General features: G+C 36.8%; 4 protein-coding genes and 3 long non-coding RNA genes across 8 annotated transcripts; 6 read left to right on the top strand and 1 right to left on the bottom strand.

Moving 5' to 3' along the window:
* Nucleotides 1–26,784: 26,784 nt before the first annotated feature.
* LOC111886541 (uncharacterized) lies at nucleotides 26,785–29,169 on the top strand. 2 transcript variants are annotated; one of them, XR_008232205.1, is made up of 6 exons: nucleotides 26,785–27,120; nucleotides 27,230–27,277; nucleotides 27,559–27,904; nucleotides 28,207–28,363; nucleotides 28,442–28,519; nucleotides 28,962–29,169. It is a non-coding gene; the product is annotated as an uncharacterized LOC111886541 (long non-coding RNA). The 2 variants fall into 2 exon arrangements; XR_008232204.1 differs by having other exon boundaries at nucleotides 28,207–28,519.
* Nucleotides 29,170–29,793: 624 nt separating this feature from the next.
* Nucleotides 29,794–32,544, top strand: LOC128133581 (uncharacterized). Its single transcript, XM_052771078.1, has 6 exons — nucleotides 29,794–29,856; nucleotides 30,599–31,197; nucleotides 31,285–31,426; nucleotides 31,518–31,661; nucleotides 31,742–32,113; nucleotides 32,533–32,544. The coding sequence occupies exons 1-6, from the start codon at nucleotides 29,824–29,826 to the stop codon at nucleotides 32,542–32,544; spliced, it is 1,302 nt and encodes a 433-aa protein (XP_052627038.1). The 5' UTR covers nucleotides 29,794–29,823.
* On the top strand, nucleotides 32,540–33,123 carry LOC111901604 (uncharacterized). Its single transcript, XM_052771417.1, has 2 exons — nucleotides 32,540–32,732; nucleotides 32,821–33,123. Exons 1-2 carry the CDS (start codon nucleotides 32,625–32,627, stop codon nucleotides 33,121–33,123), a joined length of 411 nt encoding a protein of 136 aa, XP_052627377.1. The 5' UTR covers nucleotides 32,540–32,624.
* Nucleotides 33,124–33,188: 65 nt separating this feature from the next.
* Nucleotides 33,189–33,855, top strand: LOC128133580 (uncharacterized). The gene is made up of 2 exons (XM_052771077.1): nucleotides 33,189–33,341; nucleotides 33,442–33,855. Exons 1-2 carry the CDS (start codon nucleotides 33,189–33,191, stop codon nucleotides 33,853–33,855), a joined length of 567 nt encoding a protein of 188 aa, XP_052627037.1.
* A 6,246-nt stretch (nucleotides 33,856–40,101) lies between these two features.
* On the bottom strand, nucleotides 40,102–40,819 carry LOC128133901 (uncharacterized). Its single transcript, XM_052771416.1, has 2 exons — nucleotides 40,460–40,819; nucleotides 40,102–40,376 (listed from the first exon to the last, which is right to left on the bottom strand). Exons 1-2 carry the CDS (start codon nucleotides 40,692–40,694, stop codon nucleotides 40,204–40,206), a joined length of 408 nt encoding a protein of 135 aa, XP_052627376.1. The 5' UTR covers nucleotides 40,695–40,819; the 3' UTR covers nucleotides 40,102–40,203.
* Nucleotides 40,820–43,131: 2,312 nt separating this feature from the next.
* LOC111896251 (uncharacterized) lies at nucleotides 43,132–45,518 on the top strand. The gene is made up of 2 exons (XR_002851839.2): nucleotides 43,132–43,951; nucleotides 44,066–45,518. It is a non-coding gene; the product is annotated as an uncharacterized LOC111896251 (long non-coding RNA).
* A 17,200-nt stretch (nucleotides 45,519–62,718) lies between these two features.
* On the top strand, nucleotides 62,719–64,160 carry LOC128133900 (uncharacterized). The gene is made up of 3 exons (XR_008232203.1): nucleotides 62,719–62,862; nucleotides 63,222–63,290; nucleotides 63,987–64,160. It is a non-coding gene; the product is annotated as an uncharacterized LOC128133900 (long non-coding RNA).
* Nucleotides 64,161–72,089: the final 7,929 nt, after the last annotated feature.

The raw sequence follows: 72,089 nt of genomic DNA, 5'->3' as shown, positions 1-72,089 counted from the left end.
TCATATGAGTTAAGAGTTTTCTGCTTGGTCACTATTTTTTATAGCAGAGGTACTTTGGTTTCTTTACACCACCTCAAACGTCTTTCTCCATCATATTTCGGTTCATACATGTAACACTTGAGACTCTCAGAAATTACCACTGAGGTTTATGGTTACACAATCTCTGTGTTTGTGATCTTAGCTTCGTGTCACTACGTGCTAAGTGAAACCCTTAATTCAATACCCACTATGCATTGACGGTGAACAATTAAATTTGCTCTAGCTTTCACTCATGAATTAACGAATCCACCCAAGTGGTTGTACCATGAAATCTCTATTTTTCTTTTTGTGTGATTCTTATGAAATTGTTACATACTATAACATTTCTTCCCATAGAATCCAGTTTCATATTTTCTTGAGATTTCACACCAAGCATTTTCAACAAGTCACTAAAATATTGTCTAAACCTACTTGTTCAACAGACCACATTGGTCTCACAAGTACTTCATTCAGTTTCTATCTTATGTTAAGATCTGGAATTCTGAAGTGAAGCGAAAACCACCCCTCTAAGCCTCATTAAAAGATGCCTTTCAACACTTCTTAACAAGTGCTTGATTGTAATTCAACGGGAAACCACACAGACACTTTAAAGTCTCTCTTGACTTTGAAGGAAGAGATTCGTGCCCGGGATCCACTGTTTCGTGTCTATATTGACATCACAATTTCCCACATATATGTTGCTTTATTTCTTCATCATTGACACTCTATGCACAAAAATCTTTTTGATTTTCCAAAAGTCTGATTTGGTTCACTACAAGCTAATTTTATAGCTCCGGTTTTTAATGTTATATTCTCAAAGGGATGGTGTGGTTTATCTACGTGTTTGTTTTTATTTAGTGAAGACAACTCATTTTAAAGATAAGATGATGACTCCGCCGGGAGACTAAAGGTTTCAGGAATTCAAAAAGGTATTTGATAGGAAGACGTGCAAAATGGACACGTTTTTCTCTCTCATGCGTAATCATAGGGGTTGCTAACTGTCACACGTCAATCAACTCAGAAACCGCTTCGCGTTTCAAGAAGATTTGGTGGCGATCTTTCTCTCTCCTCTAGAGACGGTATAAAGGGTTAAACCCTAGGTGTTTTACCTTTTTACTGCACCCAAATTTCTGAGAGCAAGCAAAGATGCTTTTCTTCCTCTGTTCATCTTCTTCTTCAAAGCACTCATCGATGGCGGATTTCTCCTCTGTTCATGAAACCTCCCACATTCTCCCAATCAGACCCCAGCAAAGCTTAGTCATTGATCTCACACCAATTTCCTATGATGCCTTCATGTACCCTATAGTGGAGTGTCTCAAATACTCTCCACTGGTTCTCGCATTGACCAAGGTCGAAACTGTACCTATGGAATGTCTATCCCAGATTTTCTCCACTGCTCACTACGACAAGTCTGTTGATCGCATCTACTTCGACATTCTTGATACCAAAACCTCCATCTCAAAACAACGATTCTGCTTGCTTCTAGGGTTTGAACCTGATGAGTCAAGGGTTAACCCTGATGTGATTTCTATGGGACAATTGTTCTCCATGTTTTACAACATGGGTTACACTGAAATCCTTACCACTGTCACGAAGTTCAAGAAGTCGTGTCTTCCTCCTCAGTGGAATGGCTTTTTCAAGATACTGTTCAAGGGTCTATCAGAGAGGAGTGCAGGTTCTGATGGGGCTAGTCGTCTGTTCATGACAATTCTCTGTGGGTTGTACAATGGTGTCAACCTCGACTATGGCTCAGTTCTATGGCAGTAGTTAATCCAAAGCCTTGCCTCTACTTCTCGCCATTCAGAAATTTCCTATGCCAGGTTCTAGATGCTCCTCACCAAATGGGCAATGGACAAGTATCATGTCCCGATTGTGGCTACTTCTCCACTCTCCTCTATTGGCGTCTTCCACACTACGAAGATCATTGTGACGGATCCTTCCAAGTTCCTATTTGTTGGCTCTATTCCAGAGTCAATATATGCTTGTGTATCAGGGGAGAGCCGCATCATCAAGACTTACAAGGAGTTTCTTCCTTTGGGTCCTAGAGAGTTGACCCCAGAGATGCTTCAGTCCATCAACGATGCTGATAAGCCTGCTCCTAGGGGCAAGAAACCAGAAAAGAGGAAAGACAAGAAAGTGGTCAAAGGGGCGAAAGGCCCTTCTCCTAAAAAGAGAAAATCAATGGAGGCTGCCCAATCACCTCCTCCAAAGAAGAAGAAAACCCAGCCCAGGCGGAAACTCATTCTTGCTTCTTCCTCCAGTGAATCTAAGGATGAGAGTTCATACTCAGAGGAATCGTTTCGAGGCGACTCTCCTCCCTGTTCGCCTTCACATGAGGTACCAGTTACAACCAAACGTGTCTCTCCTCCCCCAATCACTATCTCCATTTCCATTCCCCCCCATAACCTCCACCACTCACATTCCTTCTACTTCTATTCCTGTACCACCTCCCATTTTCTCAGACGCCACAACCACAACAACCACTGGAGTTCGAATCAACGTATCTGATACGGGGGCTCGTACTTCAGCACCCAAACACACACCTGCAACCGAACATACTTCCACACCCGAACCTACTCCCACAACCGAACCTCCACCTTCGCCTTCATCTCCCAATCACTCAGCCGATACCGAGACTTTTCTTAGAGGGGAAGACATGACCTTTGATTCTGTTTACTATAGTCCCTACCAGGTTCAAAGCGATGATGACGATGATGCTCCTGTCACTAAAAAGCACATCAAGGAACTTCATGAGAAAATTGATAGTCTCGTTGCTTCCTCCTCCTCCTCTCGGTCCAATATCTCAGAGGCTGCCATTCAGGGGATGGTTGATTCCTTCACCAAGGCACATGAAGCCACTATCAACTCTGCCTCTGCTGCTATAGATGCTTCCACAAAGGCCTGTGCTGCAGCGACCGAAAAAGTCGAAAAACTATTTCACGATACTAACATTCTATTACAGTCTTTACAGGGGGCAGTTGAATCTAATGCAGTGAAGATTGATTTCGTTGTTGAGAAGCTGGCTACATCATTTGCATCAAAAAGCAACTCTTTGCCGGTCTTCGTCAGACTCTTGAAGCTGACAATAAATCTTTCTAGGCTGTTGTTGAGGAGCGATTGACCAAGCTCCAAGAAGACCTTGCTTCGGAGAACTCTGTGATGGATGCGCTTGCACGCAAAACAACTGCTCTAAAGATCAAGAGTCTTCAGCTTTCCCAATCATAAAAGGAGGTTGCTTCTCTTCAATCTGAGCGTGCGGTCATTTCGAGTTGTGTTTCGGATGTCCACGGAGCCCTCTCCAACATTATTGAAGCACACGACCCGATTCTTAACTACTCAGTGAGGCGAACTCTTGCTGAGAAGCTTGCTCCTGCCCTTGCCCTGCTCAACAAAATTGAGGGGCTTCCTGAGTTCGTGGCCCATCCAAAACAAGGGGGGAAGGAGCTTCAAAGGGAAAAAATCAATCTCAACCGCCTCCTACTTCTACATCAGCTTCAACTAAAGCAACCGAACCTCCAACAACTGGTCATGCTTTAGGTTCGGGTGCTCAAGATAAAGGGAAAAAGGCTCTGGATGACAGTGATGGCGATGATGACAAAGAAACCATTGTTGATCTCTTGAAGAAACAGGCAAGGGATAAGGATCCATACATGAGTGCTCGGATCGCTAGAGAGGCAGAAGCAAACGAAAGGAAGATGAAGGAGGCTCATGATCTCCTTGAAAGTCAAAAAACCCTATTCCCTCCATGGACTCTCGAGAAGCTTATCAAGAAGCTATCAAGACCCCCAACATCCTCTGGCTTGAACCTGTTATCTCCTTGGACAGGGTTAATTATGTCGATTCTCAGTTCGACATGCCCTTGACCCGAAAGGCCTTTATATTTCATGCATTTTCTCACGTTGCTGAAGTCCCTCATCCTCACCCGAAGGTCGATAAGGAGCTTATTGACTTCTATATGAGGTCTGCTCAGCCTCAGTATCAGACGTGGAGTGCACAGAAGATCGTCAACGTTCGGGTCCTCAAACCCTTTCGGGAGGGTAACTTCACTAATGTTCGGTTCAAAGTCTTGAGGGGGTCAGCTAAGGCCGAACATGCCATTTCTCTTGCTGATCTTCCTAACCTGAATCCACACGATTGGATCATCCTGCATAACATCCTCCTCACCAATGAAGCTGAATATGGGCCAATCATAGATCATTTCAAAAGGATGTTGGTTTGTTACATCATGGAGGTTGCTAAGATGGATTAGGAAATTTCCAGTATATTCAAGAAGAAGCCCACCATCTCCCCAGTTGGTTCTGCAAGTGATTTGAATAAAATGCAGATGGGGAGGATCGATCCAAAGCGAAACTCAGTCATGTTCACCAGGGATGAAGGCCAAAAATGTATGTTCGCCTTGGCTGACAAGCATCTGTATACCACTTCATGTTTGAAGCATGTTCTGGGGATCATTAATCGGTGCAAGCAGAATTCTGAAGATGACAAAAAGTATTTCAATGATATGATCCAGTGGTACATTCGTTTCAGATAAACCATTCTTGCCATCATTCCTCGTCTGTTCGATACCACGAAGAAAGTTCCTGCAGCAGGATCCAACAAGCCAAAGTAGGGTCTCGCTCCAATTGACGCAAAGGGGGAGATTGTAGGGCCCATTATGTGTTGTGTCTTGGGCTCGGTCCATAGTCCAATTTTGTATCCGGATTGGGCCTGTCCATCCGTGATTTATTTATTAGGGTTTAGTATTTATAGATGCTTGCATGCATCTTTGTATGTAAGATTTAGGAGTCGATCATTGATAGATAATACCTTTATCGTTTGTAAGCCTAAAAAGCCTCTATAGTGGAAGTTCTTTATTGAGCTCTGCTGAGGCGTGAATCTATTGAATCATTCAACTTATTTTGATTCATTCTCGTGTTTGATATTTCTGTTTGCATTATTCTGATTAACCTGTATAAGATCTAAATGATCAAAGAGTTTTTCAACTCATCACCCTCAGATGCTCCGGAAATGAACACATGTAGAAGCATCCCTCGATATCATAAATCCATCTCATCGCAGCGATCGGATCCTACGTCCCATCAAACTCTGGTGGCTTCATGTTGCTGAACTCTTGAAACAACAACGAGTCACCTCCCTGAGGCCTGGCAGTCGCCACAGCTGCAGTAGCTGCAACATCCGCAACCTCAGCCACCGCTGCATACCGCTCATCAAAAGTCTCAATCAATGTGGTCTTGATAGACCCAAACATCTCCAGAATCTCGGCTCGGATGGCAGCAGCCACCTCCTCATGAATCAACCTGCAGATCTCCTCCTCACTAACACCAATGCTCTCAGGTGTGTGGTGTGTCCCAACCATGATGTCTCTCTGAAATACAACATAAAATATCTGAGATCCACTCGAGCATACTTGCACTCGATAACACAACCCTACTTGTTCCCTAGTACCCTAAGGATTCTTACTTGGACTGCGCACCGCTACGGTGTCTTCGGTAGTATGGGCCCTTATACTACCTTCCACACCGCATCAGTATTCATCCCAAGTCCTCCTCCTTGTATCCCAGATCACAAGCACTCTACATCTCGCTAGCATAGGCTACCCTTCGGTAGACCTCTCATAAATTCCTCACCGCTACCTACTCACTCTCAAGCATCAAATAGCAGCAGAAATCTTCATAGGCTAAGGCATCACAAATCAGGCCACTCTAGTCCTAATATGAATACCTAGCCTACTCTAGCATGCATATCATATCATAACATATCTTATTACACAAAATGTAAGGGTATTTTTGGAAATCACCGTGTAACGATGTGAAAATTTAAAACAATTTTTCACTTTTAAAATGCATACTCTTCATAACATATTTTATAAAAATCTCTTTTATTTAATTACAAAGCACAACTCCAATATTAATCCAGGATCCTCTTAACTCTTTCTCTGGTGTGTACAACCAAGTCGGTGCCGTCCCGCGATCTAGAAAAGAAAACGTGAAACACATAACACATAACACGGTAAGCACGAAGCTTAGTGAGTTCCCCAAAATACTACATACAACACATATTAGCCACTCGAGGCTATAACTCTGTATGACCCTCTGGTCAATGTGTCTCAGTGGGACCGTCCAGTCTTATATCTCTGTGGACCCTCTGGTCCTAACTCTATATACTCTGAATCATACATACCGCAAATCACATAGAAATCACATCATACAAAAGTATACAAGACACTCTATCACATTACTCTAATTACCACTCTTTGGTAGAGTATAGTGAGAAGACTCACCTCGGACGAAGAACAACTCCTATAAACACTACTGCCACGCATCGGCCTCTAACACTGTGCAAACCCACAACTATCTCGACTATGAGCTAAGTCCAGCCTCTCACTATTTGGGTCTAAAGATAGACCACCTGTCAGCCTATTAATGCCCTGAACCAATTGGGGCCACCAAGGCCCAACAATAAATGGGCCCTCACACGGCCCAAAACCCCAAACTAAAAGGCAAGCCCAACCCAAGGGCCCAAATTGCATACATATGATTCTCTGATCCAAGTCTCTATTGCGTGAAGCCCGAACCCCAGGCCCAACACTCAAGGCCCAACACATCACTTAGCCCAAAAGCCCACAGAAGGGTTACACGGGGCGTACCTCCTTTAGTACGCTTAGCGTACTCAAGCATGCACAAATCTGATCGAGGACCTCAGCCCAGTATGCGGGGCGTACTAGAATTCAAAAATTGGCTATTGATCGCTCATACCATTGTACAAAATAATCATGGTACTCGAACCATGAAACCACGTCTCGATCTGCTACAAATCATGGTACTCGAACCATGAAATCACGTCTCGATCTGCTACCAATCATGGTACTCGAACCATGAAATCACCTCTCGATCTGCTACCAATCATGGTACTCGGTCCATGACATCACCTCTCGATCTGCTACTTATGACCTCTGGATACTCCTTGAATCGAGTATGGGTCCTCTACTTTCAGTAGTACGGGCCCATACTACCTGCCACATCTACCCATACTCTCTACACGGACCATCCCAGATTCCCTAAGTAGCTGCTCAACCTTCTCATCACCAATCTCAACATGCGTGCTCGCTCCCCAGCAAAATGGTCTACTCTGTCAGCATACTTATTTGACTAAGGTCACTTCCTAGGCTCTTCCTAAGTTCTCACACTTCTCCACCATCAGCTGCTGAGAAACTCCTTATGATGCCAGTCATCTACCTCCTGAATATCATCACATTCACTTGGTAGCTGACTCCCATCATCGTGAGTTCCACAAAGCACGAAGCAAGCAGCATTCAGGCGTCGAATAAACACATATAACTCGCCCTAGGTGATAACTCCACTAGCTCTAATCATACTCAAAATATATCACCGAACTCTGCAACTCTACCCCCCCCCCCCCCCGGTGGGTATCTAGCTAATCTCTCGGTAGGCTTCACAATGCTCATCTAGGTATCTCACCTAGATTACTCCTCTACTCAAATCCCTCTATAGATAGGATTCCTGCTGGATACTCTTACTCAACACGTACTCGAAAGTGCATCACAGATAACAACAACTCCTAGGCTAAGGCATCACAAATCAGGCCACTCTAGTCCGAAAATATGAAATACTTAGCCTATCTCTAGCATGCATAATATCTCATAACATATTTCATAACACAAATGTAATGGTATTTTGGGAAATCACTGTTCGGGCTCTAGCTGATTGTACACACTGCTCCTTCAGCTTTCTCTTAGAAACTCTTACTCATTTTAGAAAAATCATTTATTTTTAAAATTTTCCTCATTTCCTCAGTTTAAGTCCAGATATGCCCGAAGGTACATCCGAATCCCTCAAACCAAGGCTCTGATACCAACTTGTAACGACGTGAAAATTTAAAATAATTTTTCATATTTAAAATGCATACTCCTCATAACATATCTTATAAAAATATCTTTTATTTAATTACAAAGCACAACTCCAATATTAATCCAGGATCCTCTTAACTCTTTCTCTGGTGTGTACAATCAAGCTGGTGCCGTCCCGCGATCCAGACAAAAAAACCTGAAACACATAACACAATAAGCATGAAGCTTAGTGAGTTCCCCAAAATACCACATACAACACATATTAGCCACTCAAGGCTATAACTTTGTATGACCTTCTGGTCAATATGTCACAGTGGGACCCTCCAGTCCCATATCTCTGTGGACCCTCTGGTCCTAACTCTGTGGACCTTTTGGTCCTAACTCTGTATATTCTGAATCATACATAGCACAAATCACACAGAAATCACATCATACAAAAGCATACAAGATACTCTGTCACATTACTCTAATTACAACTCTTTGGTAAAGTACAGTGAGAAGACTCACCTCGGACGAAGAACAGCTCCTATAAACACTGCTGCCACACACTGGCCTCTAACTCTGTGCCAAGCCCACTATTATCTTAATTAGGAGCTAAGTCCAACCTCTCACTATTTGGGTCTAAAGATAGACCACCTGTCAGCCCATTAATGCCCTGAACCCATTGGGGCCACCAAGGCCCAATAATAAATGGGCCCTCACACGGCCCAAAACCCCAAACTAAAAGGCAAGCCCAACCCAAGGGCCCAAAGTTCATACATATGATTCTCTTATCCAAGGCTCTATTGTGTGAAGCCCGAAACCTAGGCCCAACGCTCAAGGCCGAACACATCACTTAGCCCAAAATCCCATAGAGGGGTTACACGGGGCGTATCTCCTTTAGTACGCTCAACGTACTCAAGCATGCACAAATCTGATCGAGGACCTCAGCCCATAATGCGGGGCGTACTAGAATTACGCTGGGCGTACTCCCAGTTTTGCTTAAATTAATTTCTGGGTCTTAACCCGTTAAGACCTTAACTCATCCCTTGGATCTGGACTTCCTGACATCTCCTACTCCATAAAGCTAACGACTTTAAGCCTTTGCGTGGCTGAAGAAGTCACAAGCACACAAAACACTTATTCTCTTTACCCATTAAGCTCTTATCTCATGCATAACTTGGTTCCAACACCCAGCGTCTTTTAGAACACTGCTCATAATAATTACTTTTAATAGAATAACCGAAGTCTATACTCCATAATCTTTAGTTTAGACCTTCTAGTTTAGTTGCCATTAGGATTAAATCTACTTTAGTTTTTACCTTTTAGAGTTCCTTATTACATTACAATATTACATTGGGGATTAAATCTACTTCTATTATGGGTATAGTTTTTTTCGATGTAGATAAGCTCAAAAGGGGAGGGTCTTAGTCTCTGGAGTTCAGGATCTCATCAAGTCTCCACCTTTTTGGGACAAAACCCTAAAATACCCCATTAACATACTTAAAACAAAGGAGAGGTAAAGTTTGAAGCTTTATACCTTAAAAAGAAGCTCCCATCTAAGATATGCTCAGATCTAGAAGCTTGGACTCCAACTCCTTCTTCTTCAACGCTTCCACTTCTCCTTAAGAGCACACAAAACTCTCAAAAGCTCTTAAATACACATACAAGCTCCAAGAATGAAGGACTAGGGTTTTGGAGGGTTTTCTTTCTAAAAAAGGTGGCCAGGAATGAGGCCATCTTATTCTTTATATAGGGTCACTTAAAATACTAGGGTTTTCCTTCTGTGCCTAGTACGCCTAGCGTACCATCTGGTACGCCCAGCGTACTAGGTGGCTCTTGCTTAAGGAACACGCACATTTGTATGCTAAGCGTACGCATACGTACGCCCAGCGTACTTCGCTGCCACACTTCTCCACTTTAGGGACTCATCTTGCCAAATCTTCAAACTTCCATAGCTTCATGGATATAACTCTGATTCCAAATATCCTCATACCTACGGGAAGGTGATGAGATGACTTACAATTCCAGCAACTCGCCACAACCTGAGACTTCCTCATGCCCGACTCGTGGCCCACGAACCCTAATCATGGAAAATCTGAATCAGGATGTTACACACCGTTCGGGCGCTGGCTTATCGTGCACACTGCTCTTTTCTGCCTTTCTCAAAATCTTTTACTCTCTTAGAAAAATTGTTTATTTTATTAAAAACTTTCTCAAATCCTCAGTTTGAGTTCAGATACATCCGAAATTGCACCCGAATCCCTCAAACCAAGGCTCTGATACCACCTTGTAACAACGTAAATTTTCAAAACAATTTTTCATTTTTTAATCATATTTTCAATCATCAAAACAATATCAAACAACTGTATCCAATGTCATTATAACAAACAAATCCCAGAATCTCTAAAGATCTCAAATACATAAATCTTCTCAGTGTGTACGGATCATGTCGGCGCCTTCCCACGGTCCTCGCTAGTACCTAAAACACACAACACAACAACTGTAAGCATAAATGCTTAGTGAGTCTCCAAAATACCACATACAACACATACGCCTTTCCAATCCATAACTTTGTGGGACCTTCCGGTCCAAGTGTCTCAGGGGACTTCCGTCCCGAATCCCGGTAGACCTTCCGGTCCTACCCGTATCGACCTTCCGGTCTGTAACCTCCTGACCTTCTGGTCCACGTCCTCTTGACCTTCCGGTCCATATCATCTTGACCTTCCGGTCCTTATCATACATAACATACATAACGCTTACATATCACATATCAGCATATAGCACATACATCTCATAGCATATAAGACCTTCCGATCACACATAGGTACCCTTCCAGGTATAGTATAGTGAGAAGACTCACCTTGGGTATCTTGGATAATCTCTCACATGAGAACACTGATCTAGCCTCCGCATAATCACATAAATAATACTTAATAAATAATGGCTCTCAAAGGCCAGATTAAACCCATTCCTACAATCCCACAGAAGGGTAAAAGACCTTTTTACCCCTTCCTGACCCAAAAGTCCAAATGTTAACCAAAACCCTAAAAGTCAACAAAAGTCAAACCTTTGGGTTACGCTGTGCATACCAAATTTGTACGCTGGGCGTACCCGGCGACTTCACAGAATCGGAGAACACGACCCTTATGCTACGTGTACTGGGATTACGCCCCGCGTAACTCCCAGTTTCAGACTCCTTTTGATTTTGGGTCTTAAACGGTTAAGACACACGTCCAACTTTCATATCTGATTGTCCTTAAGCCTCTTAATCCATAAAGTCGGTGACTTTAAGCCTTTGCATGGCTGTAAAAGTCACCAACACCCATATCATTCCATTTCCAACACATAAAAGCCCATAACTCAAGCATGGCTCCATAATAACGACCAAGTTGGGATTTTTATGGATCTACAACACATATATCACTGAAATGGGACAAATCTAGGTCCATGGAGTCCCTTATGCTCATAAAGTCTCCACCTTTGGGACTTTAACCCTAGAAATGGACCATGCGACACCAAACCAAAATAAAGAGGAAAGTTCTGAGCTTTTTACCTCTAAATGAAGCTCCTCCCTCTGAAGAACTCAGATCCAAACTTGAACCTCAAACCCTAGCCTCCACAAGCTCCTCTCCTTCTTCTTCATTAACACACAAAGGCACTTTTAGCTCAAAACACTCACACACCAGCTTTAGGAAGAAGGAAATTCTCTCTTAGGGTTTCACTCTCTGAAATGGTGGATGAGGATAAGGCCTTAGCATTCCTTTTATAGTGCACAAGCCACAATTTAGGGTTTGCATCTGGGCCTTCTACGCCCAGCGTAGCCCTGGGTACGCCCAACGTACCAAGGCGAGTCCGTGTCCAACTTAAGCACATGAGTACGCGCAGCGTACTCTCCAGTACGCCCATCGTACTCATTTGCAACATTTTCCACTCAAGGGCTAATTTTGATAACTTGACAAAACATAAGGGTTAAATAGTTGTACCTAAATTTCGGGATGTTACAAGTGCATACCCACAATCACACAGACTCCCCCATGGGAATCAAATTTAAATCGATCAGAAAGGATACCCCGAAGATCTCTAGAATGAAACATTGATAAACCGAAGAAGCAAAAACCCTGTGTTCGTTGGCGATAGAAACTCGCAACGGACACTCCAACTCCCCCATGGGCAGAGGAAACTCCCTACTAAAAGACCGAGAAACAAAAGACCGACTCACCCCCGAGTCAAAAAATACTAAAGCAGGAAAGGAGTTCACTAGAAATGTACCTACAAAAGGTACAAAAAAGTGAAAATAAAATCGACATAATCAATAAGATAAAGGATAGAAACACACCAGCCATGACATCAGGAGTGGATCTGGCCTTTTCGGCAGTGATCTGAAAAGCGTGACTCTAAGCCTTTAGGGGCTCCGCCTTCACCTGGCTTGCATTTGCAATCCTCAATAGGGCTGCTGCGGGGGCCTGCACTGGCTTAGCGACGAGCAATGAATAGTTTACCTTCACATGGAAAACTTGATCACAATGATATAAAATCCTCGCACTCTGAACTGGGGCTGGATGGCAACAACCCTCGCATAGTGTCCCTTCTTGCCTCACTTGTGGCATACCCCTCCTGATCTAAAAGCCCCTTCATGAACCTCTCCGCACTTCCCACAAGTGAGACCTCGCTAACCTCCATACCTAGAATCAGCGGCCTTGAACCGATTTGGCGTCGGCTGCGACTGTATCGGGCCTGCCTCTTCTCTTTCAACTGAAGCTCTATCTCAAGCTCATGCCGCCTAACGACCTCCTATAACTCCAACAAATTATCACATGCTGGGTAGAAACAAACTACTGAATATCCGTCTTGATCATGCTTAAATAAAAGGCTATATTAGCCTGTTCCAAAGCAAACTCAGGGCAAAACATGGCCCTCTAGGTAAACAAACGGTTGATCTCCATCACCGACTTCGATCTCTGCCTCAAATCCAAAAACTCCTGAGCCAACCTCTCACACTCAACTTGAGGTATGTAGCGAGTACGAAACATCTCTCTAAACTGATTCCAAGATACCATAGCCCTCTGCTCACCAGAGTACAATCCTGTAGCAAGTCTCCACCAATCTTTCGCTCCGGATCTCAGAAGGTTCAGAGCGCACTTGACCTTCTGGTCACCAGGGAATGAACAAGTGAAGAAACAACCCTCCGCAACAGATAGCCACCTCATGGCTATGACCGGATCCTGGACTCCATCAAAAGTCGAGGTCATCGTATTATTGAAGTCCCGATACTGAAAAACCCGTCCTGTCGCAAAACTTGCATCTAACATGGCTATGGAGGTTGTAGCTGCAGCCGTCTCAGCAATGGCTACGTAGCGATCGTCAAATAACTCCATCATGGGGTTCTTGATACACCCAACACAACTCCAGTATGTAATCCAGAATGATGGCCACAACCTCCTCATGGAGGATCTCCCTGATACTAGCTTCCAACTCATTTGACCCAGCCTGCCTATCGACTTTCGATCCTGATCTGGATCCAATCTCAACTCACCTTGTCGTCACCATACTGAAAATATACCAGGAAGATATCAGATAACCCACATAAATAATGGGGAACCAACTCCCAACAAAGCCCTAGGGGTTGTGACTTCCTTGCTACACGTGCGGGTCTTGTGCTTCCAGTAGTACGAGCACATACTACCTTCCACACCTACCTGTATTTGTCTCAAGGATAACCACCTTGCTCTAAAAATTCTCAAAAGCATAGACGAACACTCAGTCGTCACTCCCTATAGGAAAGGCTATACATCGCACAACTGGCCGAATGACCTCTCATGTCTCATCCATGAAACTTCCACCAACCCTGCATCATTCGCGTATGCTAGAAATACATAACGCTGGACCCTATAGACATTCAAATATCTTATCCTACCCTAAGCCCTTCATAAAACAAGAACATGAAATAAGGCCAAACCAAACATTGTTAGGCTATAAGATCTTAGTTATATATAACAATGATGCATACACTAAGAAACTACAGCAATGATGTCAATTTCATAAAAGAAAGGCCCTAGGCTATCAGGCATCATATAATCAGGCACTTCTATCATGCAATTCCTGAAGATCCCAAGTCAATCACTAGCATGTTGTTCTTGCATATCACAATAACAATATGGTATTTTGGGGTCTACTTACTGGCTCCGGCTGATCGTACACGTCGCATCCTCCTTAAGTATTTTGAAAACCATTTGAAAATCGTTTTGAAAAACTTATCCTTAGTTTAAGATTGGATTCACATGAGTGTTCCTCCAATTCACTCAAACCAAGGATTTGATACCAACTTGTAACATCGATAAAATTTTAAAGCTTTTACATAAATACAAAAATCATCATTGTTTACAAAACGAGTTCAACATTAAAGAAATCCCAAAATCATGAAACAAAAACATGATGAGATGCATGATCATGCATTCATCTTCCCGCGTTCCTCAGAAGTACCTGAAACATAATCCAAAATTGTTAGCCCAAATCTTAGTGAGTTTGCCCCAAAATACCAATACAATACAAAAACCAGAATAATATCACAAACAACATGCACTCAGAGCCTTCAGTCTGAATGGAATGCCCTACCGGCCTACAAACTATCTGGTACGCTAAAAAAACCTACAACATGAATGGTACGCCACATCAAGCCTTCAGCCTATCTGGGACATTCTCCAGGCCTTTGGCCTGACTGGTACTCCCCATTGGCCTTCAGTCTATCTGGGACGCCCTATGTCTGTTGGCCTTCAGCACAAAGCAGGTCCGCCTCAACCCAACCACACAAAACATGTCAACATATACATAACAATTAAACACATAACCAGTTAATAGACAAACAGGCAAATCTTACAGATCACTAAGCATAACATCATCCTAATACTAGGACACAGATCTAACATATCACTATAAGACTCAATCATGCAACAATCAGGATAACAATCCAAAAGGGTCGACTTTGGTGCCTTCGACCCAACAAGTAGAGTAAGGAAAACTCACCTCGTAAGAAATGTTGAACTGGTAGAATCCAACTTCAAAACTCAGCTCCAAACTCAAATGCCTACAACCACCATGTGACCATTTCCATCAAAACTCCGAAATACCCAAAATGGCCTCAACAGACAAACTTGGTCAACCATGGTCAAACTCTAAGTCAACAATCAAGGTCAACAGTCCATGTTGACCAAACTCGTCGAGTTCCTTTAGTATCCAGAAAATCCTGAAAACCCCAGCCAACTCATCGAGTTGGCTGGAAAACTCGTCGAGTTTTACCCTCATACTCATTTAGTCCTTTTTCATCAAGTCATAAGTTTCAAGATGTAGACCAAGCACCCAAGGGCTAGAAAGTCACGTAAAGTTGCCAACTTTACATTCATGCATGCCCTAAAGAGGCTCTAACTCTTTCGGAAGGCTTAATAAGGGATCTTAAGCATGAAAGAGGCCCATAACTCAATAAATATTGCAACTTTAAGCCAAAATAGGCCACCAAACGTCCATATCTAAAGTGATAACTCCATGAGATGTTTAACCCCATGAACAATCTAAAAATGAGTCAAATATGACAATAAACTTCTAAGGAAGTGATCTAAACAAATAGATTAGCAAGTTTTCGACTTTTTACCTCAAAATAGTACTTAAACTTAAGGAGATTCTAGATCTATAGCTTTACCTTCAAACTAGGAACCACGAACTTCAATCTCTTTCAAAAATGAGACCAAAAGAAGCCACTTTTAAGATCCCACACTCAACTTGGGGTAAGATGCACAAATTCTAGGGTTTCTAGACAGAGGAGGTGATTATGGATGCCATCAATGGGACTTAAGACCTTTAAATAAGGTGCAACACCCTAAAAATTAGGCTTTCTTATTCAGCCACCAACTTGTCGAGCTTTCCAAAAATATGCACGACCCAAAAGTCTTCAACCGGTCGAGTTAATGTCATCGACTCGATGAGTTCCAAGGGGAATTTTCCTTTTGAGGAATAAATCTCATAACTGGAAGTCAGGATGTCACACCTAACATAAATTTCGCCCCAAAGTCTCAAATATTGTCTGCTTCTCAGAGCCCCAGCGGAAATCTACGTCTTTCCTCTTTTGACGTGTGAGTGTGAGGGTATAGTAATCTTGGAGAAGTCATGAATAAATCTCTAATAATACCCTACTAATCTAAATAAACTCCTGATCTCCGATGGAGAATTTGAAACCTCCCAATGCACCGTAGCCTCAATCTTGGCTGGATCGACAAAGATCCCATTTTGGTTAGTAAGGTGTACCAAGAACTGGACCTCTTGTAACCAAAAATCACACTTCAAGAACTTGGTGTATAGTCGTTCCCACCTTAAAAATCCTAGAAGCTCTCAAAGGTGATCCTCATGCTGCTCTCTAGTTTTGGAATAGAACAGGATATCATCAATGAAAACAATGACAGAGTGATCAAACATCAGCCTAACACTCGATTCATCAAATCCATGAATGTTTTTCGGCACTTTGATGAGCCTAAACGACATCAAAACGAACTCATAATGACCATAACAAGTATGAAACATGGTTTCTCGACGTCCTCCTCTCTAAGCCTTATCTGATTATACCTCAACCTTAAATCAATCTTGGAGAACCAAGATGCACCCTGAAACTGACCAAAGATGTCATCAATTCGTGGAAGTGGGTAACGGTTCTTCACTATTAACTTGTTCAACTCCCGGTAATCAGTGCACATCCGGTGTGAACCATCATTCTTCTTTACAAATAAGATCGGTGTTCCCCACGGCGAACTGCTCGGTCTAATAAACTTCATGCCCAACAGCTCCTGAAGCTGAGAGGACACTCCTACATCTCAGGTGGTGCCAATCGTTACATCGCCTTGGAAATCGAAGCCTCACCTAGAACCAAATCAATCCTGAAATCAACCTGCATCTCAAGTGGCTCACCGGGTATCTCCTCTAGGAACACATCTCCAAACTCTTTAACAACAGGAACATCCAAAACTAAAGCATTCTTCCCAGCTCAGGTATCCAACACATAAGCAAGATAACCCATACAACCATGATAAATATACTGTCGAACCCTGAAAACAGAACAAAAGGCTGACCCAATTCAGGCAAACTTTGAATAAATAACTAGTTCCCTCCTACTTGGGGTTCGAACTACCACTCGTTAACCCTCGCAGTCAATCATAGCCCCAAATCTACTCATCCATTCCATCCCCCCAATCACACACACATCTCCCATGGGAATACGGATCAGATCAATCTGATAAGGCACCCCAAATATCTCTAAAACACAACCTTGATAAACACTCGATCTAGAAATCTCGTGTTTGTCGGTGATAGAAAAAAACAACGGACACTCCAACTCTCCAAGAGTCATATGAAAACTCCTATTGAATGAATGAGATACAAAGAACCGACTCGCACACAGGTCAAAAAGCACAAGATCAGGGAAATATTTCACTAAGAAGGTACCTAACAAAATCATAAACATAAGCATACCATAAAATAACTGATATAATAATAAAAGGAAACATACCAGTAACGACATCTGGCGCCGCCTTGGCCTCTTCAGCTGTAAGCTGGAAAGCACATTCTCTAGACCATGGGGGCTCCGCCCTACCCTGGCATACATCTATAATCCTCAAAGTATCTTGACGTTGGAGCCTGAGCCAGCCTCGCGACAAGCAAGGGACAGTTGGTCTTCACATGACCAATTTGCTCGTAGTGGTAACAAATCTTGGGAGCCATGGGTGAGGCATGCTGATTACAATACTTGGCATAATGCCCGTCCTTTCTACATTTCTGGCATCCAGATGATGATTGGCAAGCACCCTCATGAACCTTGACGCAATTGCCACAAGTACGGCCCCTCTGTCCCCCAAATCTCGAATCAACGAGTTTAAACCGCTTCGTTGCAAGCTGTGACTCCACATGATCCTGCCTCAACTCCGTCGTCTAAATCTCTATATCAATCTCCTGTCTCTTCGTGGAATCCTGAAGCTCAGTGACGCTAGCATAATGATGGGTAGACACAAACTGTCGAATATCCATCTTGAGCGTGCTAAAGTACCAAGTTATCTTATCCTGCTCCGAGGCAGCAAACTCCGGGCAGAAAAGAGCCCTCTTAGTAAACATCTTGGTGATCTTCATCAACGACTTAGTCGTCTATCTCAACTCCAAGTACTCCTGAGCTAACCTCTCCCTCTCCACCAATGGAACATATATCACACGGAACATCTACGAGAACTGCTCCCAAGTAACAGCAGCCCTCTGTTTAGAAGTGTAAGTACCTGTCACCAGTCTCCACCAATCCTTCAACCCCAACCTGAGAAGTTTCAGGGTACACTTGACCTTCTGGTCAGCAGGGAATGACCATGTGAAGAAACAACCCTCCACATTAGACAACCACCTCATCGCTACAATCGGGTCCCTGACCCCATCAAACTCTAGGGGCTTCGTATTATTGAAGTTTCGATAATGGAAAGCTCTCTCCCTTCGAAACCCCATGGTAGCAATAGCCACGGTAGATGCAACAACATCCTCAGAGAGTGCAACATAGAAATAATCGAAGAGCTCAATCATGGCAGTCTTGATAGACTCAAACATCGGTAATCATCTCTCATATCTGATCGTTAACCCTGGCGTATCCTAACCACTCGCTCCAGATCCAGATCCAGTTCCTCTCATGAACATCATACTAAAAATAAACCAAAATATACATTAGAAGGGCTGCAATTCATACTGATATAACCATCATGACTATACTAACCCTCAGGATTTGTGACTTCCTTTCTACATGTGTGGGTACTGTGCTTTTAGTAGTATGGGCCTATACTACCTTCCACACATATTCGTGTTTGTCTCAAGGATCATCACAAACACCCAAAACTAATACAAAACTAGGATATGGATAGATCCTATCCTTACTATCTCAAGAGTGACTAATCATTCCTCAACTGGTTGCTATAACCATATAGTCACTCATGAAACCTCCACCAACCCTTCAGTCACTCATGCATGGTTATCATACATGACATTGAATCCTATAGACAGTCGAATACTTCACCCTATCCTAAACCCTTCACCAGACAAGAACATGAAATAAGGCTAAATCAAACATTCTTTATTCTCAGACTATAAAATCTTAATTATGTACAACTATGATGCACACACTAAACAATTATAGTAATGATGTGAATTTCACCTAACATATGAGAAGTCCTCCTAGGCTATCAGATATCATATATCAGACAATTCTATCGTGCAATCACTAAAGATCCATAGCCTATCACTAACACACGGTTATATCATACTCATAAATAACAAATAAAAGTATGAGTAACTTGGGGTATACTCTTGTTACAACGTTGATCATACACATTGCATCCTTCCTTGGTTACTTTTGAAAACAATTTTGAAAACCATTTGAAAACTATTGTAGTTCCTTAGTTTGAGTCTGGATTCACACAAATGTTTATCCAATTCTCTCAACCATGGCTCTGATACCAACATATAGCACCCCAAAAATCTAGGTAAAAATATTCATTTTTAAATCAAGTGAAATCATTGTTTTCAAATAAAGTAAAAAATCAGCCAATAATTTACAAAATATTGTTCTTAAACATAGAAATCATATATCAAAGTGTCCCAAATCAAAATCATCAAAACCAAGAGGATGTACACGATCATGCCTTCGCTTTCCCATAGTCATCCGAAGTACCCGAAACATAAAATTAAAATTCTAAGCGAAAACTTAGTGAGTTCCCCAAAAATACCACCACACAATATATAACAACATGAATATTGGGTCCACAACTAACAGACTGGATTACCTCGGAGTACATAACATGAGTCTAGCTTTCTATTAGGCTCAAAGATCTTGTATGGCTAACTCGTGACCCCACATCATAAGTCTGGCTTGCCCCTTGTCCCCACAACTTATGTTTGGCTTTCTCCTAGGTTTATTGGCTTTCGTACAAAGCAGTAACGCCTCAACCCAACCGTACTATGTCGACATACACAATACATATAACATATAACAATAACAGATAAACATATAACCATTCAATCAGACTAACATGCAGATCTACAGATCACTATCGCATAAAAACATCATATATACCAGGACTTTATACCAGCAAGTCAATATAGAATAACAACATCCTTTAAAACAGGACACACAACCCAATGGGCTGGTATTGGTGCCTTCGACTCGCAAGTACAGTGAGGAAAACTTACCTATCGGTCCAATTAAAAAACTGAGTAAGTCTCTACCCCGAATATCAACTCTACCCATCACCAATTCATCAAGTAAGGACCAATCTCAAATACAACTCAAAATACCCAAATTAACCTTAGGTTAAACTTGGTCAAAGTCAAAAAGTCAAACCTGGTCAACACAACTAAGTACGTCTAATGTACTCAACTTGTACGCTTAGTGTACTCGAGCTTGACCAAAAACGGGCTGGTTGACCTTGTACACGCCGCATACATGGGTTACGCCCAACATACACAATGGATTCCTTTCCTTTCTTATTAAGAGCTTATTCCTTAAAATCTTTTGCCCAAATTCCATATCTAGCCCTCAAATAATGTCTTTAACTATAAAGTTTCTAACTTTGTGGTCTTTCATGGCTATTAAGTGCCCGATAACAAAAACCATAACTTCCTAACTCATAAAGACATTATAAACCATACATGGAAGGAAACTAACAATCAAGATTGCATTTTTATGACCATAGATACTCTAAATCTTCTAGAAGGACAATTTATTTGGATCTAGAGAATTCCATACTCAAGAACACCATTGATTGGGGACAAAATTACATAATAACATCATATAAGCTAGATCTAACCAAATAACCATCAAGGTATGAAATTTATACCTTCTAGAGATGTAGAAGGGTGCAAAACTTCCAGATCCAAGGTTGTTCCAAGCTTCGAAGTTGTTCTCTTTTCATTCTTCATCCTTAATGAACACAATAACACACATAAATGGTTCAAGAATGCTAAAAAACGAACTAGGGTTTTCAAAAGTCGAAGTTGAGGCTGGAGACTGATTTTAGAAAGAAAACTTAGGATCTAAGGATGTTTAAATGGGTCTAAACCATAAATATTAGGGTTTGATATTTTGGCACGTACGCCCAACGTACCTGGGTACGCCCCGCGTACTCAAGGTGGCTCCAAAAAAAATACAAAAATGCAATTAAGGGTCAAAATGCAACAATTCGCATATCAAGGATTAAAAATGGAAAATATCTAAATATCAATATGTTATAATTATTTTTGAAAACGTATTTTCAGAAAAAATATTTAAAAATCTTTTTTTTTTGACAATGTATTTGAAAATGTATTAAAAAACGCATTGTGGAAAATCTATTTTTACAATGTATTTAAATACGTACTTATATTTATTTTCGTTTTAGAATAGTAATAATAATAATGTTAGGATTAAAAAATGTAGGGTTCAAAGTACTCCATTGATTATGGTAATAGACCCCCTTTATGAGGTATAGGTTAAAAGCCCAAGAATTGTCTTATTCCTTATATATTATCATTTATTATTTATAATTAGGGTTAAGATTGAGGCAAAATATAGCCTCCAAACATAATGAGGTTTCTTATTAGAGTTAGATTATTTAGTTTAGTCTGAAAGTGTAATCCTCATATTCATGAATAAACCGATTGATCATTCGACATATCTTCATTATTATGCTCGTTCTTATTTTCCGCATTTTGTTCATCAAATCGTAATTATGGTTTTAATCCTAACAAGTGGTATCAAAGTGGGTGTTTGAATATCTATTGATTTGTGAAGTATCGGTTCTTGATTTGATTATTTTCTGCACAAATTATTGAAGATTTTATTGAAGATTTTATTAAAGATTTTTGGTATTTTGGCGATATGGATCCATGATTTTTGTTCGATCTACCGTTCATGGAGACTTATGTATTCAGTTACTTTTCATCCGAGTAATTTTTCTTTAATCCGTTTCTTATTTTGTCTGTATTTTCTGATTGGATCTTATCAATTTTTTGATACAAAATTGATCAATAAAATCTATTTTGATCTGGCCCAATGATTTATTGCTCGTTACTATTCACTGATCCGATTGTTCAAGCCCAATTTTTTTTTATACTTCCTCATTCCAGTTACTCATTATTATCATCCAGACAATATAATCTTCCAACCAGGTTTTCTCATTCAAGTTTTGATCAATTGATTTGTGTTTGAGATTCGATTGTTCCTTGAGATTCGTATGTTTTATTCAATATCTGATTTGATTCAATATTTGATGACAGGATCTGAAAATTGATTGTGATGTTTTGGACATTCAAATGTTCTTGTTTGCAAATTTAGTCTCATCTATCTTACGCTTGTTTAAAATCGAACCAACTGGAGAAGATTTCTTGTTCTAATTTGTTACAATTAGTTGTTTCATAGATTTTTGAGATTTGTTGGTTTCGTGAATGACAACATGAGTCTAGGTGACGAAGAACAAATGAAGGTTGATTAAATGTGTTGTTTGATCCGGTACTCGACTCGTTTAGCTCAGAAATTGGGTTTAGGAAAATTAGCTCTGTTGTTTGGTGTTAATTGTTGTCGATGGTCAAAAGTCAAAATCGGAATTGTGGATTTTTTTGGTGCAAAAGGACTCCCTGCGAACTTAATCAGGATCGTAATTTGGATTCACAATCAGAACAGATTGATTCGGAGTTTTGATTCGGAGCTGCTGTCAAAAGTATGATTGTTTGACTCGGGACGAACCATCTTGGATTTGAAGTTCTAATCGGCTCAGAATTGGAATTGAGACCTGACTCGGATAGGTAACTCACATCTTCATTAGAAAAGAACTGGGTGCTCGGAACCAGTGCATTCGGAGTTCTCTCCTGTTCGCGATCATTTGATGTTCGGAGTTGGTACTTAGTCAATCAGAGTGAGTTGTGTTCGTTTATCAGGGGCATTTGGGGAAGAAGACTACGGATTTACACACTTGGTCCCCATAAATTTGACAAAGTGACAGTTTTCATCCCTGTTCCGAAATTAATACAAATCAAAGGGATAGGGATGCAAAATTACCTTTTCAATCCCTGACTTTCAGCAAGTGACAGTTTCTGCGTAATTTTAAAAAATGTTTAAAATTTTAAGGGTCGGTGAACAAATTCAGATTTCTCATGAACATTACATATGAGATTCCAACAAGTCTTGGCGGTTCGGAAAGTCGTTTTCCGTGATAATGTCACATTTTTTTCGACTATGTCGGATTTTAAACTCCAATGTTTATTTCATTTTGTCGCAGGGGAGTATAGTATTTGTTTATCCATTTAAGATCATTCTCATGACAATTTGCAAGTTTTATAATCATATTTTTTTATTATGAATAGGGGGAGAATTTGATATGGCCATTCGAAATTAGATTGTGACTTTTCAAATTTAAATTTGAAGATTTTTGATGAAATTGTGGTAGTAATATGAAGGTAGCTTTTACAGAAGAAGTTCTTCATCGCGCTCATCTAAATCATTTACAGAGAAGTAGTTTTTACAGAAGTAGTTCTTCATCAAGCTCGTCTAAAGCCTTGATATTTCTCCGACTTCTAGTATTTTCTCGATCAAGTGGTGTTGGAAATCTTAAAATTTTGGTTGTTACATGATATTTTTTGGTGGCTAATATCATTCGCTTATTCGAAGATCATTATGACTTGGAGGGGGAGTTCTTCAATGACAAGAAGTGATTTTGTTTCTTAATTTTGAAATGTTTTTTTTCTTAGGTTTGGATTTCTAGAAGATCTTTGGGATTACATTAGAAAATGAAGTTTAAAAACATTACTTCAGTGCTTGGTTTATATATCCTAGAACCCATTTTTGAAGAATATTGAAGAATTAAGATTCATGGATCGCTTTTGATATTCCTTGTCGCGAGATCTTTCTTATTTGCTAGATGCTTGTTTTGGAAGTTGAAGCCTTGTCATCCATTCCATACTTTGAAGGGGAGAATATAGGGTTCAAATTACTCCATTGATTATGGCAATGGGCCCCCCTTTATGAAGTGTATTATTCATAATTAGGGTTAAGAGTGAGGCAAAATGTAGCCGACAAACATAATGAGGTTTCTTATATAGAGTTAGATTCTTTAGTCTGTTCTGAAAGTGTAATTTATTCCTCATGTTCATGAATAAAACGATTGATCATTCAACATATCTTTATTATTGTGTTCGTTCTTATTTTCCGCATTCTTTTCATCAAATCGTAATTATGGTTTTAATCCTAACAAGTGGTATCGGAGCAGGTTTTTGAAGATCTATTGATTTTTGAAGTATCGGTACTTGATTTGATGATTTTATGCACAAGTTATTGAATATTTTTGGTGTTTTGGCCGTTTGGAATCAAGATTTTTGTTCGATCTACCGTTCATTGAGACTTATGTATTCAGTTACAGTTCATCTGGGTAATTTTCCTTTAATCCGGTTCGTATTTTTTTCCGTATTTTATGATTGGATCTAATCAATTGTTTGATACAAAATTGATCTATAAAATCTCTTTTGATCTGGCCCAATGATTTGTTGCTCATTACTCTTCACTGATCCGATTGTTTAAGTCCAATTTTTTTTTTATACTTCCTCGTTCTAGTTACCCATTATTATCATCCATCGTCGACAATATAATCTTCTAACCAGGGTTTCTCATTCATGGTTTGATCAATTGATTTGTGTTTGAGATTCGATTGTTCATAACTTGAATGAGAAACCCTGGTTGGAAGATTATATTGTCGACGACGGATGATAATAATGAGTAACTGGAATGAGGAAGTATAAACTTTTTTTGGGCGTGAACAATCAGATCAGTGAAAAGTAATGAGCAACAAATCATTGGGCCAGATCAAAAGAGATTTTATAGTTCAATTTTGAATCAAACAATTGATTAGATCCAATCAAAAAATACTAACAAAAATGCGAATCAGATTAAAGGAAAATTACCCAGATGAACAGTAACTGAATACATAAGTCTCCATGAATGGTAGATCGAACAAAAATCTTGATTCCAAACTGCCAAAACTCCAAAAATCTTCTAATGTATTCCCAAAGATCTTCTAGAAAACCAAACCCACGATAAAAAAACCCATTTCAGAATTAAGAAACAAAATCACTTCTTGTCATTGAAGAACTCCCTTCCAAGTCAGAATGATCTTCAAATACGCAAATGATATTAGCCACCAAAAAATATAATGTAACAACACAAATTTTAAGATTTCCAACGCAACTTGATCGAGAAAATACTAGAAGTAGGAAAAATATCAAGTCTTTAGACGAGCTTGATGAAGAACTACTTCTGTAAAAACTACTTCTCTGTAAATGATTTAGATGAGCGCGATGAAGAACTTCTATAAAAGCTACTTTTATATTACTACCACAAATTTCATCAAAAATCTTCAAATTTGAAAAGTCACAATCTAATTTCGAATGACCATATCAAATTCTCCCCTATTCATAATAAAAATGTGATTATAAAACTTGCAAATGGTCATGAGAATGATCTTGAATGAATAAACAAATACTATTCTCCCCCGCAACAAAATGAAATAAACATTTAAGTTTAAAATCCGACATAGTCGAAATAATGTGACATTATCACGGAAAACGACTTTCCGAACCGCCAAGACTTGTTGGAATCTCATATGTACCATTCATGAAAAAAAATATGTTCATGAGAAATCTGAATTTGTTCACCAGCCCTTAAATTTTTAAACATTTTTGAAAATTAGGTAGAAACTGTCACTTGCTGAAAGTCAGGGATTGAAAAGGTCACTGTCGCCTGGTGGACCGACTATTACAGGTTAAAAGGGACTAAAAGAGCATACTGTATCCTAGTTTATACCCCCACAAAGCCCGATGAAAACTTTAGGGACTGAATCGACAAACCATAGAAACTTCGTAGGTCATCTGTGACATTTCCCTATATTTTTAAGCTCGTGCTTTAGCCTTGCTTATAATTTGCACTTTGCAGTTTGTTATCACATAGAATTCATACTCGAGTTTGAAGTAATTCCAGGTCAATACGAAAACGATTTATATGAGAAGATAATTTATGATAGTAATAAACTTTTATGATATTTTATTTTGTGCACATGTATCATTAAACTTACTAAATTTTTTAAATGATTATGATTATTGTCATAAATAAAAGGTTTATCTTTGTACAATTTATTTTATGCACATTATATATACATACTAATTTACAAGTACCACATGAACAGTACTTTATTGTCATCGGCTGTATTTTTCTTTTTTTATTTTGCTTTTTGATAATTATATTTTTTATCTGTCTCTTCCTCTTTGCCCGATGTCATCTGCTCACCGCCTACTGCCGATAGAAATGTGCTTACTGTCACCGACTCAACTTCACTATCTCTTATACCTTCTTCTAATTATTCCACCACTTAATCTAATACTCATTTCTCTCTGAATCTATCATGGTCAAGGCCTCCAGATCCTTCTACACCGCCTCTATGAAATACCCCCAACTGATCGTCTCTGCCTCCTTTAAGCCTCCATCCACCGCTATGCATGTATACAGCTCTAGAATCGGTCGCCACCGTGGAACCGTCGAAGCTCCAGACGCCCTTCTGCCGGTCTTCACGACCTTCGTTTTGCTGGAAATCTACTTGATAGTCGACTGTCTAAAATCAAACGGCGGTCGCATACCTTCTCTAAAATCGAGCAGCAACAGGTAATTTATCGTTTTATAAAGATTTACTAATTTTTCTGATTCCTCCCCCGATTCAAACCCATTTTCACAAACATCTTCACTGGAATTGGAATTGGAATTCACAGCAGTTTGTTTCTTATATAACCCTCGACTCTTATCCAGAAACCTTCGCATCACCTCCTTTTATATATGTCGTCGTCCTCCGGTGGCTTCCCGTTTTCCATCCCTGATTCCGCCAATTAGGGTTAGGTTTGTTGTTGTTGTTCTGTCCTGGATGACGTTACAACAACGGCTCTTACGCCGGTCCTTCATCCTGTGAATCAAGTTGTTTCAAGGTCCTCTGGTGTCACGACGATCGATTCCCCCTTCGTATCCTTCTTGACTACCATCAAAATCAAATCTTTTGCTATTAGAATATATGGAAGGTTTCAGACCGACTTGCACCAGCAACACAGAAGACTAATGTTACTATGATTGAAAGGGTAGACTTCCATGATAGCGATGCTTTCCCCTGCTTTTCCTTTTTCAACTTAATGAAAAGGTAGATATTGGTTGAACTAATTTTTGGATTTTGTTTTTTACCAGTTATCTAATATTTCATATTTATGATGTTTATAGTTACGGAATAATGTATGTGCTTCTATATGCAGGTTTTATGTGATATATTGGCGGATAATAATGGTATTAAGAAACTCCAGGTAAATATTAATGGTGTAGGTGATAAGATTACATTTTTATTTATTTTATTTATAAAATTTTAAATTTTCAACATGTTGATTATTGTGTGAAAGACTGATGTATTTCCATGTTACAATGACCAATTATTTTCTCTTTTTTATACTTGAAGCATATTTGTTACAGATGTATGTCATTGTTCTTATTCTTTACATTCTATCAATCATCAAAAATAAGATTGATGTGATACAAATCTTGGTTAATTTGTTTATTTTCAGTTGTGCTTCTTGCTTATTGTGTGCAGGGGGTGTACTCTGATCACAATCGACGAGGGCTGTTGTTTCTATGGGTTTAGGACTTCAAAGATTTATGTACAACTTCCCCAAATTATGTTAATCTCTCCTCCGATTGAGCCCCACCATATACATAGGACTACTGATGCCAATTTTGCCCTTGCCCTAAGATCTGGAAAATCGTTTCAGCTGGAAATTCGTTGATGTGTATAAGCCTTTCTTTAGACCCCAAAAGACGATCTTCGTTTGCCTAACTTGCCACCAGATTCTGATACTGTACAAATTTTTCGACTTGGGAAAGGTCTTTGGAAATGTTGCTGCTGTAGAGATATATCCAAATTCACGAGGGATCAACCGGTAAATCACACCGACCTTACTGCATCATGTTTTGGTTATGGTTTTTTTCAGTTATGAATTTCAACAGTTCGTTAGTATTTGGATTTAGATTGAAAGTTTTTAAGTTAATTCGTTGTTTCTACTTTTAATTTGACATTTATTTGTTTCAAGGATTATTTTGGCCAATATGGAAAGGAAAAAATATTGGTTATGTTGTTCTTCAGTAGAAATGAAACCCACCAAGCAATTCAGTATACATGTTATCTGTTTACATTTTCAGACTACAAGTTTGAAACTCTCAGCTTTGTTTTTCTTCATCACAGATTCTCGCTGTTTTCTGTGAGCCGGGTGTGGCAAAAGTGAATGTCATCTGTTGGATTGCAACACAGATAATGAATAAGGAGAGTTTAAGCCGTTTGATAATTGTAGTACAAAATCTCCTTATCGTATATCTTAATAGTTATTTTTTTGGGATTATTGGTCAGTGATTTAATATACTGTGGTGTTTATGTTAAAGAAATACCACTTTACTTTATTTATGTTTGAATTTTTTTTCAGGGGGAGAAATGAGACCACTAACTTAGAAGAAAATAACAAAAAAATTCATACGATGAGGCTGTTGTGCTATTTGTCAAGGTATACTTTTCATTTTATTTTGATAAATCAATTAATTATAATATGATGCTATGGTTTATTTCCTTTACTACAATGTATTTTCACTTATACTATTGGCGGATAACATTTTTTTTACCTAGGTTCTCTTGCAATTGATGTAGAAGTGATCTTTATTTTTATAAAGGGTAAATTTGTCATTTTTTGCTCAATTATTCTGCTATCTATCTTTACAATGAGAATTTGTTGGAAGGAATCTAATGTTTAGTCATTCCACTTTCCAAGTATACCAAAAGAATGAGTTTTACCCATAAGAATTCAACTGCTTTGAACCCATTTGGCTCTATAAATGACAACTCAGTGATGGTTGTAGATTTGTTCCAGTATTTATCAGTACATTAACCTTTCGACTTTTCATTTTATTTTTTGCTTAAGACTATTTTACGTTTCTTCTTTGCTTCCATAGGTACTTTAGAGTGACCTTAGAGATTTGGTTGGGAGTTGATGTATGACACCATGGTTTGATTTATATTTTGATTTGTATCTTATGGAGGAAAAGAGGTATTTTATGTCTCATGTGTAGACTTTTTGTATATACCTTTTTTATTTGTAATATACTAACATTTCATGATGGTTCTATTTCTATTGCTCCTCAATTGAAAGAGGTTGATAAATGTGTGAAATGATTCAGAAAGAAAAGTGAAATGGATTTCAGTGGTCTTTGACATATTTTAACGTATTTTTTTGAAGTAAAATATGAAGATATCAATTTCCATTCCATCTTTGTTGGCCAAATATTTGATTTTATAAGAACTTTTCAGTAATTTTCCATGTTTGTAGATGTTTGGACTGCTCTAAACCTCGATTGTTGATTACATGCTTTTTTACATTTATTTCTCATTGTAAGTTTTGCATTCACTGATTGTGTTTGGATTCCAACCCGGCAAAGCGGGGATTCTTCCCTAGTTATATATAAAAGAGAAAATGACAAAAATAGCCAATTATACTAATTGCATTACAAAAATAGCCAAAAAAATCGAGATTACATATTTAGCCACCCATTTCGCAGATGAGAAGGTCCCATCTGCGAAATGGGCATCTCATCTGCGAATGTACAAGTGCCTGAAGCACAACTGTGCTTCAGGCACTTGTACATTCGCAGATGAGATGCCCATTTCGCAGATGGGACCTTCTCATCTGCGAAATGGGTGATTTTTAGGTATAAAAACGTTTTTTTTTTTTTTTTTTTTTCATTTTCACCATTCTCTACACAAAAACTCTCTCTAACTTTGGGCATCTCTCGGAATTTTGGCTAGTTTTTGAAGAAAATGGAGGATTATGTCAACAATCCCGCAAATATGGTTAGATTTTAACTCTTTTAATGTTTAAAGTTATTTTTTTTTAAAGTTAATTTTGTTGTGTTTGATAGTTTTAGTATATTTTTAGTATACTTGAAGTTTAAATGCAAGTAGAGACAAGTAGAGACTGCGTAGATAATGTGACTGCGTAGATAATGTTTACAATTTGTTATTTTTGTAGTTTTTTTAGTTGTTGTATAACCTGAAATCTTGTAAATTTTTATCCTATAATTGTTTATATAAACTGCAAAATAGTTGTTTGTATATATATTTGTCGTATAACATTTGTATAAGTTGAAAATTTGTCATATATATATTGTTAGAAATTGTTTTTATTTCTCGTATAAGTTGAAAAATTTGTATAAAGTAGTCGTATAACTTGCAAAATTGTTAGTTTGGTTGTCGTTTTATTTTTAAATTTTTTTGTTTATATGGTTATATAATGTTAGTTTTAATTAGAAAGATAAAAATTGTTTATATATTTGTCATTTAAGTTGAAAATTTGTTTAAGTTGAAAATATGTTTAAGTTGAAAATATTTATATAATTATGTATGATATTGCTTTCTATCGTAAATATATTTGTTGTATAACTTGGAAAATTGTTTATATATGTGTATGTTATTGTTTTTTATCGGGGAAATATATATATTAGTAATTAAGAAAGTATTTGCAGTTCGTAATCATATATTTAAAAAAATATATATTTTTTAGTTATCTAATTTGTTTTTGTGTTTTTTTTTGCAGCATGATTTTAGTTTAATGAATACGAAAGCCTTTGCGAACCTAAAAGGCTCTGGCGGTAACATATGGGAAGTCTTTGAAGTTTTAGATGATGCCCGACGTGCTATTTTCAGAAATACCGTCTTTGGCTATTTTATTGATGTCCCTCGTTTACAAGGGGACGCTTTATTGTTTCATAAAATGTTCCTTCATCAGATCCGGCCGGACCCTGTTTTATCTCCAGATGGAATAAAACGTTTATATTTTCGAGTAGGCAATACCAAAATGGTTTATGGGCCGGAAGAGTTTTGTTTGATTACCGGCTTCAATTTTGGGGAGTATCCAAAAAACATTGGGAGAAAAGGGTCGGAAAAATTAATAAGCAGTAAAAAAAGATGTTTACTGCGTGAACGGCTATTTCCGGACCATACTAATAGTTCGGTGAAAATTGGCGACCTGAAAAGTTTAATTTTAAATCAAACATTCCTAGCACTTGACGACCTTGATGCAGTTAGAGTATGTTTGATATACATTTTGTGTGAAAGTTTTTTGGGCAAAGAAGTTAACGATCGGGTGCCACAAGATTGGTTTTATTTGGCTGAGAATTTGGATCTCTGGAATAGGTATATTTTCTTTACGTTAAAAGTTCTATTTTATTAAAGTTATAATTTATATAATAATCAATTTTGTTTTTTTTTTTGTTTTGTTAGCTTCGCTTGGGGTAGCTATCTATGGGATTTTACTTATGTTGACCTTGAGGATACGTGGAATAAGATACATCATTATTTATCACTTCCTGAGCGTGGTCAAACTTTAAAGTATTCCGTCTCAGGATTTACGGCTCCAATTAGGGTATAAAAATTTTATTATATTTAAATTGTTTTATTGTTATATTTTTTATTTTAATTTTAACTTTTATTACTGTTATTGTACAAAATTGTAGATATGGATATATGAGATGATTCCGGCTGTTCGTGCATGTGGATTTGCATTGAGAAAAAATAAAGACTTGCCTCGGATGAAAAGATGGAGCGGAACAAAAAAATTGAAATGGGTTGACGTGAACAAGATTTGGTCAAAGATGCAGGTTTAAAAATATTTCGTTTATTATTAATAAAGTTGATTATTATAGTTTTATATGCATTTTTAATATGTTTAATTTTTTAGGAGGGGCTACCACCAAGACAAAACATGTTACCGGGTGATGGTGAGATGACATCTTTTTATTATATGTCATTTCAAGAGTATGTATATGGTGAAGGGAAAGCAGTTCCATCCCCAGTACGGGACCATTTTAGGAGACAAGACGAATCTTCGTCTAGTATGTCGTCCAGTGGTCGCTCTCATGGTAGAGGTCGGGGCAGTGGGAAACACAAGCTAGACGAGTTGTTGAAACGGGTACATGCGCTGGAGCAGCATGTGTTTATGAATCAACAAAAACCTACAGAGGTTTTTTATGAAGAAGTGAATAATGAACAATTTTGGAACGACATTATTTTTGAGGAACTGACAGTGTCACAAAGAAATTATGATGAACAGGTTAGTTACACGCTACATTATTTATTAAATTTTATTAACATATATGAATACCTGTGTTCATATTTTATATTTGAAAATATAGGTTGTGCAAGATGAAGTGATGAATAAAAACAATACAACTCAAAATGTTTTTGGTGATACTCAAGACGACAAGGTTGTTATAGATGTTACCTTTACGATTTTAATAATTACTTTTTAATAAAGTGTCTTTCGTTATTAAGTAAAAAGTTATATTTTTAATGTAGGTGTTGGAGGAGAGTAATCAGTATGCGGGGAACAAATTTGATGATGATGTGTTTGATGTAAACGATTATAGTGAAGTTAAAGAGGTTATTATATAGTTACATTAATATTAATATTTTGTTTATTTAGATATTATTGGTTATTAAATTATGTGTATTTCGTTATTAAGTATACAGTATTATCTTTAATGTAGGAGTGGGAGGAGAGGAATGACAATGCAGGGAACAAATTTGATGATGATGTGCCGGATGAAGACGAACTTATAATAATGGGAAATGTAGATTATTTTCATGATGATGATGATGACAAAGAAGTTACACCCGATAAACCTAGGAGTCGAAAACCATCACAATTTTTATGCACTCCTTACACCGAGGTATTCGTTTTATTTATAAACTGATGATTTTATGTTTATGTGAATTATCTGAAAGATATACATTTAAACATTTGAATATTGTTTTTAGTTGCACACGACACCGAAACAAAAAAGAAGAACAAAAAAGAAGGTTGGTATGAAATCAACAAGCCCCGTTCCTCCTCCAGTTTTTGGTGTTGCTCATGACTTCTCCATGTTGCGCCTGCAACCTTACGTAGCAGGCGGTGAGGATGTCATCCAAAATTATGTATTGCATTCATACGATGTGCAGCATCGTTTGTTTAATTTCGTGTTAGATAGAGATTTTTGGAGCTCATTGTTTGGGCATACACACGACGGATGGTTGGAGTCAGCGGTAAATAAATTGTTAATTAATTCTTTTAAAAGTTAATTGTTTTTTAGTCAATAACAAAAGTATCATGTGTGCAGCATATAACCATTTGGTACCGAGTTTTGATGGAGAGACGGTTTGAGAGCGACCGACATACAATAATGCCTCCAAATTTTTTTGTTTCTCATGCTTTGGAAGAAGGACAGGACTGGAGGGCGTTTATGGCTGGTATTGCTACATACCCCAACTTCATGGTTGCTTGGTGGGATGTTGATACGGTAAACTTAATACTTTATATTGAAAATAATATCGTTTTTTTGTTATGTTTTTGTATTGTGATGTAAATAAACATAAATTTATTTTCTGATCCTTATACAGGTCTTATTGCCGATTCATTCATCCCCTAATCATTGGCTATTTGGGGAACTACGATTAGCGTCAATGGAAGTGCATATTTATGACAGTCTTGGTAGAGGTGCTTATGAAAAATTCCAATCCGAAGGAATCTTTTCCAAATTTGAACGTCGGGTGGCAAATTATTTGGACAAGATTAAGTATTGGGCGCGGAGGAACATCCCAAGGATTCCATTGAATATGCAATTCATTTATGAAGAAAACGTTCCCCAACAAAGTAGTCATTTGGGAGATTGCAGTGTTTTTCTTTGTATGTTTATGGAGCAATTGGTTTCAGGTCAACCAATACGTGTTCTTATTGACCCAAAGAACGCAGCTTTAGAGTTCCGTCTCCGGATGACAAAAATTATTTGGGGGTCTAGTCTTGCTCCTCTGTAGTTGGATTATATAAATGTATATACAAATTAATGTTGGATTTCATTATTAGTTTATCTTTAGAGTTTACTCAACGGATGGCAAAAAATATAACGTTACGACAATTACAACAATTTAATGACCTACTAATTACTTATCAATAAATTCAACATAAGAACGACCACAACATTTGTTTTAACGTTACAAATACAACAATTTATTGACCTAACAACTTCAAAACCATAAAAACAATATTGAAAAGCTTACAACTTGTAAACAAGAACTGCCAAGAACAACACCCAACTACAAACCAACGCTATCTTTAACTTCTTATTTTCTGATTGAAAGAGCTTATTAGAGTTAGCTACTTTAGCTATTACCATAGAAGATTGGTCCTTCTCTTCATCAACCCAACTGATAAACCCGCATTTTGGTCCCTGTTAAATTTAATATCCACAGTAAGAAAATAAATTTGTGTCATGTAAACACGAGGGTTTAAATTTGAATGACGGTAAGAACATGATACCAAATACGGGCAAGCGTAGAACAATCTTCCTGGGTTTTTAGTTGTACCCGAAATCCTAACGATACGTTCTCCTCCACAATTGCAGTATGCCATTAGCCTTCTTATTCTTTTAAATCGGAGTTACTTTCTCAGTTAAATTTTTTCATAATGAGTGACACCCATTTATAGAATAAATCATATTACGGACAATTCTTTTTGACTATGAAATAAACTGGTTTGACTATGAATTCAAAAAGTTCAACTATGGAATGCAGACAAGTACATTCTGTAGTATTGTCATGTCGGTCAGTGAAATTTGACTATGAAATGAACTGGTTTGACTATGAATTCAAAATGTTCAACTATGAAATGCAGACAAGTACATTCTGTAGTATTGTCATGTCGGTCAGTGAAATTTGACTATGAAATGAACTGGTTTGACTATGAATTCAAAAAGGTCAACTATGAAATGCAGACAAGTACATTCTGTAGTATTGTCATGTCGGTCAGTGAAATTTGACTATGAAATGAACTGGTTTGACTATGAATTCAAAATGTTCAACTATGAAATGCAGACAAGTACATTCTGTAGTATTGTCATGTCGGTCAGTGAAATTTGACTATGAAATGAACTGGTTTGACTATGAATTCAAAATGTTCAACTACGAATTTAAAGGGTTAAACTATGAATTTTGATCAGTAGAGATACAATATCTTCTATTTATAATTTCATTTGTGTGATCATTGTAGAGCACAATTATCGGTATTGAAAATGAGTAGTCACAGCCAAAGAACCTTTTCTCAACTACCAATTTTCTTGCATAACCTTCAAAGAACAAATCCTAATACCTTCACAGCCATTAAGAAAACCGATAACAACCGCTTTCAATTCTGTTTTGTGGCTTTAGGTTGCGTGGTATAACATACTTCTTTTATTGAGTTATACAATATTTCATGGTAATGTATGTCGATTAATTCTTACATAACACTAATATGTGTTCGTTTTTATGTAGATTCGTACCTTCCTTAGGTGCATGATACCGCTAATATATGTGGGTTATTTACCCCTTCTTGGGAGCTTTCTGACAACAATGTACTTCGCAGTGGCTTTAGATGGAAATCATGAGCCACTACTCTTAGCACTTGGTTTGGGAACCTTACAGTGTGAAGAATCATGGAGATGGTTCATGATGAGGTTAAGAGATTGTTTAGGTGAGGACACAGAGGTTGGTTTCATAAGCAACATGTGTGATAACATAGACTTTGGTGTTGACAGTGCCTACCCAGATTCCTATCATGGATATTGTCCTAAAGATATAGCTCGAAAGATACGTGAGTCTATCGGACATAACAATACGGAAGTCGAATCGTTGTTTTGGAAGTCATGCAATGCATATAGCGTTGATGATTTTTACTTGTGTTTCGAAAGGTTGCAAAGTACATGTAGGCAACCACCTTTCTGCACCTTGCTTATGAGTCCAATTTACTGGCTTGACGATATACCGATTTCAAAATGGACAAGAGCATTTTTCCCAAAAATACTTTACAATGTTAAATCGATTGACGTCCCTGAAATTTTGCAAATTATATCCTCACGTGAGTTTCCTATAACAACGATAATTAAGTTAACCACCACGTCGATAAAATCAAAGTATGCTGAACGGGCCGAACTGGCTGGTAAGGGAGATTGTTATATTTTGTTTTTTTTATTGTCATGCTATTTTTATTAAAATATCAAATTTTACAGGGAGGTTGTCTGGTGGGTTGACCCCTTACGTTGAGAGTAAGGTTCAAAAAAGTCTCAGCAAGTCTTACAATTGTAATGCAAAACGTTTGTATGGGGATACATTTGAAGTCCATGACACTTTTGCCACCAGCAACGTACAACTTGAACGAAGGGTATGTAGTTGTGGTAAATGGCAAAAAAGCGGTATACCATGTGGCCACGCTATAGCATGTCTAAGAACCCGTACATCTGAGTCCATTCAGAGAATGGTTGAATACAAGTTCACTAATTATGTGTATCGAGTTGCATATGGATCTGAGTTGGTGAATGGTATACCATCATATGAGCATTGGGAAATACCAAATGAAACGGTGGTCCTGTTACCTCCCTCAATGCAGTAGTTATTCATGTAGCACATTTATGTTTTATGTAGTATTATGTATTAGTTTTTTATGTACTCCGTTTTTATTTTACTGCTGTTTTACGTATTAGTTATCCATGTACCCAGTTTATTTTTTATGTCGTATTATGTGTTAGTTATTTATGTACCCTGGTTTTATTTTATTGCTTTCTAAATATTGGCTATTGAGGGAACAACATACATTAAAAGAAATGGACGTTTATTAAATAGTAACGACTAGACACATACAACAACAAGCAACTTAAATAACGAAAAACAATTAACTTAACCAACATGCATATTAAAAATAAGGGACATTCTTTAAAACATTCCATGCATCTAAGTGGGTAAACTCGCTACCATCGTATTGAAAGCGGTATAGTTCCAAAGCCACCTGCCGTAGAATGTCTTCATCCGTATTTGCATGTTCGTTATCCAACTCGTTATAAATACGTTGAAATTGTTTCACCTTCATTTTCATATCCAGAAACTTTGCTTTGACATCTCTTCTTCTTCGATATTGAGTGTGGTTCATTAAACGGTAAAACAAATGACAGACACGAGACCAAAATGATCCGGCACGAACTTGTGGGGGACCCGGTGGAAAATCCACCTCTACAGTTGTAATCCAAGCTTGAACCAAAGCGACCTCCTCTGCGTTCCTCCATATACGTGGTGAGTCCATAATTGCAAGGAGGGAAGTAATAGAATACAATTACAACGGATATTGAAATCTATTTATAACGACTCCTTACTTTCCTGGTGCAATGAGTTGTCAACTCAAACAGCAATCTATTGTGTTGTCATTCAACCGGGGATGAATTGTCAACTCGAACAGTGATCTGTTGTGTTATAAGTATAGTACACTGCATTCGTCAATTAATTTTGACTATGAATTGCAGACATATTAGAAGTTTGGACTGCGATTTTGTGTAGAAACTACTATAAATTGACCCTAAGTTACATGCAAAACGTTATTAAATTAACCAATATAGTTGTTCAAATATTGTTTTTTAGATTCTACCCTCTTTGTTTCAATCCAAATGACTTCTATATCATGGAGCAATGAAGAGTTCTTGGTTCTTACACATGCTTATATTCATGTGTATGAGACAAACAAGTTGAATGATCCAATGTTTTGGAGCCGTCTAACAAATATTTTCAATGCTGAAAACCGAATGGCTACAAGAAACGATCGTGACGAACTAGACATCTTAGCAAGATGGTATGAAATGAAAACCGAAGTTCTATTATTCAACGATCTTTATACCAAAATTGACGACACCCGTTTAAATGCTACTGAGGATGTCATCTTGGAAGCTGCTAAGGAGGAATACAAGTCATTAAGTAACGGGTTGGAATTCCAGTTTGAAGCCCCTTGGAATATTTTGAAATATATCCCGTTTGTTTAAAATCTATTTTAGTTTATTATTTGAGTACTAGGTTATTTTCATGTACTAGGTTATTTTCATGTATTTCTTATGTATTTCGTATGTATTTTGTTTGTTTAAAATCTATTTTAGTTTATTATGTGAGTACTAGGTTATTTTCATGTATTTCGTATGTAATTTGTATGTATTTCATATGTTTAAAATATATTTTAGTTTAGTATGTGAGAAACTCGTATGATTAAGTTGAGTTAATATATTTTAGTTTATTATGTGAGAAACTCGTATGATTAACTTGGGTTAATAAATGGCCATTGCATTAGTTATCAAAATATATTAGAATACATTAGTAACAAGATTCCATGAACCATTAAAACATCACAACAATTACATGAAAAAAACGACATAATACGATCAAAGCATTAACGTAAAACACAAGTCCATGGCTTATTCTTAACACAAATTAGAGCGGTCTACTTGAAATACTGTTTATCTCTAACAACCTTCCAAACTTCCTCATATTCGAAGTCTCTGCCTTCATGCTCAAAGATGTAAAACTCTGTAACAACTTCCAAGAACTCTTATTCGTCACGACAACGAACATTGTTACGTTTCGCATAACTACATGCTCGATTGAACCATGTCACTTCCTCCTTTACATCCGTCCACTTAGTAACAACATCTGATTTTTCTCTTTTTTGCCCTTCTCCCATCTCATGGTTAAACAAAGATGTGATGCGACTCCATTCATCACCAATTAGGCAATGCGGGGGAGCAAGTAACGGTTCACCATCCTTAACACTTAGCCAGCACCGTGTTAGAACTAACACCTCGTTTGTCGTCCATGGCCTTTCAGAATTGGAACCAGGTACTTCATTCGAAGAACTTGCTGCATTCGACGACATTTCTAATAATGGGAATTCGTTTCGTTTAGGTGATTTGGGTGTTTGGTTTATAGATCTTAAACATCTATTTATATAAATAAATAGACTATGAAATAATACTTTGACTACGAAATGGTTATATTTGGACTACGAATTTCAGCTTTATGCAGTGTTTTGTCATGTCAAACGGTCATTTATCTCTTGTCACTAAAGGGACCCACTGGGATGTGCAGGTTACTACAGTGACTTGTCATTACTGTCTAGTCATTTCAAAGTTGGACTTCTCATTACTGTCTAGTATGTATAAATACCACTTATTGCTCCAGTTTAATACAACATCGATTTTATTATGAGTTCCTCACACAAATTCGAAATTTGCTCATGCAACGAAGTAGATTGTTACTACTGTGATTCGGTAGACCCTTTTTTTACACCCTCTTCAGCCGGGTCATATATGTCACATGAAAATTTTGAAGAATTAAAGAAGGCTGAAGCACAACAAGAAGAGGAGAAAGAGTCATCCCGACTTCTCACTCAACTTGCTAATGATATAGGTTCGGAATGCAAACAAGTTGAAGAATGGATTGACCTCAATAAAAACAAAATCAAAGAGCATAAAGATTGGATAAAAAAGAGTAAGAAGGCAATCAAAACGACTGAAAAACGGCTTGCTGAGAAGGATGAGCAGTTGATACACATTATGGTAAAAAAGGATCGTTTCGAAGACAAAATGAGAATTAGGGATGACTATATAACAATGGAGAAAGAGAAGTACCCGTTGCAGTTCCCTGAGTTTAAAAATTAGTTATAAAGTTGTTGTAATATTATCATGAAACAGATTAGGTTGCCAAAGGATCGTTTGTTGTTTTTTTAAATAACATGTTGTAACTGTTAAAATAAATCTGCAAACTATATTTTATAATATAAAGGCTTCATTCATTGTTATAATCAACAAACTTAACTAAAATATGAAAGCATAGCAATGTCTTGTAAGAGTTAATAAAAATATTACAATACATAATAAGCTAACAACTCGTCATTACTCTTAATTTCAAGGTTGTTTTATATCAAAATCAGCGTTATGGGTTTGTGAGCAACCCGCTGAACCACCAATATTATATGCCATTTCTGCAGTAGAAATTATGTGACCTGCTCTGCTACCAGACGCCCTTCCAGTACAATTATTTCTCGTGTGTCCTAGTTGACCACATGTAGAACACTCTTTTATAATTGGACCCTCGCCTTGGGATGGAATGCGGTCTGTGTTTCTTGGCCTGCCTGGCTGACGTTTATCCATTATAGGTGGCTTAACAATCATCAAATCATCGGGGATCTCCCATTCGGATGGCTTCGGATGTTTTCCTCAGTGTTTCGGTAAAGTAAGCATTTAATGCAAACCTCGAGCAGTCTTGGTAATTGTTCACTGTTAAACATCTTATGACATGACCACAAGGTATCCCATCAAGTTGTCAATGCCTACATGTACATGTCATATGTTGAAAATCAACAATCACATTTTGTGCCCCCTTTTTGACCTCGCATTTCGTATTTGAGATCATGCGAACATCCCATTTGGTAAAATTTTTCTTGTTTTCTTTTACAACTTCATCCGCCCAAGGGGTAAGTGTTGTTGTTGCTTCCGCTAAAAAAACAGCCAAAATGAAGAAGTTAAAATCAATAACATCGAAACTAATAAAACATTAATATTACAAATTTACGTAATACCTGCAAAGTTACGTCTTTGAAACCACCATTGTTGCATTGTAGCACGAAAAAAATCAATCAACATAAGTATTGGCACCTTACGTGCGTGTCTAGATAATGCATTTATAGACTCCGCACTGTTGGACGACATAAGATTGTATCGGTTCCCTTTAAAATGTGCCATTGACCAGGTTTCTGGATTTATACTTTTTAAGTACTCCCATACTGGTTCTTTTGTCTTTTCCATAACATCCATGGCAGCATCAAAAGCATCAACTGTGTACGCCCTACACGCCTCCCAAAAAATTCCTTTAACCGTCTTACTCTTGCCGAATCTAGATACTATGTTGAAATACAAATGGACACCACATATTCCATGATGAGCGTGAGGAAAAATGTTAGCAACGGATGTTGCTATAGATGGAGACCTATCAGATATAATTGTAAGCTCCTGTATATTTCCTATGCAATCACGTAGTTTTTGAAAAAACCATGTCCAAGAATCAGTACACTCATTTTTGTATATACCATATGCAACCGGTAATATTTGATTTTGTCCGTCCTTAGTAACTGCAAGTAGCATGGTACCTTTGAACTCGCCCTTTAGGTGAGCTCCATCTACTACTAGGGTCGGCTTACAAAAATTGACAAAAGCTCGTACCTACAATACATTGTATATCTATTCAAATACACCAAAATAAATATTAAAAAAAATTAGAACATGATAATACTAACCGAGCAACCGAGTGCGACGTACAAAAACTCAAACCGATCATCAGCATCTGTTTTAATATGTGTGACAGTACCCGGATTATGTTTGGCCAAGTTGTGACAATACGCCGGAAGTTTGGTAAAAGAATCCTCTTTCGTACCCCTTAACGACAACAATGCATATTGCTTCGCACGCCATGCCTGATGGTATGAGATATTGATATTCAATTGAGCATTCATATCATTAACAATTTCTTTTCCCCGATAAACTCTACTATAGTCTTCAGCCAAAACATCAGCAACATATTCACCCAAAACATATTTGTTTGCTTGTCAATGATTAGGTTGCAACAATGTTGAAGAACATGTGTGTACATCAACAAATTTATTCACTTGGAAAAGTCCATCAGTATTTTTAATTGCTTTTGCTCTTAGTAACCAAGAACAATTTTTCGAAACACACACAGCTTCATACCTTGATTTGGTGGATCTACTTGTCCTCGTCTGGAAACCTTCTAGAAGACATTTTTTACCAATACACCTCTTTAAAAGTTCTTTGTTTTTAAATATACTCTCACATTGAATCTTTTGAAGATTAATGTCTACCATCTGTGTTGGGATATCTTCATTATTATCAACTGGCCATGCTGGTACAGGGGGCATACCGTGAAAAAGGTTATCGGGATACTTAGCTTTAACTTCATCACCCAACTCATCTCTATCGGAATTACTTTGTAGCTCGGTTATATCTAAACATACATCACCAACATCAACATAATGCCCGTAAACATGATTTTTTTCATTTTTTTGAATTGAATTTTTTTTCTTTTTAGTTTTATCTACCACACGCCTATTCATAAGTTTAACTTCTTGTTCGGCAACATCATCACAACGACCACCAACATTATTAAGATATGTACCAACATCATCATCACCAACATACTTGTAATTCTCGGGATCCACATATTGAATAGGTGAATAACTAACATTAACATTTTCAGCAACACTGTGAAACTGAGGTACACTAGGAGTATTGAAAGTACCTATCGGATCGTTGCTCCCTTTAAAACTGCATAAATTACCAACAACTTCGTTTCCAATTTCACCGCCCCCATTAACCTCCTCAACTTCATCAACCACCACAAACACTTTCACAGCCCTTCCTCCACTACATTTGATTACGTTTATCAACATTCTAACATCCACGTCTTCAACTATAGCTATATAATAATTTAATTCAAGATGGTGGAAACGAAGACTAATTCTATATTTGTCTAACAAACCAATTTTGCTTCTTACCATAGATACAAAATCACATAACTAATATACTCAGAAAATATCAAAGCAAGTTCAGAAATACCTCCCTGTGGACATATGTATTCCAGATTAGTTCCATTAACTTGCCATCTCCCACCGGTTACAAGACAAACCAAATATTCAATCATTTTTTGAGCAAATTGTAGAGATAGAGAGTATTTCACAAACCAAATAACAACCAAAATGATATTTTTTCTACAAAAGTTTTTATATAGCAAAGCCCATTTCGTAGTCAAACCAATTCATTTCGTAGTCAACCTTAAAAAAAAAAAAAAAAAATTAAAAAAAATTGCATCATTTCGCAGATAGGATCAGAGGATTTCGTAGATGGGACCTATTCCATCTGCGAAATTACCCCTATTTATACCGAAAAAATTAAAAAAAAAAAAAAAAATTCTCATCTGCGAATGTACAAGTGTCTGAAGCACAACTGTGCTTCAGGCACTTGTACATTCGCAGATGAGATGCCAATTTCGCAGATGGGACCTTCTCATCTGCGAAATGGGTGGCTATATATGTAATCTCGATTTTTTTTGACTATTTTTGTAATGCAATTAGTGTAATTGGCTATTTTTGTCATTTTGTCTATATAGAAAGAACGTTAACAGTTTAATATCGTTGGTTGCTTTTTTATTATTAATTCTTATGTCACTTTTTTTTTTAAAAATATTTTAAGTCTGTCCACGTCTTCTGTGTTCTGGACAGATGTTATGTTCTATCGTTCACTGGTCTCATACCACTGCCCAGTACACAGAGAACATATAAAGCCACCGCCTCAAGCACTATCTGCTTATATACGTTGCTTAGCTGTTAGCACCACCATGGACATCAGTTTGGTATTACTAGCTGATTCATCTCTTGATCTTGCTACTTTCAAGCCACGCTTCTACCTTCTTTGATTCCTTTCCCTCAAAATTTCTAGAATTCCCGTTTTCGTTTGCTTTCATAAAATAAAACCTCCAAAATCTTGAAACAAAGCAGAGAAATAAAGAAACGATCTTCGTCATGGTTTTCCCGAAATCAACCCCTTTCACTTGCTCCTGTGTCAGTGATGGCCATAGTTTGTCGGTTGTTGAAATTGGGTGTTCCATGGTTGTCTCTTCTCTTCCCTCTGTTAGCACCACCATTGTTTTGACCTCTACCTGTTCTCATTCTCTTTCTGTTTCTCTCTAGAAGCGATTTCACTAAAGGATTTCTTTTGAATTTGTTGGAATCATAATCGGGGAAAATTGGATCCCCGTAGTTTCCATAGACGTTACCACCGCCACCTCCGATCAATCTACCTCCACTCCGGGCTCAATTCGTCATCCCGTTTTACCTTCTTTTCGTTGATTTTATGAGGCTGCCAACAAGCAAAGATCATCTGCCAATTTCAATTATCTGCGAGGTTGTTAATTTTCTAGATACCCCTTTCACCACACACTGAAATGCTCTCTAAAATGTCACAGTTTTTCAGAAGATGAAGACACAGATGCGATAAAAATGGTCCCTTTCTATAAAACCTTTCTCCTTCTGTTCTTTTTTATTTTTTTTAGATTTACGACATGTTTATGTTATCAGAATTAAAATAAAGTAAACTGTTGTTGCCTCTGTGTGCAGGAGGAAAATGGAAGTAGGGGTTAATATCTGATTTCAAGTCTCGAACCCTAAAACATCACCTTTGATTGTTTTAAGATTGCAAAGGGCGCCATCATGCTTAGAATGTTTGAAATTTATGCCATAAGATGAAACTGCAAAAGAACCAATCTTATTATCTTGTACAAACAGATAATTGACATCCTATACCCACTTAAAGACATTCTATGAGCTGGTGTTTTGTTCAAATGTTTGAAGAATCTTTCACTAACTTCAGATGTGTACATGTCTTTTAGCATAAAACAATCTCATTTTATTTTTGTGGATCAGGCCTGAAGATTTCGAAAAACCAAAGCATATAAAATTTTACAAATCTGTATTAACATGTGAGAAAGCACCCATATCAATTGCACTATTATCAAAGCTCTTCCTTTTTCTTTTACTCTTCAAGTTCTTTATCCACAATTACTCTTGGCAATATATTATAGTAACTGATTTCTATTGTGGTTATTATGTGTTGTAGGTGTATGAGGTATGCTGTAGGAGGAGAAAACCCTTATACGTATTGCCATATCATCTTCAGATTTTGATAACATTTTGGGTGGTGGAATAAGTTGCAAGGAAGTCATTGAAATTGGTTTGTTGTTTAGAGATACGTTTTCTTTTTGTTTACTTCAACCACATATGCTAATATTCCAACTTTTCTCCCATTTTTGTTTTCTGATTATCTGGAGTTCCAGGCATTGGTAAAACACAATTTAGGTATACTATAATGTTGATATAGCCTGTTAAGTTGACTCAACAACAATTTCAGAAATTTGTGAACATCTTATATTGGTTTGTCATTATTTTAAATCCATCTATTATTATTTTTGATTAACAAGAATATAGTTAACTTATGAATGAATACATGACATCTGTGAAGTAAAATTACAGGGAAAACGTCCTCATTCAGTTTGAAAATTTTCCTAACCACAACATGTTTAATCTTTTGGTTTTAACGATGATATCCATGTACCAAATATAAGAGCAAATATTTGTAACTTTTTTTACTTTTTATTTTTAATAATTTTTATTAATTTTTCATGTGACAAAACCATTATCGTTCATTATTGAGACAAGTAATTGTATTTTACAGAAGATATTCAGATATTAGTTATGGAAACTTTTGATTCTGAAATCTGGATTAAACGATATATTTATTATTTTTCAAAATTTTAAATGATGTTATGATATTTTAGGAAGCTTGCATTTATTTATTATTTTCCAAAATTTACATGATGTTATGATATTTTAGGAAGCTTGCATTGCATTACATGCCAACAAATGGTCCAAGTGCTTGGAAGAACCATGTACCCTCTATAATATTGTAACGCCCGTTTTTCAGGCTGGTCATTATTGTTGATGTAATAGTCTAGGTTAACCATTGTAACTCTTTTTGAAGTATTAATGATGAAATATTTGAGTATTCTGTGAATTATGTGTTTATTTTCTTAATTATTATAATTTAATGAATTAAGAATAAAATAAGCGTCAAAATTAAAGGGTGAGATAAGCTTGATATCATTGCATGAAGATGTAGTGGTTGAAACAAGGATTCCGGAGATATAAAGAATGCTGACATCCGATTTATAACGAAGAAGTTATGACCTGTCGAAGTTTCGCGACAGAACCGACAACGTTGAATGACGTAAAAAGTGAAATTTACGTTAGAACGATATTTAGCCTTAGTAATCTAAACGAAAGTCGTAGAGTTCGTTAAACCGAGAGCGTGCATAAAAAGAACGCCCAAATTTGACTTCGTATGAGGACGTTATGATTTTTCTAAGTTTCAACTAAGCAACATGCAGCCCGAAACTTGAATTCAAGATCGAGTGATTGTTGGTCGAAACAATCTAAACGAGAATCGAAGATCTCGTTATGAGTAGTGCAACGATGAAAAGACAGAAAAAAATGGACGTCATATGAAGAAGTTATGAATTTATAACGGAGTTTTCCTGTCCCGGCCTACTAAAAATAAATAATAAAAATAATGTCAAAATTAGCCGACGGAGTCCAAGCGAAAGTTGTAGATCATAGTCTCACCTACGCGTGGATATAAACAACGTCAAAAACGGAGTTCATATGAAGAATATATGAATTTGCGAAGTTTTTAAATAATTAATATTTATTATTTAATCTTTAAATCGGATAGTTATCCGAAGGTGTCAGCAACCCGATCCGGGTTACGCCCACCGTAGAGCTGTACGCCCAGCGTACAGCGAACCATGACCCGCCTCGTACTCGAGTACTCCGAAGTACGTAAGCAGTAACGATCTGAAGCGTACGCCCCGCGTAGAGCATTACGTCCAGCGTAATGCGAGGCTTCAGCCTCTATAAAAGGCATGCGAGGGCAGCCGATTCTTTTGCTCATTTTCTCTTCTCTCTCTCTCTCTCTCTCTCTCTCTCTCCCGTTTTACCTCGTTTTTCATGCAAGAATTATCCCGAAGCCCCGGTATCATTCCCGAGACCTGAAGCAAGTCCTGAAGCCCCAAAGATCCTGGGAGGTGAGATTCCCGAGCCAAGGCTCTGCCCGCGAGAAGCCAATTTTTGTGAAGATCTACCAGATCTACCGAAGAATACTACTTCTACCAGCCGTAGTGCTGTCCAATCATCTTCTGATCAAGTGAGTGTGTAGTCGCTTTCTTCTAACGCATAATTATGAAGTATTTTATACGAAATACGTGTTATGTGTATATTTTTGTTGTTATATGTATGAATGTATATTCACTTTCTTCTATCTCATAGATATGATTTATGCTCTATGAAATACGTGTTATGTGTATGTGTCTCATCTGTTGCTTCGAATATGTATTGAATGAGAATGCTATGCAGGTCTTAAACTATGTATAAAAATATATATTTTTATCTACTAATATGTTGGGTAGAACTTGATGGGTTTTAGCCATAAGAACATCCTATGTGCTCATACAAACCCTAATGCTTGGATCTAAGTTTCTCTATTGTACATGCAAGTTATCCAAGACTATAAACCCTAGATCTAGCATAAGATAATCAATATAACACATAAATTAGGTTTCAGATCATACCTTGATTGTTATGTAGCAATAACAATCTCAAATCCTTCTTGTAATGACTTTAGAAAGCTTAGAGTCACAAATGTCACTCATCTAATGGTTCACAAACACCAAGAGCAAGAGGATGAAGAAGAGAAGAGAAGGAGACACCCAAAAACCGTCCAAAACCCTAATGAGTTACTTGCCCCCGTTTTTGGTGCTCTAGGGATCTTTAAATAGTGCAGCTATTAGGGTTATCAAACTAGGAAACCCTAATTTGGATGCTTAAGCCCTAAGCAACCCATGGGCTCCTTCCTTAAAGGCCTAGGGACGATTTCTAATGGGTTTCCCCATAGAATTCGTCCACTCCTTTAATATGGAGTCCATTAGCTCAATATTCAACTATCATACAATTGACAGTTCAAGTCCCTTAAGTTTAATTAATGTCTTTTAGCCACAAACTTAATTCTTATTAATTCTTGACTAATATTAATTAAACAATATGATTTCTCCTTTAATACATTATTCTCATAATATATTAATAAATCATATTTAATCCTTTCTCTCCATAATTCATCCTATCAAGTTGCTTTGGTGAAGGCAACCCAAAAGGACCATGCACCATCGGGTCAAGTACATACCAAAAATAGTTATGGACTTAGACACTAATCCAACAGTCTCCCACTTGGATAAGTCTAATAACTATTCTGCGTATGACTTCAGATCCTGATATGCAATCGTAGCTTTCTAAAGCCACTGTCAACTCTGATCCTATCAGATACGCGTGTCCTTTAGATAAGGGATCTTATATTCCTCCATTCTAGATATCGTATAGACTGAGACATGGATCTAAATCATTCTCTCTGTCTATGTGCTGTTTCCCGAATTCAGATTTATGACGACTGGCAACAGACTGCAATTTGAACACATCAAATTAGTCTTTGCTTGGCCAAGCACTTAGGTGCCATTACTAAATCATCGAGGGGCCCACAAACATCGCTTTTATCCTACTTTGAATAAAAGGAACAGATAAAATTTGACTCAATGCTCGCTTGCACTCACTCACCGAATCACACACAACAATATGTTTTATAACACCAAGTTACTGGTGCGTATACATATTATCAATATGCAACCGACTCGCAAGATACAACTCACACATCTCGGTTTCAAGAATATAAGATGTTATCGTCTCACGAATCACTCGTGATACAATCCATGAAGTGATCCAAGTGAGCGTGGGTTTAATCCAATGCTCAAATCATATTCATAAGCACTCATGAACGTTGCAGCAGACATTTGCTTATGTCTAATGCTCTTTAGACAATCGACACACCAATTCACAACAATCTTCATTCATATCTACTTCCAACATACGAACGACTGTGGCCCGTTTGAATAATTTGACTGTTCTCAACCAATTAATTTATTCAGGAAGTCAAAACATGCAAAGTGAAACACAAGAATAATACTAATCCCATATGGCCTCAAACCTTTGAGTATAAATAAAACACCTTTTATTTATCACCATATCGATTACTCATTATTTGTTGTTTCGAGTAATCAACTTCTTACTTGAATTATTACAACACTTGTCCCATGCTCTTAGCATGCACACTATGTTTATCTATGGTCCTTCCTTTGTGAAATAGATCAAATGAACACATTTCCAATCATACTCATTTCACAACTCCTAATCATTTTCACAAGTGAAAGAATATCAAATTCTTGCCACTTATGGAATATGTTAGATTCTAACATTTTATGCATGATCCTTTCGTAATATCAATGCACTAAAGTCACAATGACTATTGCCAATGAAATTACAAAATCTTCTATCGGAGATTGTTACAAGACAATTCCATAGATGTGACGTCTCTCACTCAAAGTACATTCCTTTGAACATCCTTTCTTGCATAAAAGTTTCTAATCTAGACATTAATTCTTAATATCCAACTCCCAATATGGAAACCTTTCCATACTTACCATATGACAACTCATTTTCAATAGAATCTTATCTATTCATAATAATGTTGATATAGTCCATACAACACTATACTTCCAACTACTCACAAGCGACCAATCCTCGACGAACTTTGGATTGTCCTTTGATAGTTGTTTAATTATCTTAGTCAAAACCGATTCTTGTCCTTTTTCCCTCTAAATGCTCTAGACATTTGGAAAATTTTAGAATGGTCAAATATTATAGCATTTGCAATCGATCCTAAACCCGAAGCGTATGGGACACGATGCATAATGTCTTACATAAAGATTTGATACTTTATCAATCTTCTGCCATAATATTTTACGTGCTACGTTCTCACAATTCGAATTATGAAGAGGAATGCTGTAATCATAATCGAAATTCAAGAACGCACTATGTATCCTTGACTAAATTTATTAACATTCCACAACCTAAGCCTTTAGATTTGAAATGAAGCATAATATTCTCTCCCTTAATTATAGCAAAACAACCAATCAACCCTTACAACTTTGCAAAGTATGACTCTTGTTTTCTATAATTAATATTGCTAACTTGCAATACTTGCCTTAATAATCATGTAATCATAACATTTATGCTCCCACTATCACGATGATTATTACAAACATAACACTTATGTTCCCACTAGCTTTGACATGTATTCAGAAATAGCTTAACTTTCAGAAAAACAATGCCTATTGAATTTCTTTAAGTTCATATTTCAAAAACCCAATGCTTTGATAATCTTTTATCAAGGCTTCTTACACCTTTGCCTTAGATAGTTTATATGTGTGTCTTAAACAGTTTAGACTAATTGCCAACTCTCTTAATTCGAATCATGGAAAGGGATACCGTAACCATAATCGAATTCGAGAATACAATTTTCACAATCACTATCTTCTTAAAATCTTCCTTAGTGAAAGCATTTCCTCACAGTCATTTTCATGAAGGAGGGAATCTTATGACACTGAGATTTTAATGGTGTATGTGTTCCTATCCATGTGAATTTGTCAAAACCAAAGTTTGCGACAAATCCAAACTCATATGGACCGAACTTTCTTAATCTTGATTTCTTGCCTTATGGTAACACGGCTGCCCACCATGTCTTCCAAGTAGTTAAGAAGCTCACTTTTTCCTATCAATGTACCTTTCATTGAATAAGGTCCTTTCCTTTTATGCATTCAAATGAGAACCCATAGGCTCACATGCATAATTAACTCAATTGGAACGGCACAGAAACAAGGTAATGTCAACACGATAGGTTGTAAACTGCTACTCGTGTGCTAGTGATGATCGATAAGGTTTATTCTCGATTTTTTCTTGAAACCTTTCAAGACCATTAAGACTCCCACTGACTCCTTGACATATAAGATTCTCTTATCAATAAACATTTCTTGACAAACAAATATTCAAGAGTTAGTGTAGCCTTTATCAAGAGAAAACATTTCATAAAATTTGTCCTAGTTGGTCTTTGTCTTATCCAAGACATCACAACTTACTAATTTCAAATGTACGAAAATAAGAAAATCCTTTTTCCAAATTCTACATTTGATGAATGTTATAAACCTTCTTTAGACTTGTCACTCAATGTCACAATCTTAACACTAAGACTTGTTATTGGAACGAAGTATGATTGACCTTTTGATTTAACCATTTCTTTAATTCTCGATTCCTTTTCTTAGACATACCATTGGACTAAGACTTACTTAGAGGATCAATTGAGATATGGTTCTTAATCATTAAGACATATCATAAAGCATAAAAGGTACTCTTCCTTCTTCTTAGAATAGAGAAACTTTTATCTTCCTGCCTACTTGATTCTTCTTATTCGTTCCGCTATTGATTTAAACTCTTTCAATCAATTCAGAATTACACTTAATATTATAAGTATAATCATATTTACTAAATCTTTAGTAAACCATGACGAATATCTTTGTTACTCTTGTGGCGGACTTGATCAACACACAACTTTGTGTACTCGATCTCCTAGTCCTTCACTTGACACTTTGTCAACGAATTAGTCTAATTTCCAAATATGAAATTTCTCATTCATCGTGCAACCAAGTTGCATGATTCCAAGTTTCTGTCCAATTGAAACTTGGGCAATGAGAAACTCTCCCTATTTGGTAAATTCTTGACATTTCCACTATTAACATAATTAAGAATCTTATCCATTCGTTGTAGAAATATGTGAACATCAATTTTTTCATAACGATTTCATTGCAAGGAAATAAATAAATAAATAAATAAGTCAAAAAATTTATTTTATTCATAAAAGCAGCGGAAAACATTTGTCCTTACAATGCAAAATCAACTGAAAAACTATGTAGTCAAATATTCCTAACAATTCTATCATAACTTTCTATGCTCAAAATCTAATCTTCAAGTCCATGCGATCGAGATCCATTTCTTTGTGATTAGACTCATCTTGCTTTTCCATCAAGCTTCCTCTCTTTTCACTGATACTACAAAACATTCAAATGTAATCTCATCACATTATGTATTAATAATCAACGAATATGAACTTAATGGAGTTAGATAGTGGATTTTACCTGAAGCATAGCCATACTCTTTGACTCTCCCATCTTCTGGACTCTTCAGGCTCTTAGGGCAGACTTGTATCCAACGCCCTTTCTCTTGGCAGCAAACGCAGGTCGATTCTCCTAGAACATCCTCGGAAGCATGGTTGGTTGACTTTCCCAACAAATATGCTCCATTGCTTTGCCAAATCATTTCCGATTCAGCAGCAATGAGCATGTAAGTTAGGTTAATGAGGTTTTGTCATGATCCATCATATAATACTTTCTTTTGAACTCATCATATGATTCAGGAAGTGACTGCAGAACCCAGTTCACAACCAACTTATCAGGGAATGACGCTCCCAACATTATCAACCTATCGATGTGTGATTTCATTTCTAGAACGTGGGCACATAAGGGTTTACCATCTTCATGTTTTATTGCCAATAGGGCTTTAGTGACATTGAACCTTTCAATTCTTCGATCTTGTGGGTTAGGGAGAATGATTGGAGGAGGTGGAGGAAGTGAAGCATGATATCTTGTTCCTTGATCAAATCATGGAATATCATCTTCATGTGGAAAGCTTGTTCCATGGGATTTGGGAAGACCATAGTTGTCGAACTTTGACATCTACAAAATAGGAGAAAAATAAATTCAAGTTAGTTGATAGATTGAGTCCTTAATAAATCACCCAAATGAGATATTAAGGCTAGGACCCAACACAATACGCTACAACCTAGAAAAGGGATGCCGTAATCTAGTTGCAGAATATTTGAAGGTAAGTGAATGACGATTCACTAATTTCCACCAACGAAAAACGAAAAAGAAATTTAAGTTTTAAAGCTATGAAAACTCCTAGATCCTATGAGATTCATTGAACATTTCAATGGCATGTTTAAATCTCGATATGCCCCTCTAGTTTGTGACTGGGATGCCGAGGATCACAAAGCGGGTGTGAATAACCATGCAAACTTACATGGTGCCCCCACATGTTATAGTCACCTATTCGATGTGCTGGTAAACCACACACGCTCCACCGAACTATGGCAAACATTGAGTCACCCTTTGCTATCTTTACTTAGAACCATTTAGTGTGCCGGTAAACCACACACGCTCCACTAACTTCTTTGCAAGGGCACAAAGTGTAATTTCATGGAATTGCATCAATTCACTTTTGCCTAAGTAACTAAGATTGGGAATTTGTAAAACATTTAGTTACTTTTGTACTTCATTATACTTATAATGGAAGTTTTTTTTCCTATCCTACACATTCGGCTAACGACCCTCCACTAGTCAAGAGTGCGGTGGGTAAGAGTGGATACCCATTCAATCACCATTTTATAGGCAATTTCCTTAAACACCCCTTATAGACTGGCTTCATGAATGAGGCCTACTAACGGTAAGACTGACTTTTACTCATACATATATATAATGTTAGACTTTTAATGTTATATATAGTATAGGGTGTATTTTACAGTTTTAAAATGCTAGGTGGTCAAATTTAACAATTATACTTTTAATTCAATTAATTTATAAACCAAAACTTTATGGATTTATTAAACCTCTTTTAATTATACACCTTAATTAATTAATAAAACCATAAGGGTGTGATATGAACTTTTCAAAAAAAAAAAAAACATCACTAGGGTTTTAGAATTTAACATTCCTAAATTAAACTTTTAATCAACTTTTAAATTCCAAAACTTGAGGGCAACTTTTGAAACATTTCAAAACATTAGGGTTTAGACTTTAAATATACATCAAAATTAAACTATTAATCAAAATTTAAATTCCAAAACTCGAGGGCAAGTTTTGAAACCTTTTCAAAACATTAGGGTTTCAACTATTTAAATTTCAAAACAAAACTTTTGAGTTCAAATTTAAACTATAAAACCTAAACGGGGGAAAATTGAAACTTTTCATACAAGATAATTCAAATCTAAATTACAAATAATCAAATTTATCTAATAAAACAAAAGATTATCTAAATTTTGACAATTATCTTCTATTTAGGTAAGGATAATCACCAAATATTGATAAAATTCGGATTTTATAACAAAAACATGTTTATGGTAATTATCCAAAGCTAAAACAGGAAGAAAATTGCAAATATTAGCTGTCAGACGATTTGACTCGTCGAGTACAGCAGACTTGGCGAGTATACCAAGTGACTCGGCGAGTCAAACACTTAGAATAAAAAATTTTCGATTTTCAGTGCTGATTTCGATCAAATATGCGTCAATACAATAGAAACCAATCAAGGCTCTGATACCACTGATGGGTTTTAGCCATAAGAATATCGTATGTGCTCATACAAACCCTAATGCTTGGATCTAGATTTATCTATTGTACATGCAAGTTATCCAAGACTATAAACCCTAGATCTAGCATATGATAATCAATATAACATATAAATTAGGTTTTAGATCATACCTTGATTGTTATGTAGCAATAACAATCTCAAATCCTTCTTGTAATGACTTTAGAAAGCTTAGAGTCACAAATGTCACTCCTCTAATGGTTCACAAACACCAAGAGCAAGAGGATGAAAAAGAGAAGAGAAGGAGACACCCAAAAACCGTCCAAAACCCTAATGAGTTACTTGCCCCCGTTTTTGGTGCTCTAGGGATCTTTAAATAGTGCATCTATTAGGGTTATCAAACTAGGAAACCCTAATTTGGATGCTTAAGCCCTAAGCAACCCATGGGCTCCTTCCTTAGAGGCCTGGGGACGATTTCTAATGGGTTTCCCCATAGAATTCGTCCACTACTTTAATATGGAGTCCATTAGCTCAATATTCAACTATCATACAATTGACAGTTCAAGTCCCTTAAGTTTAATTAATGTCTTTTAGCCACACACTTAATTCTTATTAATTCTTGACTAATATTAATTAAACAATATGATTTCTCCTTTAATACATTATTCTCATAATATATTAATAAATCATATTTAATCCTTTCTTTCCATAATGATGGGTTTTAGCTATAAGAACATCCTATGTGCTCATACAAACCCCAATGCTTGGATCTAGGTTTCTCTATTGTACATGCAATTCATCCAAGACTATAAACCCTAGATCTAGCATATGATAATCAATATAACATATAATTAGGGTTTAGATCATACCTTTATTGTTATATAGCAATAACAATCTCAAATCCTTCTTGTATTGACTTTAGAAAGCTTAGAGTCACAAATGTCACTCCTCTAATGGTTCACAAACACCAAGAGTAAAAGGATGAAGAGGAGAAGAGAAGGAGGCTGTCCAAAACATGTGGAAACCCTAGAGAACAAGTTCACCACGTTTTTGGGGCATAAGGGTTCTATATATAGTGAGGCCATTAGGGTTATCTAACAAGGAAACCCTAATTTGGATGCTTAAGCCCTAAGTAACCCATGGACTCCTTTCCTTAAAGGCCTTGGACAATTTCTAATGGGTTTCCCCATAGAATTCGTCCAACATTATAATATAAGGCAATCCATGGCCCAATTGCAATTATCTTATAATTACAATTCGAGTCCCTTAAGTTTAATTAATCTCTTTTAGTCACAAATTTAATTCTTATTAATTCTTGACTAATATTAATTAAACAATATGATTTCTCCTTTATTATATTATTCTCATAATATATTAATAAATTATATTTAATCCTTTCTCTCCATAATTCATCCTATCAAGTTGCTTTGGTGAAGGCAACCCAAAAGGACCATGCACCATCGGGTCAAGTACATACCAAAATAGTTATGGACTTAGACACTAATCCAACAGTCTCCCACTTGGATAAGTCTAACAACTATTCTGCGTATGACTTCAGATCCTGATCTGCAATCATAGCTTTCCAAAGCCGCTGTCAACTATGATCCTATCAGATACGCGTGTCCTTTAGATAAGGGATCATATATTCCTCCATTCTAGATATCGTATGAGACATGATTTCTAATCATTCTCTTTGTACTATTTCTCAACTTCCGATTGATGACGACCGACTAATTGAACAAATCAAATTAGCCCTAGCCCAGCCGAGCATTTACGTTTGTCATCACTAAATCATCGAGGGGCCCAAAGATATCGCTTTTATCCTATTTTGGATAAAAGGAACGGATAAACTTTGATTCAATGCTCGCTTTCACTCACTCACCGAATCACACACAACAATATGTTTTATGACACCAAGTTATTGGTGCGTTTACATATTATCAATGTCATGTAACCGATTTGCAAGATACAACTCACACATCTCGGTTTCAAGAATATAAGATGTTATCGTCTCACCAATCACTCGTGATACAATTCATGGAGTGATCCAAGTGAGCGTGGGTTTAATCCAATGCTCAAATCATATTCATAAGCACTCATGAACATTACAACAAACATTTGCTTATGTCTAATACTCTTTAGACAATCCACACACCAATTCACGACAGTCTTCATTCATACCTACTTCCAACATATGAACGACTGTGGCCCGTTCGAATAATTTGACTGTTCTAAACCCATTAAATTATTCAGGAAGTTAAAACATGCAAAGTGAAACACAAGGATAATACTAATCCCATATGGCCTCAAATCTTTGAGTATAAATAAAACACCTTTTATTTATCACCATATCGATTACTCATTATTTGTTTTTTCGGGTAATTAATCAACTTCTTACTTGAATTATTACACTTGTCCCATGCTCTTAGCATGCACACAATGTTTACCTATGGTTCTTACTTTGTGAAATAGATCAAATGAACACATTTCCAATCATAGTCATTTCACAACTCACAATCCTTTTCACAAGTGTAAGAATATCAAATTCTTGCCACTTATGGAATATGTTAGATTCTAGCATTTTATGCAATGATCCTTTCGTAATGTCATAGTACAAAAGTCACAATGACTATTGCCAACGAAATTACAAAGTCCTCTATCAGAGATTGTTACAATACAATTCCTTAGATATGATGTCTCTCACTCAAAGTACATTCCTTTGAACATCCTTTTGCATAAAAGTTTCTAATCTAGACATAGCTTTTCAATATTCAATTCCCAATATGGACACGTTTCCATATTTTCCATATGACAACTCATTCTTAATAGAATCTTATCTATTCATAATAATGTCGATGTGGTCCATCCAATATTATACTTCCAACTACTCACAAGCGACCAATCCTCGGCGAACTTTGGATTGTACTTTGATAGTTGTTTAATTATCTTAGTCAAAACCGATTCTTGTCCTTTTTCTATCTTAATGCGCTAGGCATTTGGAAAATTTTAGAATGGTCAAATATTATAGCATTTGCAATCGATCCTATACCCGAAGCGTATGGGACACGATGCATAATGTCTTACATAAAGATTTGATACTTTATCAATCTTCTGCCACAATATTTTATGTGCTACGTTCTCAAAATTCGAACTATGAAGAGGAATGCCGTAATCATAATCGATTTTTTGAGAACACACTATGTATCCTTGACTAAATTTATTAACATTCCACAACCTAAGCCTTTAGATTTGAAATGAAGCATAATATTCTCTCCCTTAATTATAGCCAAACAACTATTCAACTCTTACAACTTTGCAAGGTATGACTCTTGTTTTCTATAATTAATATTGCTAACTTGCAATACTTGCCTTAATAATCATACAATCATAACATTTATGCTCCCACTATCAAGATGACTATTATAAACATAACACTTATGCTCCCACTAGCTTTGACATGTATTCAGAAACCATCTTAACTTCCAGAAAAACAATGCCTATTGAATTTCTTAAAGTTCATATTTCTAATACCCAATGCTTTGATAATCTTTTATCAAGGCTTCTTAAACTTATACACCTTTGCCATAGATAGTTCATATGTGTGTCTAAAGAATTCAGACTAATTGCCAAATCTCACAATTCGAATCATGGAAAGGGATACCGTAACCATAATCAAATTCGAGAATACTATTTCACAATCACTATCTTCTTAAAATCTCTATTAGTGAAAGCATTTCCTCACAGTCATTTTCATGAAGGAGGGAATTTTATGACACTTAGATTTTAATGGTGTATGTATTCCTATCCATGTGAATTTGTCAAAACCAAAGTTTACGACAAATTCAAACTCATATGGACCGAACTTTCTTAATCTTGATTTCTTTGCCTTATGGTAACACATCTGCCCACCATGTCTTCCAAGTAGTTAAGCAGCTCACCCTTTCCTATCAATGTACTTTTCATTGATCAAGGTCCTTGCCTTTTATGCATTCAAATGAGAACTCATAGAACTCACATGCATAATTAACTTAATTGGAATGACACAGAAACAAAATAATGTCAACACGATAGGTTGTAATCCTCAACTCGTGGGCTAGTGATGATCGATAAGGTCTATTTTGATTTGTTCCAAACCTTTCAAGAACATTAAGACTCCCACCGACTCCTTGACATATAAGATTCTCTTGTCAATAGACATTTCTTGACAAACAAATATTCAAGAGTTAGTGTAGTTTTTATCAAAACATTTCATAAATTGGTCCTAGTTGGTCTTTGTCTTATCCAAGACATCACAACTTTCCACATTTGATGAATGTTATAAACCTTCTTAATACTTATCACTCAATATCACAATCTTAACTCTAAGACTTGTTTTGGAACGAAGTATGATTGACTTTCTGATTTAACCATTTCTTCAATTCTTGATTCCTCTTCTTAGACATACAATTGCACTAAGACTCACTTAGAGGATCAATTGAGATATGGTTCTTAATCATTAAGACCTATCATAAAGCATAAAAGGTACTCTCCCTTCTTCTTAGAATGGAGAAACTTTTATTTTTCTACCTACTTGATTCTTCTTATTCGTTCTGCTATTGATTTAAACTTTTTCAATCAATTCAGAATTACACTTAATATTATAAGTATAATCATATTTACTAAACCTTTAGTAAATCATGACGAATATCTTTGTTACTCTTATGGTGGACTTGATCAACACGTAACTTTGTGTACTCGATATCCTAGTCCTACACTTGACACTTTGTCAATGAATTAGTCTAATTTCCAAATATGAAATTTCTCATTCATCGTGCAACCAAGTTGCATGATTCCAAGTTTCTGTCCAATTGAAACTTGGGCGATGAGAAACTCTCCTTATTTGGTAAATTTTCGATATTTCCGTAATTAAGAATCAAATCCATTATTGCTAATAATAGAAACATTCAAACATCAATTTTTCATACACGCCATTGCAAGGATAAATAAATAATATAAAATCAAAATTTATTTTATTGCGGAAAAATTTGTCCTTACAATGCAATTCATTGAAAAACTATGCTAATACATCTTTCTTAGCAATCTTATTCTAACTCTAAGTAGTAGCTCAAGAATCGAATCTTCAAGTAATGCGATCGAAATCCATTCCTTCACGGTTAGATTCTGCTCACTTCTTCCCTTAATCTTCCTTTCTTTTCTTCGATCCTACAAAACATCAATTGTAATCTTATCAGATTATGTATTAAGAATCTAGAATAGAAGCTTAAAATAGTTAGTCAATGGATTTTACCTAAAGCAGAGCCATACGTTTTGACTCTCCCATCTCTTAGATCTCTTAGGTAAATAGGGCAGCTTCGTCTCTAATGCCCCTTCTCTTGGCAATAAAAGCAAATTGACTCTTTTGGAACAGGACATGGAACTACTTCAGACATTGCCTTTTTCTTATGATCAAACCTTTCGATCATAGCATGTCTTTCGTTGCCGTTGTCTATATCCATAGAGGTCTTGAAGGTAGATTCACCAATCATCTTTGTTTTTTTATTGCTCCAAACCATTGCTGATTCAGCGGCAATAAGCATATAAGTGAGATCTATGAGGGTCACGTCGCAGTTCATCATATAGTACTCTCTTACGAACTCACTATATGAGTTAAGAAGTGACTGAAGAACCCAGTCAACAGCCATCTCCTCGCAGACAATGGATCCCAACATTCTTAACCTATAAATGTGTGACCTCATCCCCAGGTGGTGTGCACACACCGTCTTTCCTTCTTTATGTTTACTTGCCAAAAGGGCTTGAGTGAGCTTGAACTTTTCAAGCCTTCGAACTTGTGGGTTAGGGAGAATAATTGGAGGAGGTGGAGGAAGTGAAGCATGATCTCTTGTTCCTCGATCGAATCGTGGAATATCATCTTCATGCGGAATGCTTGTTCCACGGGATTTGGGAAGACTATAGTTGTCATACTTTGACATCTACAAAACGGGAGAAAACGAATTCAAGTTAGTTTATTGATTCAGTCCTTAATAAATCACCCAAATGAGATATTAAGGCTAGGACCCAACACAATACGCTACAACTTAGAAAAGGGACACCGTAATCTAGTTGCAGAATATTTGAAGGTAAGCGAATGACGATTCACTAATTTCCACCATGAAAAACGAAAAAGAAATTTAAGTTTTAAATCTATGAAAACTCCTAGATCCTTTGAGATTCATTGAACTTTTCAATGGCATGTTTAAATCTCGATATGCCCCTCTAGTTTGTGACTGGGATGCCGAGGATCACAAAGCGGGTGTGAATAACCATGCAAACTTACATGGCGCCCTCACATGTTACAGTCACGTATTCGATGTGCCAGTAAACCACACACGCTCCACCGAACTATGACAAACATTGAGTCACCCTTTGCTACCTTTGCTTAGAACCATTTAGTGTGCCGGTAAACCACACACGCTCCACTAACATCTTCGCAAGGGCACAAAGTGTAATTTCATGGAATTGCATCAATTCACTTTGCCTAAGTAACTAAGATTGGGAATTTGTAAAACATTTAGTTACTTTTGTACTTCATTATACGTATAATGGAAGGTTTTTTCCTATCCTACCCGTTCGGCTAACGACCCTCCAGTAGTCAAGAGTGCGGTGGGTAAGAGTGGATACCCATTCAATCGCCATTTTATAGGCAATTTCCTTAAACACCCCTTATAGACTGGCTTCGTGAATGAGGCCTACTAACGGTAAGACTGAATTTTACTCACACACATATATATATATATATATATATATATATATATATATATATATATAATGTTAGACTTTTAATGTTATATATAGTATAGGGTGTATTTTACACTTTTTAAAATACTAGGAGGTCAAATTTAACAATTATACTTTTAATTCAATTAAATTGTAAACCAAAACTTTATGGATTTATTAAACCTCTTTTAATTATACACCTTAATTAATTAATAAAACTATAAGGGTGTGATTTGAACTTTTCAAAACAATACTAGGGTTTTAGAATTTAACATTCCTAAATTAAACCTTTAATCAACTTTTAAATTCCAAAACTTGAGGGCAAGTTTTGAAACATTTCAAAACATCTAGGTTTAGAATTTAAATATACATTAAAATTAAACTTTTAATCAAAATTTAAATTCCAAAACTTGTGGGCAAGTTTTGAAACCTTTTTCAAAACATTAGGGTTTCAACAATTTAAATTTCAAAACTAAACTTTTGAGTTCAAATTTAAACTATAAAACCTAAAGGGGAAAAATTGAAACTTTTCATAACCCAAGGATCAAATAACAAATAATATAAATTAAACAATTAATTTCATTATTATCTATATTTGACCTAATTTCAATTTCTTGCAAAATAAGTTACCCAATTAATACAAATAATCCAATCTTTATCATATAAGGAAGTTATTATCTAATAAATTGCTAATTATCTTGTGTTTTGGCAAGGATTTTCTTTAAGAAACAATAAAAATCGTATTTTATAGGTTTAAAACGAATATGGTAATTATCCTTAAACAAAACAGCAACAAAATCCGAAATTTCCTCTGTCTGAAGCTTCGACTCGCCGAGTCACACTTTGGAACTCGCCGAGTAGGGCTGACTCGCCGAGTCCAAGTAGTGACTCGCCGAGTCAGGTCGAACAGTAAGCCTGAATACGATTTTCAGCTACATAATGCATCAATACAATAGAAACCAATCAAGGCTCTGATACCACTGATGGGTTTTAGCTATAAGAACATCCTATGTGCTCATACAAACCCTAATGCTTGGATCTAGGTTTCTCTATTGTACATTCAATTCATCCAAGACTATAAACCCTAGATCTAGCATAAGATAATGTAACGCCCGCAGATCCGGGCTAGTCAATTTAGAGGCAATAGGGGTCGAAAACGACTTTTCGACAAAAAAGATTATTTAGAATAAATAATCTTAACCAAGTTGTAGAAGATGTCACAGGGTTTCCGTACATATAAAGAACGCCGAAATCCGAGTTATAACGAAGAAGTTATGACCCGTCGAACTTTCGCGTCGGAACCGGCACGGCGCCGGGAAGCGTAAATAGTAAATTTATGATAGAGCGAGATTTAGATTTAGCGCTCTAAACGAAAGTCGTAGAATATGTTAAACTAAGAACTTCGATAAAAAGAACGCCCAAATCTGACTTCGTATGAAGAAGTTACAATTTTTTGAAGTTTCGGATTAGCAGTGTATAGTCCGAAATTCGAATATTAGATCGAGCGATTTTTAGTTGACACAACCTAAATGAGAATTGAAGATCTCATTATTAGTAGTGTAACAATAAAAAGACAGACGAAAATGGACATCGGATGAAGAAGTTATGAGATTATAACGGACCAATCCTGTCCCGGCCTGTTAAAAATATAACTTTAAAAATAAATTCAAAATTAGCCGAAGGAGTCTAAACGAAAGTTGTAGAGTGCGTCTCCACCTACGCATGGATATAAAGAACGTCAAAAACGGAGTTCGTATGAACGAGTTACAAATTATAATAGCATATTTACGTATTAAAATAAAGTATAAATCATATATACATACACATATATATACATATGTATATATCATTAGAAAGGTATCGACGATGCGGTCATTATAAGACTAATGTTGAGTTCTTTCGACATTAGTTTAGTACAAATATCTTTAAATCTATTTAAAATAGTATTATAAAGGGGTGTTTAGTTGTTTATATAACTATAAGGTCATTAAGTAATTATGGGGGGTAGTTTTTGTAAATTCAATTACTATAAATAAGAGGCTTGGGCTCTCATATTTCTTGCACCATTCTCTTGATTCAAGAGTGTTTCTCTCCTTATCCCCCGAACATTTCGGTCCCTCGTGATTCGACTTCTCTTTTTGTAGTTTTAGTATAGTAAGGTGAGCGCTGAAGCGCTGCACGAATCTTTCTTAGAAAGATTCAGCGACGAAGTTCTGCCCCTACAGAGCCCGACTCCTAGCTAAAATCCCCTTGTAAGTAAGTTATGCTTACCCTATTTTAAATATAGTTTATATTTAAAATTAGTATTGTTATTATAAATTTATAATAAATATTTGAGCTATTATTATGACTTATATAAGTGTCGTTATAATATCTTTTTAACTACTCGCGGTACGGGGAATCTGGTTTAAAGGGCCGCATAGGGTTGTTGGATTTCAGAAGTGCTATATGCCAAAATGGTCCTGCCCTCCGGTGTTTTATGTCTGGCCCCTGTCTGTACATAGTGGTTGGAAAGTATTGTTTAAACGCTTATATAATAATAATAATAATAATAAGACTAATAATTAGTCACGGTAAATATTAGACTAAAATCTAGTGGTAATAATACTAGGTTTCGTCGAAGGAAATTATTTTAAAGTAAACGAAGCGCTGTCCGAGTACCGAGTCACCACCTTCTCAAGTGACTGCATAGTTACTTTCATCTTACACATAGATATGAAGTATTTTATATAAACTACGTGCTATGTGTGCACATTATCTGAATACTTGCTGTCTATGCTGGTTGAACGTTTTATACATGTTTTAAAGGACTTAAACTGTATACGTATTTTATATATACAAAAATGTTGGGTATGAGATGGGTAGATGAATGATGAGAGATAGAAGATGACGTGAGTATACATTGGCAGCTACAGACTTAGTGCCTATGGGACAAACACCGGTAGCTATGGACTTAGTACCTTTTAGACGTTGGTAGCTATGGATTTAGTACCTGTAGGAATTGGTAGCTATGGACTTAGTACCTGTTGAACATTGGTAGGTATGGACTTAGTACCTATTAGATAAAGACTGGTAGCTATGGATTTAGTACCCGATGAATAGACTATAGCAGCTATGGAATTAGTGCTTATGAACGAACATTGGCAGCTATGGATTTAGTGCCAGTCCCATAACCCTGGAAGTAAGGGACTTCGGAATAAACGAACGCAGGATAGATGACTCTTAGGTTAAATCCTTAAAGAGTAAAGAAGATAATGGGGATAGGTAATTGGGTTGATTGTTTGATTGAACATAATAATTATATTATTGTGGGTTGAAAACCCTATGTACTCACCAGGTTTCTCAACCCGACCCACTCAGTTTATGTATATCACAGGTGACGAAGTGAAGTGACATTACACTGAGAGATTTAAAAGAGATGTAGATCACTAGTGTAAATCATTGTAAGTCTGTTTATGCTTATGTTTCGGTATTAACGATGACATCCCAAACATTTTAAAATGAAATAAATACGTTTCTTCGAAAATGTTTTAATAACGTATTTACCATGTTTTTCTGGGAACAAATTCCGCAACCTTTTTATAAAATGAAGTACTCTGATTTTTATAAAGCATAAACAAAATCGGTCTTTTCTGGCCGTGATTTTGGGGATGTCACAGATAATCAATATAACATATAATTAGGGTTTAGATCATACCTTGATTGTTATGTAGCAATAACAATCTCAAATCCTTCTTGTATTGACTTTAGAAAGCTTAGAGTCACAAATGTCACTCCTCTAATGGTTCACAAACACCAAGAGCAAAAGGATGAAGATGAGAAGAGAAGGAGGCTGCCTAAAACGTGTGGAAACCCTAGAGAACAAGTTCACCACGTTTTTGGGGCATAAGGGTTCTATATATAGTGAGGCCATTAGGGTTATCTAACAAGGAAACCCTAATTTGGATGCTTAAGCCCTAAGCAACCCCTGGACTCCTTTCCTTAAAGGCATTGGACGATTTCTAATAGGTTTCCCCATAGAATTCGTGCAACCTTATAATATAAGGCAATCCATGGCCCAATTGCAATTATCTTATAATTACAATTCCAGTCCCTTAAGTTTAATTAATCTCTTTTAGTCACAAATTTAATTCTTATTAATTCTTGACTAATATTAATTAAACAATATGATTTCTCCTTTATTATATTATTCTCATAATATATTAATAAATCATATTTAATCCTTTCTCTCCATAATTCATCCTATCAAGTTGCTTTGGTGAAGGCAACCCAAAAGGACCATGCACCATCGGGTCAAGTACATACCAAAATAGTTATGGACTTAGACACTAATCCAACACATAATTCATCCTATCAAGTTGCTTTGGTGAAGGCAACCCAAAAGTACCATGCATCATCGGCTCAAGTACATACCAAAAATAGTTATGGACTTAGACACTAATCCAACAGAACTTTGTGATGTGTGTAAAACGTACTAGTTTTAATCCTATTACCTCAAACACAAATTAAACACATGAAAGGTAGTGAACCTATTGATTAATAGTAAAGTTTAAGCAAGTAGGGTATCGAACACAGGGAACGGTAACAATGAAATTAAGTACTAGTATTACCTAATCAAAAACAATTAATAAAAGAGGGGGTTTCTCTAGTTTTGCAAGACTAGAAACTTAATCAATCAATTAACTTTCAAACAAAGACAATTAACAACTAAGAAGAACAAAAAAGGACAACTAGATTCAATGATAAAAGAGTCTTCTGCTTAGATTCGATTCACTTATTCCTATGGTTGATTTCGTGGCAGGTGTAATGAATTAATATGTCAATGGTTACGGATTCCTAATGTGATTGGGTTCATGTTCATTATTACCAATCCTTTAGTAGACAAGTTAATTCAAACAGTGATCAAGTGATTAAATTAACAAGTTTCCTAGTGTTCAGTTCGTATCAAGTAAGACTTATAATAATAATTAATCAAATTGGTTTAATTCAATCAATTCATGTATGGTTGTTCATCACACATGCTCACACATTGATTTACATATTTTATAGTTAACCCTAGTTTCATATTCACTATTCCTAGGCATACAATCTTATATTCATAAAACTATATGAATCAAGTAATCAAGAAGATATTCATGCAACTCAATCACTTATTTGTTAACTAAAAACATTTATTATCAATACATAAGGATCTTTAATAAGCTTAACAAGATGAATAACCAAATTAATATCAATTCAACCACTCAATCAAACCATGTTCATAAGATTATCTCATCCAAACAGAAGTAAAAAGCTTTTAGCTCATATCTACAGCAAGTAATAACCTAAAATCAAAATCTAATGATTCAAACATGGTTCAAAACAAAGATTAAGAAAAGAAGAATGATTATTTGCCTTTGATTCTCTTCTAAATTGTCTCTTATGTTGCAATCTCGAAAATAGCAGCTCCAAGAACCCTTCTGGTCTTCAAAAGTCGCAGTTAGCCTCCACAAAAAGTTAGGGTTCAAATGAGAAGAGTTTCTATATATAAATTCTAAAGACAGCGTCAACTCAACGAGTTTTCACCAAAAACTCGTCGAGTTTTTTCGATAATCCGCGTATACAGCGTGTACGGCAAGGCATCTTCGAATCTGGAACATTCTAACCAACTCATCGAGTTTGTGATAAAAACTCGTCGAGTTTCTTTCGGAATCAACATTTTCTCAAAACACGAAAGTCGTCCAAAATTGTGTCTAGTTTTCATAACATTTTGAATCTCGTCAATCGGAGTTACGGTTCATGAGATATGGCCAAAACACTGATGAGGGGTCAAGCTGTCCATCAACATCCTTCTTTCTTCAAAATCCAAGATCCAAGCTTCCAATCACTCAATCCTCTTCCTTTCTCACCCGAGCATGTCTTTTATTGCTAAAATTGAAATATTAAGCTAATTAAGTATCTTTTATTCATAAAATGATATAAAATCAACAATAATTAATAAGATAATGAATGATTTCTATGACTAAATAAGCCCATATCACTTGGGTAGATAGTTGATGTGTGATAAACAGATGAGAGGCATCGATGTTGTTTTTGATTAAGTCATCTAGCGGAGTTTAGATGACGACCACAGACTTTTGTAGATAGTCCTGTGGGACGCTAGCAGGCTCGCCACCTGTAGGTTTTAACGAACTTGGGTGTTCATTCACTGTACTCCATCCCCCGAATGCATGTGTTGTCGCCCCGATGAAATATTCTTAGACTAGGTCCCTTGTGTTAGTTGTTTTAGGGACATAAAGTGAGAATAACGGGAATGGGTAATTGGGTTATTGTTGGTTAATGAAAATAAATTTAATTACTTATTGTGGGTTGAAAACCCTATATGCTCACCAGGCTCCCAAACTTGACCCACTCAGTTTTCTTTGTATTAAAGGTAGTGGCGCCAGAGCATAAGTTGGATGACTTGTCAAGTTATTTTTGGATTATAGATCTATTGTTTTAAATAACTGTTGTAAGGTCTGTATTGAAATGTTTATGCTTTTGGTCTGTTTATCGGAACATGACATCACGAGTATTGTAATATAATGAAAAATACATTTCTTTAAGAAATGCTTTGGTAAATCTTATTTTTATAATATTTTGTTTTGGGAACAAATTCCGCAACTCTTTTAATCAAAGGATTACTTTGAAATCATTTTAAAATCATAAATTAAACCGGTATTTTATGACCGTGATTTTGGGGATGTCACAGTTGGTATCAGAGCATTAGTTTAAGCGAACTAGGAATTTGTAGGATTTTAGACTTAAACTTAGAATACTAAGTGAAATAGTGAGATGTGTGTATGTTATATTTTAGACACGAGCACTAGTTTATTTTAGGAAAATTACCTAAAATGTTTTTATGTGCTAAATATTATATGTTTGCCATATATGATATTATTTGTTCGGATCTATGGTCTGTTGCCGACCGAATCAGGAAACCTTATGTGTTTAGGATTCTAAGCGTACGTCTGTGAATTTAGAACTAACATGTAAACATTTCGGAGTGATAAGGATGATTTGAATATCTAATGTGAATGAGGATCTAAAATTCACCTTATTCGGTGTATAGATAAAAAATGGTGAGAACGAGGAGTGGAGTTGGAAATGCTGATGAAAACAGGAATCAACCACCAGTGATTGAGCAAATACCTATTGTAGCAGCAATACCTAAGCCAATGACAATGGATGGTGTACAAATGATGATTCAAACAATGTTGGATCATAAGATGGAGGATACTAGGCGGTTGCTTCAACAGAATCATGAAGAACTGTCAATTCAAGTGGAAGAGCCCGAATTAAATGAAGGGCACTCGGAAGGAGGAAACTTCAGTGGATCTGTTGGTCAAGCCAACCTATCAATAGTTCGACAAAACAACCAGGAAGGAGGGAATAATGGAATGGGATGTAAGTATAAGGATTTTCCGACTTGTAAACCATCGACCTTCACTAGAAAGGAGGGTCCGATCGGAGTCATGGATTGGATATCGGAAATGGAGCTAGCCTTCATGACGTGTGGCTGCAGAGGCAAGTTGTAGACCACTTTCGCAGTACGCCAGTTCAGGGGTGGAGCTGTTCATTGGTGGAACACTTTAGGGAAGACCCTAAGCCCTAATGAGCCACTACAGTTTACTTGGTCAGAGTTCTTGATGCAATTCAAGCGCAAGTTTTGTTCAACCCAAAATCTGTTGGAGTTGGAGAACAAGTTTTTGACATTGACGAAAGGCAGCATGTCAGTTGATGAATATACTAATAACTTCACAGACAAGATGGATTTTGCCTTGTGCGTTGTCCCAGACAAGCTGACTAAAGTTGACCGGTACGCAAAGGGACTCCTATGGGAGTATGCAGTGCTAGTTTTTCAGGCACCTACTCTAGAGGCAGCTATTTGGGCTGCCAAGTCTGTTGAAGACATGATCAAGGGAAGAATTGCCAGCAAGGTTGAAGTTGGAGAGAAAAGAAAGTTTGAAGGAACTTCAGGTTCCAATAAGAAAAGTAAATCTTCGAAGCCAAATTCAAAGAAGTTTGGAGGCGAAGTGAAATGGTGTGAGAAGTGCAAGAAAAAACACTTTGGGACATTTAGTGAGGATGTAACCTGCTACAAGTGTGGAAAAATTGGACATTTTGCCAATGAGTGTCCGTCCAACAAAAGGACGTGTTTTGGTTGTAATGAAGAGGGACACATTTTGAAAGACTGTCTAAAGAAGAAGGAGGCATCGAAGCCCAACATTCCCCTAAAGCCGAAAGCAAGAGCCTTCCAGATGAGACTTGAGGCTGCGAACGATGAAGCTGATGTCGCTTCAGTTACCTTTCTCGTAAATGAATTACCTGCTCAAATTTTGTTTGATTCTGGAGCCAACTACTCCTTTATTTCGCATGAATTTGGTAGAAAACTAGCTTTGCCTGTTGATAGACTAGATAATACTTTATTAGTCAAAGTTGCTAGTGGCTAGTTTGTACCTTTTAGCCATCGTATGAAAAACATCTTAATCGACCTGAATGGGAATAAGTTTCACGAGGAATTATTGCCTATCGAACTAAATGGTTTCGACATCGTTCTGGGAATGGATTGGCTTAGCACCAATGATGCCGAAATTTTATGCAAGAAGAAGATAGTAAAAGTAATCCCGCCAGGGAAGGAGTCATTTATGGTGTACGGGGACAATCGCCGAGTAAATTCTAGAATCATTTCGCTAATGAAAGCTAGAAAGTGTTTGGCCAAATGATGTACATCATATTTGGCATTCGTGATCGATGCTAAGAAGGAGAAAAAGGAGATACGGAGCATTCCTGTCATGTGTGATTATCCGGAAGTATTTCCCGAAGATCTTCCCGGATTACCGCCTGATAGACAAGTGGAGTTCAGAATAGACTTGTTACCAGGAACGACACCAATAGAAAAGGTACCATACCAACTAGCATCGACGGAGATGAAGGAGCTAATGATGCAACTTCAAGAGTTATTGGAAAAGGTTTCATTAGACCTAGTTCATCACCTTGGGGAGCTCCGATGTTATTCGTGAAGAAGAAAGATGGAAGTATGAGAATGTGCATCGATTACAGAGAGCTGAACAGGGCAACAATAAAGAATAGATATCCAATGCCGAGGATTGATGATCTGTTCGATCAACTTCAAGGTTCAAGTTATTTTTCAAAGCTCGACCTAAGGTCAGGATATCATCAGCTGAAAGTAAGAGAACAAGATATAGAGAAGACTGCATTCAGAATACGATATGGACACTATGAGTTCTTGGTTATGTCGTTTGGACTAACCAATGCTCCAGCAGCATTCATGGATTTAATGAATCGGGTTTGTAATCCATTCCTTGATAAATCTGTGATAGTGTGCATAGATGACATTCTGATCTATTCGAAGAGTCAAGAAGAGCATGGTAAACACTTGCGAGAAGTGTTGGAAGTATTGAAGAAGGAGAAGCTGTATGCTTGTCACACCCCCAAAACAGAACGGCGGAAACGTTTGGGGGCGGATGACGTCATATTCAGTATCATAACAGTTCATAGAAAGGATAGTACACACCACCATACATATATAAAGGTTTTAAAAATGTTTACATAATTGTATTCATTACATGTTCAAAAGATAAATACATAAACATCTTTCAAAAGAAGTAATTTACGCCAGCACGTTAATCCCCAAAAGTTGATTTCCAAACCTGCTTAGCGGTTCCCTGAGAATACAAGTTATTTCAAAGAGAAAGTGTCAACAATTAAGTTGGTGAGTTCATAAGTGGTTTAGAAAATTTGTATGCCATTCCAAATTGAGAGTATGTTTTCCAAGAAAATCCCTTATTTTCTTATAAAAGTGTGAAATGCATGAGAATATTTGTATTGAATAATGTAGATAGTTGAATCAAGAAAATCCCTTATTTTCCTATTAGTTGTTTGTTTTGTATACAGGAAAATGCCATATTTTCCTAAAGTAATAGTTAGCCTAATGTCCCAGACTAAAAACCAAAAGCAAATGACATGCTTTAGAAGGTTGAAGCATAGATTTATATAATAAAACCTATTAGAAGATTTCAGTTTGCTAGATGAAGAATAGTTTTAATAGCTACTCATTCATCAATCAGAAGTACTATAATAACTGTATATCCGATGAGTTTTATAACCATACTAAACATAATATGCCTGTAGCGACGTTCTTCAGGCGTCGTAGCGTTATGACAAACTGTCACCCCAAAGGACGGACTGTAGCTAACAGTCAGGGCGCGGGATCATGACTTCCCGTATAGATCTATAGAAATTTGACACGTTCTCTGAACGGGAGACTCTAGTTATTGACAGGACTTGTAGCGGTACCTTTTAGCAAAAAGGTATTATTTGAAGATATACACGTCTCACGGATTCTCAACTAAGTCTGTATTAAAGTAGTAGTTTTGTATGCAAAGTTTATCCTTTTTCACAATGTTTGACAAAGCATAAATCATAAGTTCTTTGAATGCATAAAATGATTTATTAAAGAATGTTACCCTTGATATGATGTATTTGTATGTAAACGTATAAATAAAACATTTCTATTTATAAAACATATTGTATCCCAAGAGGGTAAAGCTGTGTTGTGAGGTGTTTTGCATGATGATGACTTCATAAGATAGTTAAAACAACAGTATGAAGAGTATAGCAAAAGATCGATGTTTCACACGATAATAACCGTATGTTTACTTGTATTCCCCCCCTTAAAAGAGTATAAAAAAAGCATTTAAAACGTATTTAAAGTGTGTTTGTAGGGGTATGAACTCACCTGAAGGTTTGAAGAAAGCGAGATGGAAACCGGGCAGAATTTCGTCTCGGGAAACGGATTTTTCTCGGGATTCTCGGGAATCTCGGGAGTAAAAACTATCTTTGGGACTTGGGCAAAAAGACCAGGGCTTCGGGTTAGCATGGGCACGGAAAACGAGGCAAAACGTAAGAGAAACGAGAGGAAATGAGCAAGTATTCCCGGAACCCTCGCATCCCTTTTATAGGGGCTGAGAGGCCTCGGTACGCGGGGCGTACCCGTGCGTCATGCATGACCGAGTCCTCGACTGCCCCGGAGTTCGGATGGGACGGGGCGTAGCTCACATAGGGGGCGACGTGGACGAACCGGGGCCCTTGATTTGAGTACGCGGGGCGTACGAGGGTACGCAGGGCGTACCTCGGTCCTATCTGCTGACTCCTCTTCGGATATTACCAAGAGTTTATAATTAAATTTATATTTATTTTAATTAATAAACTTCTAAAATTCATATCTCCTTCATACGAACTCCGTTTTCGACGTTCTTTATATCCACGCGTAGGTGAGACTAAGATCTACAACTTTCGTTTAGATTCCGTCGGCAAATTCCGAAATTATTTTTGTTATTTATTTTTAAAAGGGTCGTGTTTAAGGAATTTCTTTAGAAATTCATAACTTTTTTCTCTAACGTCGGTTTTTGCCAGACTTTTTACTGCTGAATTACCA

The sequence above is a fragment of the Lactuca sativa genome, chromosome 4 (assembly GCF_002870075.4).
Source record: "Lactuca sativa cultivar Salinas chromosome 4, Lsat_Salinas_v11, whole genome shotgun sequence".
In the NCBI taxonomy this organism is placed as follows: domain Eukaryota; kingdom Viridiplantae; phylum Streptophyta; class Magnoliopsida; order Asterales; family Asteraceae; genus Lactuca; species Lactuca sativa.
The sequence above is the reverse complement of the archived record's forward strand: the minus strand, read 5'-3'. Positions and strand labels throughout refer to the sequence as shown.

What these genes read in the sequence shown, in the direction of transcription:
- LOC128133581 (XM_052771078.1), top strand. Translation starts at nt 29,824, where the DNA reads ATGGAGGATTATGTCAACAATCCCGCAAATATG. An exon ending in TCAACAATCCCGCAAATATG is followed by an intron (nt 29,857 to 30,598) that starts GTTAGATTTTAA and finishes TTTTTTTTGCAG; the next exon opens with CATGATTTTAGTTTAATGAA. An exon ending in AGATTTGGTCAAAGATGCAG is followed by an intron (nt 31,662 to 31,741) that starts GTTTAAAAATAT and finishes TTAATTTTTTAG; the next exon opens with GAGGGGCTACCACCAAGACA.
- LOC111901604 (XM_052771417.1), top strand. Translation starts at nt 32,625, where the DNA reads ATGGGAAATGTAGATTATTTTCATGATGATGATGATGACAAAGAAGTT. An exon ending in TATGCACTCCTTACACCGAG is followed by an intron (nt 32,733 to 32,820) that starts GTATTCGTTTTA and finishes TATTGTTTTTAG; the next exon opens with TTGCACACGACACCGAAACA.
- LOC128133580 (XM_052771077.1), top strand. Translation starts at nt 33,189, where the DNA reads ATGGAGAGACGGTTTGAGAGCGACCGACATACAATAATGCCTCCAAAT. An exon ending in CTTGGTGGGATGTTGATACG is followed by an intron (nt 33,342 to 33,441) that starts GTAAACTTAATA and finishes ATCCTTATACAG; the next exon opens with GTCTTATTGCCGATTCATTC.
- LOC128133901 (XM_052771416.1), bottom strand. Translation starts at nt 40,694, where the DNA reads ATGGATGTTATGGAAAAGACAAAAGAACCAGTATGGGAGTACTTAAAA. An exon ending in TCAAAGACGTAACTTTGCAG is followed by an intron (nt 40,377 to 40,459) that starts GTATTACGTAAA and finishes CTGTTTTTTTAG; the next exon opens with CGGAAGCAACAACAACACTT.